The sequence below is a fragment of the Manihot esculenta genome, chromosome 2 (assembly GCF_001659605.2).
Source record: "Manihot esculenta cultivar AM560-2 chromosome 2, M.esculenta_v8, whole genome shotgun sequence".
Taxonomy (NCBI): Eukaryota; Viridiplantae; Streptophyta; class Magnoliopsida; order Malpighiales; family Euphorbiaceae; genus Manihot; species Manihot esculenta.
The window spans coordinates 17,278,733-17,340,850 of record NC_035162.2 but is presented as its reverse complement, the minus strand read 5'-3'; the positions used below and the strand labels follow the sequence as shown (position 1 = coordinate 17,340,850).

The 62,118-nt window shown below is 30.4% G+C and overlaps 3 protein-coding genes and 1 long non-coding RNA gene across 7 annotated transcripts; 3 read left to right on the top strand and 1 right to left on the bottom strand.

Annotated features, from left to right (window-relative positions):
• Positions 1 to 12,203: 12,203 nt before the first annotated feature.
• On the bottom strand, positions 12,204 to 23,605 carry LOC110609239. Of its 4 annotated transcripts, none has more exons than XR_002487009.2 (3): positions 23,111 to 23,596; positions 16,069 to 16,388; positions 12,204 to 12,380 (listed from the first exon to the last, which is right to left on the bottom strand). It is a non-coding gene; the product is annotated as an uncharacterized LOC110609239 (long non-coding RNA). The 4 variants fall into 4 exon arrangements; XR_002487008.2 differs by lacking the exon at positions 12,204 to 12,380 and adding an exon at positions 18,671 to 18,854 and having other exon boundaries at positions 15,896 to 16,388; positions 23,111 to 23,598; XR_002487007.2 differs by lacking the exon at positions 12,204 to 12,380 and having other exon boundaries at positions 15,896 to 16,156; positions 16,250 to 16,388; positions 23,111 to 23,590.
• On the top strand, positions 13,319 to 21,616 carry LOC110609238 (probable sucrose-phosphate synthase 4). The gene is made up of 14 exons (XM_021748682.2): positions 13,319 to 13,745; positions 15,061 to 15,150; positions 16,256 to 16,476; positions 16,659 to 16,722; positions 16,797 to 16,996; positions 17,070 to 17,550; positions 18,054 to 18,179; positions 18,462 to 18,593; positions 18,692 to 18,868; positions 19,151 to 19,204; positions 19,349 to 19,411; positions 20,026 to 20,868; positions 20,966 to 21,093; positions 21,223 to 21,616. Exons 1-14 carry the CDS (start codon positions 13,536 to 13,538, stop codon positions 21,497 to 21,499), a joined length of 3,066 nt encoding a protein of 1,021 aa, XP_021604374.1. The 5' UTR covers positions 13,319 to 13,535; the 3' UTR covers positions 21,500 to 21,616.
• Positions 23,606 to 32,521: 8,916 nt separating the features above from the next.
• LOC110604530 (ferroptosis suppressor protein 1) lies at positions 32,522 to 35,207 on the top strand. Its single transcript, XM_021742734.2, has 4 exons — positions 32,522 to 32,842; positions 33,301 to 33,557; positions 33,967 to 34,430; positions 34,800 to 35,207. Exons 1-4 carry the CDS (start codon positions 32,721 to 32,723, stop codon positions 35,067 to 35,069), a joined length of 1,113 nt encoding a protein of 370 aa, XP_021598426.1. The 5' UTR covers positions 32,522 to 32,720; the 3' UTR covers positions 35,070 to 35,207.
• Positions 35,208 to 51,388: 16,181 nt separating this feature from the next.
• Positions 51,389 to 57,350, top strand: LOC110607654 (glycerophosphodiester phosphodiesterase GDPD4). The gene is made up of 9 exons (XM_021746808.2): positions 51,389 to 51,675; positions 51,771 to 51,857; positions 51,934 to 52,031; positions 53,149 to 53,209; positions 53,825 to 53,911; positions 54,144 to 54,236; positions 55,149 to 55,238; positions 56,321 to 56,448; positions 56,886 to 57,350. The coding sequence occupies exons 1-9, from the start codon at positions 51,466 to 51,468 to the stop codon at positions 57,052 to 57,054; spliced, it is 1,023 nt and encodes a 340-aa protein (XP_021602500.1). The 5' UTR covers positions 51,389 to 51,465; the 3' UTR covers positions 57,055 to 57,350.
• Positions 57,351 to 62,118: the final 4,768 nt, after the last annotated feature.

Genomic DNA, 62,118 nt, shown 5'->3' with positions numbered 1-62,118 from the left:
ATTTTAATGGTCAAATAAGTTCAATATTTGTAGCATTGTACCAATATCTATGATTTCTTTACTTTTAAAAATATATTAAAATATCATGGCATTTTCTTTCCATTAATTTTAATTATTAAATATTATAAGAAATATGAAAATACTTCTAATATGGAAGAACTAATGAGTAAATTTTTTAAAATTTAAGGGATTAACTAATAAATTTTTTAAATACATAACTAACATCAGATATATTTTAATGTATTTTTTAAAAGAGAGATTTACTATTTAATCCCTAAATTTTTTTATTATTAACAATTCAGTCCCTTAGTTTTAAGAAACGTGTTAAAACGCCTTACATAATCAAACTATTAACAAGTCAATCCTTCCGTCCATCATAACCCTTCTTTCTATTAAAAACTAATGAAAAAGGAGAGATAACATTTTTAAAATCCAATTTTACCCTCTTCGATTCTTATTTAAACATATATTTTCCATAAAACCTAAACTTTTTCACCCGCTTTCATAATACTCAATGATTAAGCACTGAAAGGATCCACTCTATATTCACGAGAATGTCTGATATGAGCGGATCAATGGGAAGCTAGGATAGTGGTTATATAAATGTGAATTGCTTCTGCAGGAAAAGAGTAGGGGTTCACATATCTGAATCTGTAAGTAATCCAAACAAATTGTATTATTATTGTCGAGATAACAAATGTGGGTCATTTCTTGAATGGTGCATTCCAACAAATGTTAATTCTCCATCATTAAACAATACAGGTGAAGCATTAGAGTTATTCAAGGCCAATTTATCAAGGACGATTGTAGAGACTAAAGAAGAGTTTATGAAGATGAATGAAAAGACCAAAAAATTATATGTAAAGCTATAGAAAATTGAAGTTATTTTGAACCAGATGAAGAATTATGTGATAATTATATTGTTACTATGTTGATAGTGTTTATTGTAAAAGCACTATGTAACGACCCGGAAATCAGACCGCTACCGGCGCTAGGATTCAGGTCGACTTAAGGTCGCCGGAACCCGTAGCAAGCCTACTGTGCACTCTGTGTACCTGTTAAATCCCATACATGATCATACATTTCCATAAAAATTTTGAATTTTTGCATTTACCAAGCTTGACCTGTGCATGCACTAACTCTGTAAACATAAAACCACATACTAGAGCTCTCATCATCTGCCCTAGATGGGCCATCATCAAATATCAAGCTTAGTTCTCATCATAAAATACAATCAGACATAATGAAATGATCATGCACACAAGGGATAACATACTCTAGGGCCAAGCACCATACTATCTCCATATACATTACATCATCTCTATACATTACATTATCTTTGTATCCAATCCATCATGTCCACTTCTCTATACTATTACATAAACCTTTACCCTTGCTGTTACTCTGTCTTCTCTCAGGCCCTGAAAACATGGGGGTAGGGAGAGGGGTGAGCTACTAGAGCCCAGTGAGCAGAACAATAAAACATTTAACAAAACATGCTATCATGAAATGCGTCATAGCACAAGTAAAGCACATCATGGATGGACTGACCCAAAAATCCCTCTGCTCTGTGTCCGGCCCTCAAAGGAGCTCCTCAGGACTTCTGTTACATACAATATACACTGTGCCTGGCTCTCAAAGAGCTCCTCAGGACTTCTATTACATGGAAATAATATTCAGAGGGCTAAAGGGTCTCCATGTTGTCCATCCCCATCGACAATGAATAATGCAATGCATCACCTTCGTGAACACTAATGCAATACACCCTAGTATAACATGGCATTTATGATGCATGAATCATGCTCAAAACTTTGCATTTATGTAAAAACACAGTTCAGTTCCACTCACCTCTAGCAACTGCTGGGCAGTCTCTGTATCTCTAACTCTGTGGGCCTCTCTAAACAAGGCATTTTATACCAAGGCTATAAGGCGAGTATCCACCAAGCCCATAATCTGGGTGTTAGTCTTGCTAATTCAAGCATTTTATGCTAAGGTCACAAGGCGGGTATTCGCCAGACTTGAAATTTGGGTGTTAGTCTCGCTACCTAAGCCAATTGTCTGCCAAAAAGTATTACAAGGCGGGTAACAGCCAAGCGAGTCTTTGAGTGTTAACCCTAAAAAAAAAAAGACAAGTTTATGCCAAAAAGCACCACGAGGCGGATAACTGCTAGGCGAGTCTTTGAATATTAGTCCCAAAAGATAAAGGCAAGTTTTTGCTAAAAAGCGCCACAAGGTGGGTAACTATCAAGCGAGTTTTCGGGTGTTAGTTCCAAAAGACAAAGGTAAGTTTCTGCCGAAAAGCACCATGAGACGGATAACTGCCAAATGAGTCTTTAAGTGTTAATCCCAAAAGATAATAGCAAGTTTCTACCGAAAAGTGCCACGAGGCGGATGACCGCCAGGCACATGACCGAGTGTTAGTCCTAAAGCCATAGAAAAATAGTTATAAGCTTCGAATATGAAGAATCGAAGATCGATGAGAGGACTTTTGATATAACACAATAATCATCTAAAGTAGGCCATGAGCTGGTACTCAAAGACAATGCCACGTAGCAAGGGTATGATTAGATAATACTCGGTCCCACAAATGAAAAAAAAAACCCGAACATTATAGATCTAAACTCTTCGTCAAGACTTGCTCTCTCAATTATAGGGCTATGCTCCATGGGAAGTTACCATTAGATTCAATCCAGCAAATCCCCATTACACCTATAATCATGGGATCCCCTATCAACTAGTCAGTACCAACCGAATTTTTAGGAAATATGATAATTAACTTCATCTTCTTATATTATAAAAGCTAATGATCGCAGAGACTAAGGTACGCATTTTGACATAACTACTCTTAAGTTCCAAGCGATTCCTTACATTCACCCTTTTCTTTAATTTACTAATTTGAGCATCGAAGTGGCAGCAATAGGCACCAACCACCTCACGTTCTCTTTCTTGTAGAGTGACCAATTTTCTGCACAGTTTCGTTTCAGCCATATCAAAAATGAAAAAGTGTGAGAGAATGGAAAAAAATGAGATACAAAAGAGAAAATAAGGATAAAAATGAAGAGAAAATAAGAAAAAAGGAAAAATTAAAGAAAATGAGAAAAAAAGAAAAAAGAAAAGAAAAGAAAATGATAAAAAGATGAAGAGAAAATAAGAAAAATAAAAGAGGAAATGAAGAAAATAGAACAAAATAGAAAAGATTATTGAAAGAAAAAAGTTAGAGAATATGATAGAAAAGAAAGCAAATGAAAGAAAATGAAAGAAAAAAGAAAAGAATGGGAGAGAAAATAAAGAAAATGAAATAAAAATTAAAAGATAAAAGAAAGAATAACCAAAGAAAATAGAAGAGAAAATTGAAGAAAATAAAAGAAAATGAAAATAAATAAATAGAGAAGAGATCATTAATGAAAAGAAAATAAGATAAGGAGAAAAATAAAAAAAAATAAAGGAGATAAGATGTGTATATAAATATGTGAATTAGAATCTGATTAGTACGGATTTAATCTATTACTAAATTTAAAAGAAAAATACGGACGAATAAAAATAAAATGCGGCATTATTCTTTAAATTTTTAAATTAGTAATAGATTTAATAATGAAACATTATACTTACTAACTTTTTTAAAAAAAAAAAAAAGATTTCAAAATAAAAGCATAATATTTTTTCTTCAAAATAATTTTTAATTAGTAATAGATTTATTAACGAATTATATCTGTTATTAAATTAAAAAAAAAACTACAGAGTTTCAAAAAATAAAAAAATTCTTTTTTATCCAAAAAATAGTAATGGATTAATTCCGTCGCTCAGTCTCTTATTAAGCTGGTAATATATTGCATTTCCTTTTAAATTTATTATTATTATATCCATTTATTATTTAAATAATTTATTTATTTAATAATCAGTTCATTGCTGATAATATATTGCATTTCCTTTTAAATTTATTACTATTTTATTTATTTATTATTAAATAATTTATTTATTTAATAATTAATTTAGCAATGAATTTAGTAATGGATTAAGAGGTGTTACTAATATTTTGTTAATTTATAATAAATTTTAAAATTAATTATTAAATTTATAAATAATTTTATTCAGTAATAAATTTAATAATCCGTTATTAAATTAAAAAATTAATAACAGATTAAAAAATTATTGGTAGTCCATTACTAATTTGTAATAAATTTAAATTCATTAGTTGACAGATTTTTATAATGTTAAATATTATATAATTTTGTTATAAAAAATAAATTAATTAATTAACAACATATCATAAAAATGATAAAAATTTATTTAATTGGAGATTATTTCTTATAGAAACGTTGCAACAAAGTTTTTGATTTTCGGCTGCACCCATCTTCGCTTGTTAAGGTTCAGAATGAGATTCATTTATCTTGACTTTGAAGGGTTAGAATTTTTGTGTTGCTGAAAATCTTGGAGATCTTTGTCCTATCCTGCTCTATTTGTTAGACGATTAATCCTAAAGCATTGAAAGCCAACAAGCTTTCCTCATCTGACCTTTTCCGATCCTCCTCTAGTTTAGGTTCTGTTGTCCTTCGTGGGATAAGGAAGCTGTTGAGTTGTATTTTCTAATCTTCGATATGAATTTTGTTTTTTGGTTTGGTTCACAACCATCTTGCCCCTTCTTCTTCGACGACAGCCTTGAGGCAAAAAGTTTTACTTTTCAAGTTTCTCAAATTCTCAAGCATGTGTCTAGTGTTGGGCTTGAATTTGAATTTCTAGTTAAGCCTTTTTAACTTAGTATATGAAGGTTTGAACTTTTTTTGCTGGGTGCTATAATTTAGATCTTTTGGTCTTTTTAATAAAACCAAACTTTCAACTTAAAAAAAAAAAAAGTTATTTCTCCAACATATTCTCAAACCATTGACTTAGCATTGGACAATATAAGATTGTAATTCTCTCAGGATGATGGGATACATGGTGAGTTAAGAGTCAAACATTTGTGTAAAAATAGTTACTTTTTTTTATAAATAAAATAAATTTATTAGTCGTATTTTTAAAATTTACTAATTTACTAATAGATTTTAATTATTTATTTATTTTATTTTTATTAATTTATTATATTATATATGTTATAACGGTTCCATTGACCAAATAAGACACTAAATCACCAAACATCTCCAACGCCAGAAGAAAGAGCCAAGAATCTCCAGAAAACACCGCGATGAATTCAAAAAGATAGCAATGGTCCAAACCTGCTACATGTATGCAAACAGAGAAAAGCACAATAGACCAGCAATGGGAAAGCCCAAACCATAGAGAACCACTTCATAAATATACACAACTTAGGCTCATACCACCACAGCATGTAGATAAACAACAAAGACAGAAAAGAGGAAGAGAAGGCTAAAACACTCCTGACTAAGCCTAGGATCAGCGGTCAACCTGATCTATCCTCCTGGAAAACCATATGGACATCCTCTCTCCGCATCTGCCAGAAATATATATTAAAAAAAGAATACATACCAATAAATATAGATCTACTGATCAGCATCAGATATAGCCAAAAATGTAAAAGCCGTTATTTGTAAACAAACCCTGGCCTGTTAGGGAGAAGGGTACGCCCACTTCTAAAGTAAAGGGGAAAAAAGATGTTTCAAGAGAGAGGAAGCCATTGAACAACAGAGATAAAGGTCGAGCACCTTAAAGAAAATCTCTAAGAGTCAAAAACTCTATGATTTAACTTATTAATTTTAATTTTATATATACTTGTGAAATAAGATAAATTACTGATACTTTATTTAAATAATAATTTTAATTTTTAAGATTGCCGTTTGATTTATTTTCAGATTAAAAACTCACATGCACGATTTACACAATAAAATATTATAAACTTACTTAAAATACATAATCGTTCTCTATAGCAAGCCATGAATTTTATCATTAATTAATATTTTATAAATATAAATTATTTTTGTTTAATTTATCAAATTATATTGTCTCGATAAATAAAACTCACTCTTTAATGAATTAAAGCATAAGAAAATGTATATTTATTCACAATAATTAAATTAAAATTAAAAACATAAATTTTATTTTTAATGTCTTAGAAGAATATGTTTTAATAATCAATGTAAAACAACCATTCTTTACATAGTGCAGTTAAATACATACAGAATATACACAATTATTATTAAATATGTTAGAAAAATTATTTGTTTAATATAAATCTCCAATTAAATACAATTAAAAAGAAAGAAAAATTATTTTTTTAATATAAATCTCCAATTAAATACAATTAAAAAGAAAAACATTCAAATTAGTATATATTTATCACCAAATTACAATTAATCACATACAATATTAACAATAGAGTTTAAAATATAATAAATTGCAACCTATATATATTGAACTCTTCAAAATTTAATGCTTAATTGGATTCTAAAGTCATAATTAATTATCATTTGGTCCGATCACAAGAGAAATATAAAAAAAAAAAAAAACTAAAAAGTTTTTGAAAATAATTAAAATAGAATATTAATAGTTCAACACAAAAAGTAAAAAAAATAAAATAAGCCATAAATAAAGTTTTACAAAGTTTGAATTCAAATTTTTTTTATAATACTATTTCAATATCATTTAACTTAATATATATTTTTTGAAGTTGAAACTTGAGAAAAATAAATTTATGAAAAAAATTACTATTTAATTTCTATATTAAGAAATTTATTAGTTAAATCTTTAGTTTTAAAAAATATATTAAAATATTTTAGTATTTTAAAAAATTTACTAATTAATTCCTTTATAATTTTAATCATTAAATATTATAAAAAAATTTAAAATATTTTTAATATAAATAAATTAATTAATAAATATTTTATAAAAGTGAAACATCAACTAATGAATTTTTTCAAATCATACATAGTAAATAGCAAAACATTTAAGGGTTATAACTAAAAAAATAACTAATTAATAAATTTTTTAAAATATAAAAAAATTTTAATATAATTTTAAAATGAAAAAATAAATTAATAAATATTAAATTTCCCGAAAGTTATTAAGAAGGCCTAACAATTTAAGTAATTTTTTACTTGAAAACTGCAAGTGGCATATCTTTCATGGGAGGTTTATGGAAGGTTGTAAAAAGAAAGAAAAAGATTTGAATGGCCATAAAATAATGAAAATCCTAATAAAATGGATATTCCTTGAAATATCCAAACAAAAAAAAAAAAAAATCTTTTTCTCCCTTTCTATATTCATAAGCTCCATATTGTTCATAGGCATAGCTTCCCAACTTGATCCCTTCAATTTGTGCTATTGATGTATCCTCCTCAAACTCTCATGTCCATACACTACTATATCTCTTTCCATAATCTTTGATTTTCTATTTCTTTTTTCCATTCTTTCTTTTCCTACCCAACTCCTAACCTATCTTCCTTTCTTTTTTTTTTTCCCCTCTTTCCTCTCCTCTGTTAATTCTTAAATTCTTTGCTTATACACATCCCCTAAAAAATTAATGCTCCCATTTATTAGGCTCTGATAGATTGTTAGGCAAGTGGTTTTTTTTCTTTTTTTTTAATGTTGCGCCCTGTTGCATTTATAAGTAATTTTGGGAAAGGATGACGTAGGGGTGTGCATTCGGTCGGTTCGGTTCAAAATCGAACCGAACCGAATAAACCGAAAATTAAAATTTTAGTATTTATGAAAACCGAACCGACCCGATTTTGGTTAGAAACAGAATTAAATCGAACCAGTCTGATTCAGTTTGATTTGATTAGGTTTGATCGGTTTCTATTTTTAATAATTTTTTTATTTTTTACACTTTATTTTTAATATTTTAAAATTTAATTAAAATATTTTAATTTTAATATGATTTAATTTCTCTATATTATTGAAAAAATATATTATTATCACTAATCGGTTCGATTCGGTTTTTTCGGTTTTTTTTTATTAAAATCAAACCGAACCGAAATAACTGAAATTTTTGAAATTAAAAACCGAATCGAATCGAAATATATAAAAAATCGAATTAAATTTTTAAATCAATTCGATTCGGTCGATTTTTTCGATTTGAATCGAATACTGCTCACCCTAGGATGAAGTGAATTATTATTATTATTATTATTATTATTATTATTATTATTATTATTATTATTATTTTGAAGTATGGAGTAGGCTATATTAGTTGGTGGAAGTTAGGCTTCTGGATATAGTTGTTTGAAAGCAAATTCATGGAAGAATATATCACTTTTAATGCATGATTTTTGCTCTCTTTTATCATGATAAAAATATGATTCCATTCACTAGGAAAACAATAAATAATAAGAGTTGAGACAGATGTTTAATGATCTACATAACCAAATATATAATTTATAAAACAATAATATTTTCTTTTCTTTTCTTTAATGAGCATTAAAATTACCATACATAAATTTGAGAATATATATATATAACAATTTAAGTATGAATATCTTTTTCTTATTTTTTACATTATCACTGAATAAATTCCCATTCTCTGATAATTTTTTTTAAAAAATGATAATATATACTTACACCCTATACTATTTCATATTAATCTATTAAATAATTAAATTAAAATTATAATATATTGTACCTATAAATTTATAAATATTATAACAATTAAATACAAATTAATTATAACATTATTGAATTATAAAAAAAATAAAAATGGTTCGACTTATTGCTAATTTTATGGGTTAAATAGTTATAGTTTATAAAATTTTTAAGGGTTAAATAGTTATAGTTTATAAAATTATTAAATTTTTAAAGGTTAAATAGTTATAGTTTATAAAATTTAACTGTTAAATAGTTAATTTTTAAAAAATTAAGAGTCAAAATAATAATAAAAAATTCAGAATATAAAATTTAAAAGTCAAAATATATATTCCACCAAAAATATATTATTAAAGCGTAATAAGTTCACAGAGAAATGAATGGGAAATGGAAAGAAAAGACTTAAGATGATGTTGATATAGTTTTGAATATTTATATAAGGATAAATTACTTTTGAGATATGTCAAAATTAACCGACGTGTCTTTTATTTTTAAAATTTAATATTTTAATTTCATCAAATTGGAAGTACTTTCATTTGATTTTCTGTTAATTATTTTTGAAATAATTAAAATATTTTTAAATATATGATATTATTTAATCATTATTAGATTAGGTCAGTTATGTTGTTAGATTTCTTAAATATAAATAATTTAGTTTTTGTATTTTATGTTTATCAAACTCAAAAAAACTGTTTTAACAAAAGAATTTTCAATTTACCGGAATCAAAATATAAAAATTAAATTGTTAAATTTTAAAACTAAAGAAACATAATTAAAGGGAAAAAAAAATATTATATAACTGGTTTCAATTAGTTTGAAATTAAAACTTTATTGCTGTAAGGATTTACTAGATGCATCGCTACAAAATAAGATTTAATTAATTATTCCAAAAAAGGGTTTTAATGAAAATTGATTAAAAAGTCTGAATATTAATTTTGAATGTGCTAAGTTTAGTCTATGTTTTGGAAATAATCAATAATAGAAGCTTTTATTATCAAATATTTGATGTATCTTCAAATAAACACTCATTCGATTTAGTAAATAAATTAAATTACTTATCAGCTACTCGAGATTCCGTCTAATAAAAGTCAATTGGCTCAATTCAGTTTCTAAACAAATCTAAATTCGAATTTAATTTTTAGACTAGTTTAATAAATGAATCAAATTTGAATTTTATAGCATTCGATTGATTAAAATTTATAAATTCGACTCGGTTTTGAGTTTATAAACAAATTCGCGAACAGTCTCATTAAGTAGAATGGAATTAATATTATAAAAAAAAAAACAAATTCAAATTTATATATTTTTTTATAAGTCAAATATAAATTTTTTAAAATTCAGTTTTATTTAGTTTAATTATACCTTTAAAACTTGCCAATATTTAGATCGTTAAGATTTAAAAACTTATTTTTATAAGTTTAGGAATTAATTCGTATATATACTTATTTAGCTAAAATTATTTAATTTTAAATTAAAACTCATAAATAAATTAAACTATTCGTAAAATATTTAAGACTAATCTTGATAAAAACTCGATTCTTCTAAATTCATGTATTAAACGAAGCAAATTTAAAGTTATTAATATTCGCATCGAGTTCAAAATGAATAAAATTTCAATTTGGCTTAAACTCAAAAAAAAATTTTCAAACTAAATTTCTACTCTTCAAAATTTGACTAAGCTATAATTTATGTAAACATAATGAGAGAACTTTATTATAAATAAATAAATAACAATAAATAAATTAAAATATTACCTTCTTCGATGACATGAGTTTTTTTTAATTAAAAAATTTAAATTTAAACATTGAGTGTGAGGTACTCTTAAAATTTTGAAAGAAAATATATTACTTAGTAAATTTATTCCATGTAAATTCAATATAATTGAAATGTTATATATAAAGTATTGCCTCCTTTTTGTTTAGAGTTTGTTAACTACATTTCAAGATTCCATATTTCCCTAAAAATTAGAGAAAAAGGTGCCACGCAGTCCACTTAGCATTCTAATTTGAGAATCAAAATTATCTTTTAAGGGAAAAAAAAACACCAAGCTACTAAAAAAATTGCAGTTTGGAAAATATTTGCATATATATTATTTGACAAAAAGTTATTTCATGTAGTGTTTTTAGTTCTAAAACTTATTAAATTTTAATTTTAAATTATTCTCTAATATTCACGAGTTAATATATTTGAGAACGTATTTTTTTCACAGTAATACTGAACAGACGCTTAATTGATTGGCTATGATAGGGATTGCAATGGTGATAAAAATTTGAAAATGATTTAGAGGAAAAACCTAGAAAATTTCACAATAGAAAGATTTGTCTTTTATTATGAGAATTGAGACAAAAATATTCAATGAGACTGAGAGATGAGTTTTACACTTTTTCTCAAGAAAAAGAAGCCTCGTGGCAGAAGCAACAGTTACTGTGAACCAATTAAAAAAAGAAATTAAAATATATAGTATCTTAAATCAAATAGAATTGAATTAAGAAAATTGAATTAAACTCATTAGCTTGATTAAGATCACTAATTTCAAAAAATTATTCAAGTCCTGATCAATTTTTTTAGGTCATATGAACTCCTGCAAAATTAAAAATAAAAAATAAAAATCTCCAATATTACCGATAAATTTGAGATACAGCATTTGCGTAAACTTTTCTACTGAAATAACTTGTTATAATTACCGATAGCTAAAGAAGAGTCTTGCAACAATTATAATTAAATGAGCTTTTTTTTATCAAAATCACCTAATTATCAAAATTCATGATAAGGAATTTTTTAAAGTCACACCAAAATAATTAGGAAAAACTCGAATTTGAAAAAATAATATTGTAAAAGGTTTATAAACTGTCTAAATCTCATAAGAAAAATATTGATTTTTTTATCTGAACACTCGTTTGGATTAATCAAATGAAATAACTCTTTACCATGTGCTCATAATTAACCCGCATGTATATGATCTCTAAACCCATTTACCCAGACTGCAAGAGTGGTTTGCAAAGCTATGGAAAAAAAAAGAAGAAGAAGAAAATGAGATAGGTTTCAATCGAGAGCTTCTAGTTGGAGAGAAGGAAGAAGAGGGAAAAAAGGAAAAGAAGAGATTGAAATCTGCAAAAGGACAATTTTATGTGCCCAAAGCAAATGGAGACTTAACGGATATGAACTTTAAAAAAATAAATTAAAAAATAAATCACTAGATTGAATTTCATTTTATTATTTTTTTTCAAGAAAATAAAACTAAATAATTTAAATTCTTTTATTTTAAAATCAAACCAAATCATATCTATCTTAAAAAAATTAAAATTTTGAATTGAATCGACCTAGTTAATTTTCAATCAGTTTTTTACTCACCCTAATTATCACCCCTCTGTCTTAATATGTACGTGCATGTGTGTGCGTATGAATAAGTCCCTGTTTATTAGTAGAAAATACATTATATTTAAAAAATACTATCCATTATTTAGTTTTAATTTAAAATAATTTATTTCTATTATTTAGTTTTAATTTTTAAAAAATAAAATATATTAATAAATTTATATATAATGGTATTCATAAGATTTTCAAAATAAAAAAATAACTTTTTATTTAAAAAAATCATTACATTTAAAAATAACTTAATTTTTCTTTAATTAAAAAAATATTTTTTAACTAATCCCTTAAAAGCATTGAATGAATTGGAAGGCCTTGATTGATTGCATATGAAAAACGGATTCTCCTAAAATATCCAGATATATTAAAGAACATAAAGATGCTAAATGGAGAATAGTGCGAGAATAAAGGATGTACCGAGTAATTTGCCAATAAAGCGATATGAGAGTCAGAAACAAGTGCCACCCAATCCAAGTTGCTGGCTGAAAGATTCATAAATTTTATCACATCTTAATATATATTTATATGCACAAGTAAATAAAGAAACGTTAATTTAAACAACAAAAGAAACAAACAAATAAAGTGAAAAAATGCCTCCTAATTTAATAAAATATATAAATTAGTTATTATATTTTTAAATTTCAGCTATATATTTAATTCACATAATTTAAAAAAAGTTACAAAAAAAAATCTCTACCATGAGAAATACAATTAAATCACAATTATTTTATTATTTATCTAACTACTAACTTATTATATGTGCACAAACTATAAAATTAAAGGGTACTTTACAGTTTAGACCCTGAAGTTTATCAAATTTAGTCCTTATTTCTTTAAGAATAAACAATTTAGTCTCTAAGTTTTTTTATTAACAAAATAGTCCTTATGTAAAATTTACTATTAGTCAACTATAAAGTAATAAAGTTTACTCAAATTAAAGGGATTAAATTATTATAAATATTAAAACTATCAAAACTAAATTGTTACAAATTGTTAAAACTAAAGAAATTAAATTATTATAAAAAATAAAATTTAAAGGATTAAATTATTATAATTTAACATAGAATTTTAAAAATAGTATTTTGTTAACGGATGAGATTTCGGGATTAAATTATTTTTCATTAAAATGGTAGGGATTAAACTGTGAATTTTATTAAATATTAGAGATTATATTATAAATTATTCAAGATTAAATTGTTGGAATGTATAAAATTACTGGGACTGTATGTCTTACGATGGAAACTAACTTTTTGTGTTTTTATAAATTATAAAAAAACTAAATATCTAGCTTCTAAAAATAAGCAGGGACTAATGGGCAAATCTTATTAAATTACAGGGGCTAAATTGTGATTTACGCAAAGAAAAATTCTTGGCCCCTTTATAAGTAGCCTGTCTTGTTCGCTTCCAACTCGGCAAGCTCTTCAAATCAAAACAACAGCTTCCTCTCCCTCCTTACTTATCTCTTCCTCTCCAAACAACATTTTTCTTTCGAACTCCCAAGTTTATGATCTTTAGCAGACCATCAATCTTCAACAGGAGCTAGCCAGCTAGCTAACTCTCCATTGAGAGAAATCAGCTTGTTTAAATACTTGTTCTTGGAAGCTAGATATTCTAAAACAGGGCTCAAAAGCCGAAAAATGGCAGCAAATGATTGGATAAACGGGTACTTGGAAGCTATTTTAGATGTGGGAAGTAGTCTAAGGAAAAGAAATGAAGGCAAGTTGAATGTTGTTAAGTTTGAAGACAGCAAGGAAAAGGAAGACAAGTCTTTTAGTCCAACTAAGTACTTTGTGGAAGAAGTTATCAATAGCTTTGATGAGTCTGATCTTCACAGGACATGGGTCAAGGTTTGCATATCCCACCTATCTCAGTACTTTTGCAAATTTAAGTAGAATAACTAATCAATATTGAGAGAAATATTTTCAAGTTAAAAGATAGCTCCATGTTGTTCTTTCTTTGTGATTAGTATTCTCTCATATGAGGACCATAAGCAAAAAATAATGCACAAGCTTGTTTTGAATATAATGCCTCTGTTTAACTTGCACAAATTATTTGGCTACAATAAAATACTTCATAATTTATAGAACAAAAATCATTGGCTCCATTTGGCAATAATTTTGAAAATAGTGTTTAATATTTCAAAACACTAGTATTTAGTGATTGAAAAAGTGGATTATGAAAAAACTATCTCTTAGAACGTTTGATTAACCATTACTTGAATAACTATCCATTACAAAAATATCTAATAGCTACCATAAGAGTTAGTATTGCCAAACAAGGCCGTTATATTAGTAGTCTAACAGTGGATTAGCTAGCACAGAATTTGTGAGATGAGGAATTCAATTAGCAGCTTTTTTCAGTATTCTAAAAAACAAATTTATAGTAATGCTTTTAGACCCTTCTTTCCCTAAAAGTGATGAAGAAAAGGCAGGAAAAAAGCTCACAAGGCATCCATCCAAGTTTGTGAGACAATATTTGCATCTAAGATGAATTGATTCTTTTGGTGGTCCCTATTAGACCAACACTTGATTTGGGTCTTTTTTTTTTCCCCAATTTTTTAGGTGGTATTTACTTTTAACGTTGTGCAATAGCTTATAGCCGTTCTATACCAAAAGTTATAGATTAACTGTTAACAATTTATTCTAGTCTCAATCAATTATTGATCATTTAATTTCATTTTTAGAGCTTTTTCTTTGCAAATGGATAGTTGATTTTATTTTATTTATTATCTAAAATTTATTATTTTTTTAAAATTTAATAATTACAAATTTTTATTAATGTAATATATACCTTTAATAGTGATTCACATATCAACAACAATAACAAATGCTTAGATATATTATTTACCAACTACTAAGAATAGTTATATCAACTATATCCACAAGCTAAATTAAATAAGTATTTTTTTTTTTCTAAATCAACATGTTTTGGTCATGCAAGGGCAAATACCAAAGCTTATAATCACAAGAATTATGTTTATGGACCATAAAAAATAACTTAGATTTTTTTAAAAAATAAAAGGTTATTTTCCTTAAAATGATTTCTAGGAAAATATCTATAGTTTCTGAGTTACTTGAAAAGCAATTACTTTTTGAAGAGCTTTTTCTTTTTTTAAGTTAAAAGTTAGGGGGTGAAAGTGAATTTTGAGTAAATTGTGGGCAGGTGATAGCAACAAGGAATACTCGTGAACGGAGTAACAGGCTTGAGAATATGTGCTGGAGAATTTGGCATCTTGCCCGTGAAAAGAAAAAGGTCAGCTTCTACTCCTCTCTTTCCACTAAAACTTCACCACAACACATGTCGTTTGGGGTTATATTTTGGCTACTTTGATTCTCTTGAGCTTTTTCTTATTTATTTTCAAAGAAACCCTAATAAAAAAAGACACCTTGGTGCCATAGGTCCATTAATGATGTGGAGAATAAAGGATTTCGTATTCCTCAATATGTCAATATGCTAAGATTTTTTTTTTCAATATTATTTTTAATTATATAATGAAAATTATGAAAGAAAAGGACTACCTTCTTAATTATGAGTATATTCGCAATTTTGAAGGCAGTGTTAATAGTTTTAACTAAAACACTAATATTTATATATTAAGATGGTGAATTAAAAAAAATAAAAGCTAACAATTACAATAATAGCTTCTAGCAATTAAAATAGCTAACAACTATTAAAATAGTTAATATTATTAAATAAGACCTATATGCAATGGACAATTAATCTCATATTATTTAAGACATTTTAGTATCACTAAACTTTTTTTACATCAATGGGATTTAACTTTCACTTCTATCAACTTAATAATTGATTTGTAGAATAAAGTTAGCAATATCTTTTATAATTATTATTTTCCAAACTCATTATTTTTACTGATTTAGTATCTATTTTGGACAGCCTGTATATAGATTTCTCGATGAACTTATTGGACCTAGTATTAAAGGCTTGGTTAGAAAATTATTAGGCCTCCTAATTATCAAAATCCTACGACCAGTACATAGCAAACAATTAACTCCTGCAATATCCTGTTCTTATACTCGAATTTGATGAATACATATAACGGAAAAACCATATGTAATCTAAAAGTCAGAATATGAAATATGGAAATATGGAGCATTCAAAATATTCAAATACAAAATTTTCAACAAGAACTAATAAACCTAATTTTCATACCAGGATTCAGCTCTAGTCCTCTTCAAGGCATCAGCCTAGGAATTAAATTCTCCACTGTGTTACTTGTTAGTTCACCTCATAAGAACTCCTGGCATTTTCACTCGATGAGTATATTTAATCATAAAACTAAAAGTGTTGTCTGTAAGTAAGCTTCTGGGAAGCAAACAAAGGTAATATTTACTTGCAGATAGCATGGGATGATGCACAAAGGCTTGCCAGAAGACAGTTGGAGCTAGAGCAAGGGCGTAATGATGCTGCAGACGATCTTTCTGAGCTATCCGAGGGAGAGAAGGAAAAGGGTGATGCCAACTTCTCAGAACCTGTCAAGCATTTCAGCAGAATTAACTCAGATATGCAAATATGGTCTGATGATGAAAAGCCTAGGCACCTGTACATTGTGCTAATCAGGTTTCCAGTTTAATTAACTAAGCTAATTTCGGTTTAGAAGAAGCAAATATGAATCATAAACAAGCACATATTTAAGAACTACTAAATCTAATCCATGCAGGCTTCAGCAATGCAAATATGACTATATGATTATGAGAACTACAATTATATTGATTTCACATTTAGTTATGTTTTTGCTGCAGTATACATGGTCTGGTGCGTGGAGAAAATATGGAACTTGGAAGAGATTCTGATACAGGTGGTCAGGTAATCATGGAAGCCTTACAAACAAAATATGCACATTTCACTTCCCATGACTCCAGATATTGTGGTGATTGCAGGTAAAATATGTTGTTGAACTTGCTCGAGCTCTAGCAACTACAAAAGGAGTCTATCGAGTGGATCTCTTGACCAGACAAATAAGTTCCCCTGATGTGGACTTTAGCTATGGTGAACCCATTGAGATGCTGTCATGCCCACCCGATGGCTGTGGAAGTTGTGGAGCTTACATTGTCCGCATTCCTTGCGGTCCCCGTGACAAGTTATCAGAGCTTTCTTTTGTTAGATTTAGTTTTTTGTGAGATAACGCTCTAATTGCATCATTTATACCACAGGTACATACCAAAAGAATCACTCTGGCCTTACATACCCGAGTTTGTTGATGGGGCTTTAAGCCATATTATGAACATGGCTAAAGCTCTAGGGGAACAAGTTAATGGGGGAAAGCCTACTTGGCCATATGTAATTCACGGCCACTATGCTGATGCTGGGGAGGTGGCGTCACATTTGTCCGGGGCCTTGAATGTGCCCATGGTGCTAACAGGACACTCTCTGGGGAGGAACAAGTTTGAGCAATTACTTAAACAAGGAAGGCTTTCTAGGGAAGACATTAATGCAACCTACAAGATAATGAGAAGGATTGAAGCAGAAGAGTTGGGGTTGGATGCATCTGAGATGGTGGTGACCAGCACAAAGCAAGAGATTGAAGAGCAATGGGGCTTGTATGATGGGTTTGATCTGCAGTTGGAAAGAAAGCTTAGGGTTAGGAGGCGCCGAGGAGTAAGTTGCATGGGAAGACACATGGCGAGAATGGTGGTATGTATATATACCCTCCTAGGAAATTCTTAGATGGGCCCGGTCATAGAACCAAGAACAAGAAAGTAGGTCCCATAAGATTTTTCATGGTGAGACCCACTTGTCTATATCTTGGATCCATGGTAGACCGATCTCCTATTAATTATTTATGCTTCACCAGTCACTAGAATAACAAACACACATAAACGACTTGAGTTTCTAGTAAAATTGCATCTAAAAACTGGATTATAGACTAAGAGGACTGTAGTGAATCAGATCAGTGCATTTGCTACTTTCCTTCACTAAACACCTTAGTTTGCAATCATACTTTAATGAATACTCATTGTTTTCAATATATACAAGCATAGTGGCAAATAAGTCATTGTCCTTCAAGCCTCCATTTTAAATAACCAGCTTTTGTCATAAGGGTCCTAGCATTGAGTGAACATAACCAATAATCCAAAATAATTGACATTTGCTCCTAATTAAATCAAGCCCTTATTCTGATGCACATATGGCTTCAGGTTATACCTCCTGGCATGGACTTCAGCTATGTAACAACACAAGATTCATTGGAAGGTGATCTCAAGTCATTAATTGGCTCTGACAGAACTCAAACTAAAAGGAATCTGCCTCCAATATGGTCCGAGGTTATTCTCCCCTTTCTCATACCAAGAATTCCTTCTATGCAGTATTTATACATTAATTTTTTTTTGTGTGGATACCACCCAAAATGTTCTAAATGTTCTACAAGATAAGTTGAAGTCATAGCATAAGTCTTTATAAATGACCAAAAAGAATTTTCAAAAGATTGCTGAAGGAGACTGTTGAGGGACATTCAAAATGTTTGCATGTATTAAATGAAGATAAATTAATTAATGAAATTTCAATTGCATTCCTCATTAATTATCTAATTTAATTTTCTAATGCAGATAATGCGCTTTTTCACAAACCCTCATAAGCCTACTATACTTGCATTGTCCCGTCCTGACCCAAAGAAAAATGTCACCACATTACTCAAGGCTTTTGGGGAGTGCCAGCGCCTCCGAGAGCTAGCCAATCTGGTAAAAATTTGTTTCACTTCAGTTTCCTATGGGACAAGTTACATGCTATCATCTTAGTACAAAGCCAAGTTGCTTACATTTCTGTCTTTTTCTTGCAGACTCTAATACTTGGTAACAGAGACGACATTGAAGAGATGTCTAACAGTAGCTCAGTTGTTCTCACAGCTGTGCTCAAGCTCATTGACAAGTACGATTTGTATGGTCAAGTTGCTTACCCCAAGCATCACAAGCAAACTGAAGTTCCTGATATTTATCGTCTGGCTGCAAAAACAAAGGTACATCATGTTGTTTGCTAACAGAAATTTAATAGCTATCCAACTTTTCTACGTCAAAATAAAATATGCCACCACCCCCCCACTTCCCAAAATCCAATGTTCCTGCCTCATCCCCTGAAAAGTTATAACAACATGAAGTTAAAAAATTCATGTATCTATTTATCCACAGCTCATCAACCAAATTAATTGCCTGATAATTGGCTATACTTTTCACTCCATTATCTTCTAGCAACATTTGAAGTGCTAACAGTATTACTTCTATGGCGGCTTTGTCTCTTGAAGGGAGTTTTTATTAATCCTGCTCTGGTGGAACCATTTGGTCTCACACTTATAGAGGTAATTTTCAGGCCCAATATTCATAGGTTAAATGGGTTAATCCAATCATTTAATCTTGGTTTATATCAGAGCAGTACACAAGATCTGCACCTAACTAAAGTATCAAAAATTGTCTCACGTCACATTCCAATATATATTTTGTAGGCGGCTGCTTATGGTTTACCTGTTGTTGCTACCAAAAATGGTGGACCGGTGGACATTTTGAAGGTAATGCACAACAATACAACATATTCCAAGTTTCTCACCCTAAAACTTGGATTTCTATACTTGTTCTTTTGATCTTTCTTTCAGAGTCCTAAAGCAGTTCATGAATTCTGACCCTTGAATTCATACCTTAGGCTAAAAAGTCCCCAAAAATGTATAGTTCCTTAAGTAGAGTCAGAAATCCAGTAATCATCCAAAAAAGAAAAAACATATAGTTTCTACATGAAACTGATATCTTTCACACAGGCACCGTGTTAGATGAAACAGACTATAATGGTCAAACCTAATTTCAGTGTAGGAAGCTGAGAATTTCAACAGAGCTCCATTATCTATCCTAAGATGCACTTCAATTTTTCCATTGAACACAAAAAAAAAGGCATGCGAATATATTTTTCAATTTTTTTTCTCCCTCCTTTTGTTAGATTGCAGATCATCATACAAAACACTCTGCAGAATCAATAGGCATCTTCTTGTATATCCACTTTTGAACACATACCTACCAAGCCTAGCTAACCCAATTTGGTTAAATTTATGCACAATCTTCTTGAACTGGAATTTCAGAATGGTAGTTGTAGATGATGTATTCCTGCCAACTAATGGAGATTTCTTTGTACCAGGCTCTTAACAATGGCCTATTAGTAGACCCTCACGATCAAAAAGCAATAGCTGATGCACTTCTAAAGCTTGTTGCTGACAAAAACCTCTGGACAGAATGCCGAAAAAATGGCTTGAAAAACATTCACCGCTTTTCTTGGCCAGAACATTGTCGTAACTACCTCTCCCACATTGAACACTGCAGGAACCGCCATCCAACAAGCCGTCTTGAGATCACATCAATCCCTGAAGAGCCAATGAGTGACTCTCTAAAGGATGTGGAAGACCTGTCTTTGAGATTCTCTATAGAAGGAGAAAACAAATTTAACGGAGAGCTAGATGCAGCAACTAGACAAAAGAAACTAATTGAAGCCATTAGCCAAGCAACTTCATCCAATGGTAATGCAAGTGTTACTTATAGTCCAGGTAGGAGGCAGATGCTATTCGTGATAGCTGTTGATTGTTATGACTGTAACGGAAAAAGCACAGAGGCCTTCCAAGAAATTACCAAAAATGTGATGAAAGCTGCAGGATTATGCGTAGGATTAGGCAAAATAGGTTTTATACTGTTAACTGGCTCAAGTTTACAAGAGACAATGGAAGCTTTAAGATGTTGCCCTGTGAATATAGAAGACTTTGATGCAATAATATGTAATAGTGGAAGTGAGATGTACTATCCATGGAGGGACATGGTGGCTGATTTGGACTATGAAGCCCATGTGGATCACAGGTGGCCTGGTGAAAATGTTAGGTCTGTGGCAATTAGGCTAGCAAAGATAGAAGATGGGGCTGAAGATGATGTTCTTGAATATTTTCAGGCATGTGGTTCTAGGTGCTATTCTTACATCATCAAACCAGGAGCCAAGGTAAGAAACTTGTTACGGTGTTGAATACTATCTATCATCAATTGGAAGTAATATAAAGAAATACAGAATTTTTCTAACGTTTACTAATGAATAACAGACTCGAAAGGTTGATGACATCCGACAAAGGCTGCGAATGAGAGGCTTCCGATGCAACCTTGTCTACACACGTGCAGCATCAAGGTTGAATGTGATCCCATTATTTGCATCAAGGAAACAAGCCTTAAGGTTAGTTGGATGCGTTCTTTTACTTGATACAATCTGCATAATTTTCTTTTTTTTGAAAAAAAAAATTCCATATTTGGTTCCAAAGTGAAAATAGAGCAAAATTACACCTGCATGTTTGCATGTCTACAGGTATCTTTCAGTTAAGTGGGGAATTGAGCTTTCCAAAATGTTTGTCTTTGTTGGAGAAAGAGGAGATACGGATTATGAAGAACTACTGACTGGCCTTCATAAGACCCTTATCATAAGAGGCTCTGTGGAGTACGAAAGGGAGAACTTTCTTCACAATGAAGATAGTTTTAAAAGAGAAGATATTGTCCCACAAGAAAGCTCTAACCTACGCTTTGTGGAGGGAAATTATGAAGTTCATGACATCTCAGCAGCTTTAGAGACTCTATTGTTCAAATGATCTTTATTCCTAGATTTTACTTTTCATAACAGTTATCTATGCATACACTCTTACGGATAATGCAAAAGCAAAGTATACTTACAAGTAATAAATACACCTATTCCTAAAATTCAGTTATGATGTATATCTGCACCTAAATTTAAGTTATATTACAATTATGAACTTGTAGAAAATCTTTCAAAGGGCACTAGTTTTATGGTAATGAATTTAATAGGTAAAGATAGGTTATATATTGTGCACAAATGGAGGGATGGTAGAGAGATTTGACAGCCTCCAGTAGACAGTAGATTGTGTATTAAAACTGATTTGCACAAACTATTTGATAGGGCTTTTGCTTGCTGCACATGTGCACTTACATTGGAAGAAAAGCAGAGGATAAAACAGATAGGAAGATGTGCTCTTTTTCGGCAATAAGAGATTCAAGTGGACCCCATACTTTTACAATGTCAAAGTTACGCTATAGGACTTTAAGTGCATAATTTGTGTGCCAAGTTTTACTTTATTTTTTCATGTTTACTTCTTTTTCATAAAATTATTTGAGTCAACTTCAAGCTATCATTTTCTATATTTTTTTGACTTTCTTTGTCGCTGCCAAAGTACTGGAATTGGTTCTTGGAAATTAGCAAAATCCCCTGATTACGAATGTAGTTTGTTAATTCCTGAATCTTGGCCCTAAGCATTTCATTCCACCTATTCAATGTAAAATTTCACTCGTAAAACTGAGCACCTATAAGAAAATTTTGCTAGGCCTGACTTTGTGTTCCTAGGTAATTGTTACTGTGATGAATATCAGAATACTTATTGGCATAAACCTTTAGGTCCTTTACAATGGCAGAGATTTAAAACTTCCACCCAAAAAAAATTCTTCTTAATCTAATATAAGCATCATCAGTCTCGGCATTTTTAACTATAAAGAAAACCTATATATGTGATGATAAATTAAATAAAATGAACAATAGAACATCTTATCTGCCATATTTTCAGTTCCGTAGAGACTCAGGCTCACTTTTGCACATTATGAACACCTTGTCAACTTCTACATTCAAGATCACAAAGCTTTTGAATAATCACAACCAATGTTCAAATTCTTTCTTCTTATAGAAATCATCCATATTGAATTCAAAAGTTTCAATATAAAAAAAATAATAAAGTTTTAAATTCTAATATAATAAAAAAATAAACAGGAAATACTAATAACGAATGTAAGTTTGCATTTGGATAAGATATCTGACTTTCAAATATTTGGAGCTGTGAAAAAAGAAAGAGAAAAGAATACACATTTCAACCAAATCTGAGAAAGCATACTGCTCGGTCGATATTTCAAATTCATCCTCAAACAATTTTTCATCTACGCTTAAAGATCCATTCTCTAATAAATCTATCCTATAAACGACAATCAACATGCAAAATCTGTTTACTCCGTTCTACTAATTTTACCGTGGAAAATGGGGGTAAGAAAGGAACACAATATCAGACATCAAATTCAGCAATAAAATGACTATTGAATTTTTACTAAAAAATCAATTGAAATTCTCAAAAGAACACATAACTGTGCATATTTACATGTATACAATAAGTATCGAAATTTAAAAATAAATAAGACGATAATACCGGAGTTGAGATCTGTCTCCATGTTTTCGATGGTTGGCGATCAGCTTCTGGTCTTCTACATATACCTTGGCTGCCCTGCCTGATCTTCCACATCTAACAAAATTCACTCATATACGTATCAAACACAAAATCGATCCCTCCTTGTGATTTTTTTTTTCCGATTTCAAATGTACATGTACAGAGATTCATTTGAGCACTGAGATTCTTCATGCACTGCAAGTAACTTCTCCATCTTCGATTCTTAATCCTTAGAATCCCTAATTCCACAAGAATACCAGAGAGAGCAAAGGTTGTTGAGAATGATGAATGAAATAAAAGAAAACTAATCACTGTCGATCGCCTCCGATGAAGAAACTCAATCAATTTTAAAAGCAAGGGAACTTTTTGGAGGGAAAAAAAGAGTGAGCGAAGAGAATGAGCAATTTATTTATTTATCCCAAGACTGGGCGGGGGCAAGGTGTTAAGGGTCCTAGGATGTCAATACTGTAAAAGAGAAGTAAACTAAGGATTGCGTCATATCCGTGGTTTTTTTAAAATTATTAATTTAGGAGGGTGTATTACTCGAGACACAACTAATATTTTTTCTTATACAAGCCAATTTGTTTTTAAGATTTCTCGAGAGAGTAATCAGTTGGCCATTAGCAAGGGTTGGACACAGATAGTTATCGTAAATCTATAAAAAATTTTAATTATACTTCTGTCTACAATAAAATGTGAGAATTATCGATAATAATATATAATTACTATTTTGCCTTTGAAATAAAATAAATAGCATGTTTATAAATTCTCATGTTTAGTTTTTATCTATTATAGCTACAGACTTTTGATTGAATACTGCATGTTAAATTCAGTGTTCGCTTATATAATCTTGACTAATCAGGTTATTCATATTCATAGTGTATCGAGTGATTCTTAATACTAAATTAGTTTGAAAGTGTTCAAATCAAGTGTCTCATAGTCCCAAATGAGTGTCAAAATGTGAGCCTGTGACATTTAGTATCAAAGCTCGAACGATCTATGAGGCGCAACTTGCTGCGATTGAGGCATCCTTGGCAGAATTGAGGGAGATGATCGGACAGCTGACCCTGCAACAGGGAATCCACCAACCCGCCGTCGCCGCACATCCCTATGTGGCCGCCAATCCTGTGGCCGCCATTCCTATGGCCGCCATTCCTGTGGCCGCCATTCCTGTGGCCGCCATTCCTGTGGCCGCCAATCCTGAAGTCACCTATGTGGTGAAGAAGATCTTATGCTCAACAAAACAGGAGGACGAGACACAAAGGAGGAAGATTTTCCAGGCAAAGTGTCGAGTAGGAGAGGCAATTTGCAGGCTAATTATAGATAGCTGCAGTTGTGAGAATCTGATAGCTAAGCAATTGGTAGAAAAATTACAGTTGCCTACACAGCCTCACCCCTCACCCTACAAAGTCGGATGGATCAAGGAAGGACCGACAATTGAGATCAACAGAATCTGCAGCGTGCCTATCTCGATCGGTAAATCTTATACTGAACCTGTTAATTGTGATGTTGTGGATATGGATTGCTGTGGAATTTTGCTAGGTCGCCCTTGGCAATTCGACGTTGATGCTTTGCATAAAGGGAAGGAGAATTCATACATGTTCATGTGGAATCAAAAGAAGATTACTATCTTGCCTTCCGGTTCTGCTAAACATTCTAAGGTGGAAGGGAAGCATACTGTTGCTGTTTCTAGGGGAGTGCAGAAGCTATCAGGCGCAGTTGAGAAATCTGAAGGCACACTAGCCTTATTGATGAGAGCAAAAGGTACAATGGAGGATGCACCATTTTTACCACCGCCCGTCAAAGAGTTGTTAAAGGAGTTTCCTAAGATAGTGGAGGAGTCATCAAAGCGTCCACCCCTGCGGGATATCTAACATCAGATTGATCTCATTCCTGGATCAAAATTACCGAATCTGCCTCATTACAAGATGAGTCCAAAGGAGAGTGAAAACCTCCAAGGCCAGGTGGAATTTGCTTACAACAGTATTGCAGCAAGCAACTTGGCAAAGTAGCACGTGGATGTTTTCAAACAGGAGCGTGGTGGAGGACAGAAAAAGCTTGACGCCAAGAAGATTGGTCCATTCCGGATCATTCAGAAGATCAATGACAATGCCTATGCTCTTGACCTCCCACATGAAATGAAAATTTCGAAGACGTTTAATGTGGCAGATCTATTTCAGTACTACCCTGCTGATGACAACTCGAGGACGAGTTCTTTACAAGTGGAAGGGAATGATACGGAGCAACTAGCCTTGGATTTTACGGCAGAGTTGGACCGGGGCTAACTTTTATATTTTAATTATTATTTTGGATATTTTGGATATTTTTATTATTTTGCATATTAGAGTTTTATTTCTATTGTAAATAGCCTCCCTTGGCTATTAGGATTTTAGACTCCTATTAGGATTAGGATTATTTTGCATATTAGAGTTTTATTTCTATTTAGCCTCCCTTGGCTATTAGGATTTTAGACTCCTATTAGGATTAGGATTATTTTGCATATTAGAGTTTTATTTCTATTTAGCCTCCCTTGGCTATTAGGATTTTAGACTCCTATTAGGATTAGGATTATTTCAGTGTGGCCGCATAACGAAGTTGGTCATATGTGTTAATAGCCTGGAGAGGAGGATTGATGATCTTGTTGCATTGTATAATACATATGCCACCCAAGTGGGGATGGCACTAGAGATTGATATGATTTACCAGCACATGGTGTTGTTAAAAGAGAAAAATGAGCAATTATTGGCCATGATAGCCAAATTATCCAGAAGTGAGGGGGAGCCCACGGTGGTGGAGTCAATTCAAAATCCCTCTTCTGGGAATGACACTGAATGGGGTGATCTTGAGATAAAAGTGAATGAATTTGGGGCAGTGGCCTTCTTGAATAAAGTTAAGACAGTGGTCTTCTTGAACAAAAAGTAAGGTAGTGGCCTCCTAAGATAAATTTGAGGCAGTGGCCGTCTCGAATAAAATTGAGGCAGTGTCTTTCTGTGTATTTTGCTAGAATTATGCAGTAACATGGAATGCGACGTGGGAAAGCCTATGGGATTACTCTGGAAATGAATTGAAGGACCAAATAGCAATGAGGAGAGTTGCAGGCTAGTTCCTACGAGAGGGCCAATGAAGCAGGCCAGGCTGAAATCAATGGTGAAAGTTGCTAGACAATCCTAAGGTGGATGCCTTTGAGGTAGGCAATGTTGAAAGTCTAGAAAAATAAATCTTGGTGTGGTGCAGGTGATGTGTTGGAGGTAAATGATTTCCTCTCAATTATAAAATTATTTTTTGGTGTTATTGAAAATTGTTATTGTGTAGATAGGTTGAAAGTTGTATCCATGTGTTAGATCAACAAGGCTTACCGATATGGAAAGCTGAAATGGAGATTTTATGGAATGGGATGTATAGTGTAGAGGACATATTGATTCAAGTTTACTCTAAAAATATGGGATTCAATTCTCGAGGGAGTTGGTAAACTCCAATATTAAGTTCATAAGGAAAGTATGCAAATGAAATTTTCACCTCTCATTAGTAACATAAAGATGTGTTGGAGCTTATTGAGTTAGATGATTTTTAGAGATGGTTGAAACCTGAGACAGAATGAGTGTTAAATAGATGTGAAGAAGGGTTGTACAGTGCCAGTGATAGCCAAGAGTTAATCAGTTAGGTTTAACACTGAGTTGAAGAGAAGTTCAACTCTCAGTATCTCATTATTAGCAAACCAAACAGAGGGGTCAAAGAGATAAGTGGGGAGCCACCAAAAGTATCAAACATGATATAAGGCATGATGTGTGTTCATCAAAATAAGCTGGAGCGAAAGCGACAAAGGAAAATTTGAAAAATTGAACATTATGAAGGTAAAACCATTAAACATTGTGAAATGCTCTCTATGGAGAAAGCTGCATTAGGCTACAAATTGTCTATGTAGAAGTGTTTCAAGTGGATGAAATGATCTTATGGAAAAATAGAAGAAAACCAGATGGGGGAAGAACATGTAATAAGAATCAAAGAGTTATCCAATGTGGATGGCTTATGCATTCTTTTTTTTTTCCAGAGTAGTGTTATTCGCGTATAAGACTACAACGAGCTGCTAATATTGAAGAGGGTGAAGTAGTAGAGGCTTTCACGAATATTGTAATTATAAATAATCCGATGAGTGATACAATAGCTATAATGTTGATACAAAATGGGATACAGGAAAAAAAAAGAGTCGAAATGAGCTTGTGAGAAGATCGAGACATATAAATACGAGTATCAAGGTGAAAGTAATGGAGGCAGTTGCAAATACTAGAGTTGTTGACCAATGTGCAATTGGTACAATCACATCAAGGCCGAGATTAAGGGTACAATAAGACAAAACAAGAGAAAACAAGATAGTTAAACTCAATACATGAAGCATTATGGTAGGTTCTTGAGGTATCCATTCAATTGGAGATTTAGAAAGATGAAATAGATTTGATGAGAACCCTTATTAATGATTTGAGGTATCAACAATGATGGATTTTCTCAAAGACAAGAAAGGTGATCTCCATTTCAATTAGTGAAGACCTCTGTTAATGGAGAGAGTGTTTGGTATAGAGTAAGAAGAGCCTAATAGTTATCCAATACAAGTGGGTCAAGAGTAAGCTTAATATTGATTATCAACGTCTATACAGTGATATTGATGCTAAAGTGAAATTCATATACAAAGGAAGAGTTCATATTTCTGACTTTACAGAAGATAGAAAATAGGTGCCAAAAAATGAAGAATAGTGTTATATTATAACAATCAGAGACAAAGTTTTCTATCTAACCAAAGCGAACCGAGAAAGAGAACGAGTGCGAAATCCTAGGAGCGAAATTGGTATAAGTATCTCTCGAATTTCTTATAATGTTATTTAAGACTAATTCTTTTTGTATATCTTTGTGTTGTTAGAAATTAGGTTGCTTGTGACCCACTTGATAAATTTATAGTAATTGAATGTAAGAACATAACATATTTTCTAGTTATTTCAAATCATATTTGTGTCCCTTAGATAAACAGAGAAGAGAATGCTACTATTGTTCATGCGTAAATCAACTTCTTGAAATTCATAATCAAGTACAAGAAGAATTCAACAATACCATCGTAGAAGAGTATTGCGAAAGGGTAACAGACGATTAAGGATAAAAGAGTGTCGAACGATGGTGTCAGTGATAAAACAATCATAATAGTGGAAAACATATTTGCTCTTCAAAGAGTTAAAATCAACCTTTCAAGTTGCAATAGAAAGAAGCTCATGTAAATTTAAGAGGTGGAAGATATGAGGATCATCATGTTGATTAGAGTTTGATTTCTACTGGTATCTATGGAAAATATTAAGGGAGCTATAAATGCATCAAGTTTCAATGGAAACCACAATTGTGATGAAACTAAGAAATCACTCAATCAACAACGAAGTAAAAAATGGAAGATAATAAGAGAACAACAAAAGATATGACCTCTGAGTCAGACAATAAGAGTGCGGTGTCCAAGGTGATGATTATAGGTGAAATTCTAGAGATAACTCGGAGTTACAAAAGGGTAATGCGAAGGAACCCTCAACCTCTAATCTGGTATAATATTTCTCAAATTTCTTGACACATTTCTTTAAATAAATTATTTTTGAATATTTTAGTGGGTTTGTAGTTGAGTTCCCCTTGTGAGGGACTTAGAAAATTTAAACTAACCGATATTGATCACATATAGTGTGTAGCTATCTGTAAGCAATAGAAATAGAGTATAACATGGTTTTATTAGAATTCAATTGGGTTTCAGTCATGTGTTTTGATAAGGTATAGAACCCATGAGATCAACTAAGATGAAAAGAAAGGTGCCAACAAAGAAGAATTTCAAAGGGGTTGAGGAACATGCCTGTAAATCGAGACAAATCGAGACAATGGCTGTGGTGTTGCCACTAGCATAACAAAGGAAGTCTCTCTTATCAATCTATTACTGTTGAGCTAAAATAGTGTTACTACTTGCTTTTTGGATAACTTGTTTGAGTAATTATTATCTTATGAGACTAATGATATTTCTTATGAGACTAACACAAGTAAATCATGGTGTTATATGAGGCATGAGTTTATATCGACCGACTAATTCTAGTATCTTTAGACCTTCTTGGAGTTATATGTTATCATTCTAGAACACTATTTTTAACTTGAAACTTTTTTTAATGAATGCTCCATCACTATGGTTTGTAGTGTTTTAGCTTTGGATTTTGTGATTGCTCCTTTGAATTGTGGTGTTTGAGTGTCCACCTTGATGTCCTCATCACCAAATTTTAAATATAAATTATTAAAAAGCATTCAAAGCAACTCACTCACAAATGCACCGAGAACTTTAAGCTTTATTTTTTTAAAAGATAAAAAACACCTCTTCCTATATGATATTAGTAGGAATTAGTGTAAGGAAACCTAGAGATTACTGCAACCTAAAATTATGCAGTGAAAAAAAACTCTATTTCCCCTTTCAGAATCTGAGTGTTTCGTTTAATTCGAAATGAAGGATAAGAGGCTAACCTTTTAGACTTGATGAAAAGAAACCATTCCGGACTGATGGTGCTGCTTCTAAAACGAGCACTCTCAATGGTATCCACATGAACGTTTCCGTCTGGAGTGCTAGCTCTCTGAACGGATGGATTACCTATGTGCTCCCAATTTGCAACCCCGAAAAACGATTACGTAAAAAAAAAAAAAAAAACTTGCTCCCGCAATTCAAAGAAGGTCTTTTATGTCTGCTCATTTTTTTTCAGTTTTTTCCGTTTTTCCACACTTCTTTTAGTAAAAGAGTTGTGTTCATAACCAATTATCACAATATCTCAGATACTAATATATCTATGTGATAAGTCATTTTCAAAATAAAATGAAAAATCATTTATCTGTAACAGTTACAGATAGACTGTAAATCATTTAAATATTATTATCTTATAGTAACAAATAATTAATATTAATAATAATATTTTTATTATTATTAATTATGCTAATGGGCTCTTATCCCATTAATATGACATAACACATAAATGACGTTCTTTTGTATGTGAGAATCGATAGTCTGATAATGTCTAATAAACAAAATATGTATTAGTCCCTTTGTCACATGATATCTAGTTTGAATATAAGTCATGGTCAATGTTAAACTTATAATGTTCAAATTTATGATTTCTTGATTTCTAAGTGGACTGATAAAACCAAATGATATTGATCACATTATCAATTCATTTGAGTATGGCCATGCATTTCTCATTTTCACTTATCGAGGGGTCTAGAAGATCTCTCTTCCAAAAAGAGGGATCAATTCTATCTTAGTTGTTCGATATCCTCTACATAATTTCTATATGTTCAATCATAACTTTTATGATTATCCGATTAAAGACAATATTTATTAGTGTCAAAATACAACGGTCCTTATATTAGAAACTGTGACAATATCAAGTCAAAAGATTAAAATATAACTATTTTTAGATTCACTTATGATAATAACCCATGTAGTGATCTCAATGTAGATCCATCCATTATTTTATTATTTAATAAGTATTTATGATTATTGATTTATATCAATATACATATAATCATCTCATAATTATCAATCAATACTCATACTAGTCATATTTTATTATTATCATTATAATAATAAATATTCAGAGATATTAATTATTATTATGTAACATACAAATAAATAATAATGATAATAAACTCTCTTTTATTAATGAAAAGAATGACATACAGAAAATCCAAAATAATGGTTTAGGGCAAATACACTAACAATTAGTTCTAGCCAAAGATCAGTTTCAGTCGAAATTGATAATTAAAATTCAAAATTAAAAATTTAATTTGATTTATAAATTAAATCAAAATTGGCTTATTTTTTATTATTTAAAAATGATTTTGATTTTTTATGATTCGGGTTTAATTTCGGTCCAGTTTTACATCAATTATAATTATGATTTTTTTACGATTTTGATTCCGGTTTTAATCAAATTTAAATTTTAAACGGTTACTCAGCGTTTGATCTTAAAAATTTTTTAAATAAAAAAATTTAAATAAAATAAAATATAAAAAATAAATATAAGTCTTAAATATTATTAAATATATATTTGATTAAATAAGTGAATTGTATAAAATGTGCTCAGCATAATAAAAAAATAAAATAAAATTGTATATAATATAAAAATAAAATAATTATATTTAAATGAAAATAATAACTTTTACAAGTAAAAAATTTTTAATTATTATTTAATCATTTAATTTATTTATTTATCCATTTTAAATCGCACAATTTTATAAAATAATTTATTTTAAAAATTAAAAATTAAATTAGATCACGATTTGAATCAATTAGTTTGGATTTGATTTCAATTTTAATTCACTAAAAATTTTTTTAGTAATGAAATTTTTTAATTTAAAATTTCAATTCGATTTAAAAATAAAAATTTATTCACCTATTCAATATATGGTTGGAACCGAACCGGTGCCAGACCCGTAGGAATTACTCCGTATGAAGACCAGCTTGGATCTGAGCTATGGCCCTCCAGTGGGACCACCTATAATAAATATATTTAAAAAAAAAATAAAAAGCACTTCCTTAAGGAAAAAGGAAGGCATAAACTAGTGTGTATATATAAAGTAAAAATATATAAAAATTAATCCAGCTCAAGTATTATTCAAAGGGTGAATTAATATCATATCTCTAGTTTTTAGAAATTTTATTAGTTTGTTTATATATTAAAATTACTTTATTAAAATATTATTATATTTTATAAAATATAATTTTTAATTATTTTATTAAAAATATTAACTAAAATTTTTTTAAATGGCTTAATAGTTCACTTTTAAAAAATAAAAAGGTGTTTTAATTAAGTTATTTTAAGATATTGATAAATTAGTAAAATTTTAAAAAAATTAAGAATTTAATAGGATTTTTTATTTAAATAATAATTAAATTTGAAATAATTTTTTATTGAAATTAAAATAAATTTAAGTGGCGATAGATTTGATTAGGTTGTTTAAATCATTTTAGTGCCTCTTACCGTCGTGATTTAAACATTAAATTTGTTTCTTGAAAGAAAATCATTTTAAATGCTGATGAAAGAACCATTTAAAATAATTTATTATTTTATTATTACTATCAGTAAAACTTTAAATTTATTATTATTTAAAAAAATATTATTTAATTTATATAAAATAAAAAAACTCATTACATAATTTCTTAATTTTTTAAAATTATTAAAATATTTTTAATATTCTAAAAAAATACTAATTAATTTTCTGTTAATAATAATTTTATTATTTAATCTCCATAATTTAAAAAATTTATTAATTAAATTATTGACGTAAATAGTATTTTGTCATTATTATTTTTTAATTTTCTGCGCTATTTTTCTAACAGGATGCCGAACAGACTCTCGATTCATTGGTTGGACTTGCCATATAGATACCATTCCTCTGCAGCGGAAACTGAAAAGTCGTGTAATCTTCCTGTCATCCCACAATCAACCAGGCAAAGCTTGGATGCTCTTCTAACATTTTAGTTGACCAATTTGCTTTTCTTCATTAGCTCCAGAATTCATCCATTCAATCTTGCCGGATTTCATCACAAATGGACCGGCAGAACGATTCATCTGGTGGGAAGAGGAGATTGGTGGTGGTAGGAGGTGGAATTGCAGGTTCTCTGCTTGCCGAATCCCTTCAATTTGACGCTGATGTCACCCTCATTGATCCGTACGCATTTGCTTATTTTTTTTCTCATTGTTGTTTGCTATATAATGTTCTTTTGTAGATGAAGCATCCTGTTACTTCTTATTTTTGGTGGAGATGGAGATTGGAGATAGGAGATTGGAGATTGGAGGGAGTTAAATAAACCAGAAAGGGGACCTTATATATAGACCATTTTAATTGCTAATAAATTTCATCATAGGATCTTGATTGATATCATACGTTTTAGTAATTAGATTTTATTTAACTAAAGAAAACAATTAACTCTTTGAATTTTGCAAATTCTACTTTAATTTGGCTTGAGCATGACTTATTTGCATAGAATTAGAAAGATAGATTCTGAGATTTGCATATGAATTCTATAAATATTGTGATGTTGATTTCTTCTTAATGGGTCTTAGAGAATTTATTTTCATCAAGTTGTTATCATTAGCTGTTCTAAGTGAATTTAAAACTGAAACCAGGAAGGAGTACTTTGAAATCACATGGGCAAGCTTGAGAGCAATGGTGGAGCCATCTTTTGGGAAGAGATCAGTAATAAATCATAAAGATTACTTGAGAAATGGCCGCATTATTGCATCGAAGGCAATCAACATTACTGATACAGATGTATTGACTGCTGATGGTGGTATATTTCCCTTTGACTATCTTGTCATTGCTACTGGCCATGTAGAATCTGTCCCAAAGACTAGGGCTGAGAGACTTGCTGAGTACGAAGCAGGTAAAACTGGGCAGGAACTCAAGTAATTCCATCTGGAATTGCAGACTTATATTATTATTACTATTATTATTATTCACAGCCCCAATTTTAGATGTTTTAGAACATAGATGGCAAGAAATAGAATTCCTTATAGCTGCTATGATTGCATTATTGGCACAGCTTAAGTGCACATCTGTGTCTTACAATACGATCCTCTATTGAATTTTGGTTGTGAGGAACAAGAAAAAAAAAGAAGCATAAACAAAAATATCAGAGTGTTGTGACTAATTAAGCTTTCAATTAAGGGCTATTCTCATGGACGTTTTTAAGGCAGAATTGGTTCATACTATGTGAAGCATTGGTTCTAGTAGTGTGCATGTGCGCATAGTATTTATGCTAAACTTAATTCTGTTGTATTTTGCACTGGCAGAAAATGAAAAGATCAAGTCTGCTCATTCCATGTTAATTGTTGGAGGAGGTCCTACTGGTGTTGAACTTGCAGGAGAAATTGCTGTTGATTTCCCAGAAAAGAAGGTTACTCTGGTGCATAGTGGATCAAGGTTGATGGAATTTATTGGACCAAAAGCTGCTAATAAGGCATTAAAATGGTTAAGGTCAAAGAATGTTGATGTTAAATTAGAGCAAAGGGTTGATTTAAATTCTGTTCCAGAATTGGATGACAATGGTACCAGAATTTACCATTCTTCAGGCGGTGAAACTATCAAGGCAGATTGCCATTTCCTATGTATAGGGAAACCACTGGGCTCAGCATGGCTTAAGGGTACTGTTTTGGAGAACAACTTGGATAATCAAGGATGCTTGGTGGTTGATGAGCACTTGAGAGTCAAAGGTCAAAAAAATATATTTGCAATTGGAGATATCACTAATATTCCAGTAAGTTTTAGACTCAATTCTACAATCATTTTAAAAATTTTAGGTTGGTTTTGCCAGGATCCTTGTCTTCCCATGAGTCATAATTTTGATAGGGAATCATTAAAGTAAAAAGCTAGTTACGTTTGAGATTATCACAACATATTTGATGAATTTTCCTTATCCATTTACGTAAGCAAATTTTGATATGATTTGCTTGAGCTATATATATAATTAATAAAAGTGTTCTATATATATATATATTTTTACTAGAATTAATGAAAGTATAAAAAAGTTTTTGCCCTAGTCGAGAATCTAGAAGTAGTTGATTAGTTGACTAGTATACTAATCATACATGCATGAGCTTTAATTATATACCGTTTAATGTAACAGGAAATGAAACAAGGATATTTGGCACAAAGCCATGCTGAGGTGGCTGCTAAGAACTTGAAGTTATTGATGGCTGAGGGAAAAGCAAGCAAAATGGCCATCTACAAGCCAAACTCTTCAAGAATAGCAATTGTTTCACTGGGGAGGAGAGATGCTGTTGCACAATTTCCATTGATTACCATCAGTGGGCTTATTCCAGGAATGATAAAATCTAGGGACTTATTTGTAGGGAAAACAAGAAAGCAAAGGGGCCTAGACCCTGATGACGCATGAATTATTGATGAGTGAATTGTTCAATATTGTGAACTGCTAGCCAGCCTTATATTTTTTTTCCCATGCTGCGTTTGATGCTTGTTATATAGTTGTCATTTATTTTGATTTGAGGTTGAATTTAAGTTGATTTTTGAAAGCTGTATTGAATTTATTCAGAGTTTAGTATGCTATTGGGGACATTCACCATGATCAATGATTACAGGTGTGTATCATTAAGTAGAGTATTGGCAATTGTACTCTATGTTTAGATATATACATTCAATTGATTGAATATAAATGTTATATAAGCTAAAATCATGATGGATTATATTTATAATCATGTGATGGCGATTTTTCATTGATTAGTGTGAGTAAGAATTTTCCTAATATTATTGCCAAAAGCAATACTTTTTACTTGGACAACAATTTTATTTTCCATTTGAATTTGATTTCCAATAAAACTAGGTTCTCCATTAGGAGTAATGCAAAGAAAAAAAGAATTGCAAAAGTAATATAAAAACAAAATACAATGTGTTGCAGAAAAGAGATTAAAAGATAACAAAGAAAATGCCGCTTTGTATTTTCTTGACCTTGTACAAAATCTGCTGGTTGATCAGAGAAAGGTCATCTTCAAGTGGCGTTTTCTCCGGCAAACTTAAAGCAATTTTTTCGCATTACCATATAGAGAAATTGCCAACTCCAGTGGCGTTTTCTGAAGCCTTTTTGGCAAAAGAAAAACTTTCACTTGATCAATATCTTTTACAAATTAACCTTTAAATATAATAATTATTTATAAATAAATTCTTATATTTTTTACAAATTAATCACTTACTATAATTATTATTATCATTATTTATAATTTTGTTAATAATTTAACTCTCTCCATATTATATTAATAAAATAGCCCTCACAGTTAAATTTTAAATTAAGTAATTGTTTATTATAAGTTTAACTAATTATAAATGAAAAGTCTTTAATTTTTTGTTAAACATATCAACAAACATAATGCACCACATTAACAAAAAAAAAAAACCCTTTAAGTGTCAAAGTGTAAAATTATGTAGATTTTTTTTGTGCTTTTTTCCTATTTTTTTTTATATATATCTTAGATAGAAAAATTAAATACAATATAGTATTTTATTTTATCATGTTACATAGAAAAATGGGAAAGAGAGAAATAATGGAATTATCCAAAATATCATGATTGGAATTATAATTACAAAACTAACTTTAGTTTGATCGACTAAAAACAATACAGAAAGTTACTAGTAATTAAAAAAATCTTTAATTGAATTAATTAATTAAATTTATTTTCTATTTAAATCAAATTTTATTACAAAGAATTATCTATATATTAAAATAAATTTTACGATTTGTCAATAAATTTAAAATATTTACTTCTGTTTGTAATTAAACTCTAATTAATTAAGTTAAAAAAAGGCTTACTATTATATTTGAAAACGAAATTTTATAAAAAATAAGTAAACCGTTTATAAATAAAAAGTAAAATTTACTTTTAAAAAAAATATATATATAAACAGGGTCAAAAAAATTATTTTTTTATATTTTTATAATTATATATTAATCTTTTAATTTTAAATAATAAAGTCTATTCTTTCAATTTTATTATTATTATAATCGATTCTAAAATTAATTTTAACTAGAATGATGTGTTGTATTGATGTGGATTGTTTTTAATTTGTAATAAATTTTAATTTTACATCATCAAAATATATTGAATAAAAAAATTAAATCTTTATCTTTTTTACGATTATAGCCTCACCTTATAATTTTAGATTAAAAAACTAATTTTTTTTAAAATTTTCACAATTAATTAATCTCTAAAATTACTTTTTACTAGAGCCACGTCCTGTATGCAAAAATTTTTAATTTCTTCAATACATTTTAAAACCATATCAGTTTTCAGCTGTGATTTTCAATAACAAAGTTAAATGGGTTTATAGATTGTGAATCGTATGTCATTCTGTAATTGATTGTCGCACAATATGGAGAGTTATTTTTGTTCAATAGGGAAAAAAAAAACAAAGAGTTAGTTTCTACTGTTTAAAGAATTTAAAATAATTTTTATAAACATTAGTCAAAATAAATTTTTTCACATTTTTTATAAAAATTTGTTAAAAATATTTTTTTTATTATTTTATATTCAAAAAATATTAATAAATACGCTTTCACGTGGCAATCGACCTGCCATTGATGGGCGGAACCCGCTTATCCCCGAACCAAGATCCAACTTTATGAATTATCACTTTGAGATTTAAAAAAAAAAAATTAAATTATTCATATTTTAATAAATATATTTTAAATTATAAAAAAATAATTAATATATTTTAAATTTATTTTTATTTCACTATTAAATTTAACTGTTAAATCTAAATCTTATTAATTTTAATAATTATATTTTTAATTTTTTAATAAATATATTCTAAATTAATATTTTAATTTATTTATAATTTTAGATAATATATTTTTAAAATTCGATAACTTATTTTTTAATTTTTTTATAAATAAATATAATTTTTTATATAATTATAAATGATAAGTGTTGTAATAACATTAATTATAAATATGTAATAATATTAATTTTTTACATAATTTATTGGCTCTTAGAAATATGTCATCTAAAATTATAAGTAGATTGAATTAAAATTAAAAATTAATTTAGGATATATTTGTTAAAAAAAGTTTAGACTATAATTATTAAAAAAATATATTTGTGATTTTTTAATAATTATATATTTAAATTATATTAAAATATTAATTTTTTATACTAATTAAGATGATGATATAGTATTTTCAATAAATTTAATTATTAAATTTAAAGGTATATATTGACGGATTTAAAAATTTAAATCGGAAGATTACTTTTATTTTTTTAATAAAATCTTTAAATTTATTCATTTTAGAAATTTTTTTGTTAATATAAATATTAAAGACAAAATTTTCAGAGTCAAAATAATCAAAAATTTATACAGATAAAATTTTAAAAATTAAAAAAAAATTTCAATTAATTTTTTAGTTTAGATAATTTAACCTACAACCCACATAAATATTATTTAATTTTATCTATATTTATAATTTATTTTTTAAATAAAGTTAATTCAACTCATAACTTATTAAATTCATTTTTTTATATCTAAATAATTAATGAAAATATTAAATAATCCAACCATTATTCATAGTATTATTTTTTAATCGTATAAATAAAAGTAAATAAAATAAAAATATTAATTATTATTAAAAAATAATTGTAAAAAATAAATATGAATAATTTAGTTTATAAATATTTTTAAAAGAAAAAAAATATTAGTACGAAGTTGAAATATTGAAGATTAAAATTAAATTTTTTAAATTAAAATATAATGGAGTAGTGTATTGTTATAAAAATAATAATTAGTTTTGTGATTTTATATACGAGGGAATGACCGTTAAACGTCACAATTTTTAAAAATTTATTAGTTTGTCTTTATATCAAAATTATATGAATTAAAATATTTTTATATTTTATAAAATTAAGTTATTTAGTAATTTATTAAAAAATTATTAATAAATTTATTTAGATTTCAGTAAAAAAATAAAATAATATGGATATTTAAATTTATAGGTACTAAATAATATATGTGTATCTAAAATTATATGAATTAAACATATAGATATTCCATATAGATTAATGGTATAATTTTTAAATAGGGATGAACTAATAAATTTTTTAAAGATTTAGGGACTTAATAATAATTTATCTTCAATTTATTTAGAGTTGAAGGAAAATTACCTAAATACACTTAGCTAATTTAAAAAATTTCAAAGAGTCACGTCAATGATACTAAATAATATGTATATTTAAATTTATATGGATTAAAAATATAAATATTTAATATACATTAATGATATAATTTTCAAATAAGGATGAAATAATAAATTTTTAAAAAATTTAGAAACTTAATAATAATTTTTTTCTCATTTATAGTCCAAGAAAAATTATCTAAACACACCTAAATAATTTCAAAAATTTTGGAGGCCACGTCAATGGAACTAAATAGTATGTATATTTAAAATTATATGGATTAAAAATTAAATATTCAATATAGACTAATTGTATAATTTTTAAATAGGAATAAACTAATAAATTTTTAAAAATTTAGGAACTTAATAATAATTTTTCCTTCATTTATTTAGAGTTGAGGGAAAATTACCTAAATACATCTAGATAATTTTAAAAAATTTCAGAGGGCTTTATAATAATAATTTTTCTATCTTTTATTTAGAGTTAAGAAAAATTACCTAAACACAATAATTTAAAAAATTTCAAGGCGGCGTAAATAGTTACTAAATAATATGTATATTTAAAATTATATGAATTAAAAATTAAATATTCAATATAGATTAATTATATAATTTTTAAATAGGAATGAACTAATAAATTTTTAAAGATTTAAGAACTTAATAATAATTTTTCTCTTATTTATTTAAAATTGAAGGAAAATTATCTAAACGCATCTAGGTAATTTAAAAAATTTTAGGGGTCATATCAATGGATACTAAATAATATGTATATTTAAAATTATATGAATTAAAAATATAAATATTAAATATAGGTTTAATGGTATAATTTTCAACTGGGGACGAACTAATAAATTTTTTAAAAATTTAAAGGTTTATAATAATTTTTCTATTGAAAAAAATTACTTAAATATACTTAAATAATTTAAAAAATTTTAGGATTCAAAACCTTTAATATTATTGTGAGTCCGTAACTGCATATAAATAAATTTAGGTGGCTAGTTTAAAGTATATAAGTAAACTTTTATAATTTAAAATATATTTATTAAAAATGAATAATTCATTTTTTTTTATCTTTATACCATAAATAATTGAAATAAATAAGTGTTTATAACTACATCCAGAATCAAAATAATAAATATTACATAATATTTATTCCATTGATTTTATGCATTAGTTTATTATAAGATATTTTTAGAGTGATTTTAATATAATATTCAAATTGTATATATGATTGAAATTTATTTAAAAGGACCATAAACAATATTCAACCATAGGTTTATATAGAAATCTAAACTAATTTTGTCGAAAATTTATCAAGCATTATTTGCATATTATTAAAAATGTTTATATTATAAAATATTGATATGGTCGAAAACGAAATTGAAAATAATGGGTCACTCTACAAAAAAGAAAATGAGGCAGTTAATGTCAATGTGTAACCATTCCGAGACTAAAGTCAGTAAATTATCTAAAAGGACAAGTGTAAGTAGATTACTTGAGTTTAAGAGTGTGTAAGAATGCATACCTTGAACTCTGTGTATACTATACTTTTATACTGTAAAAAAATAGAGTTAGTTGGTAAATCTCCTGGAAATTCGACTGATACCGACTACTGGATAAGAGATTTCGCGATTATAGGCGTAATGGGAATCTGCTGGATGCTATCTTTTAATGGTAACTCATATGTCATGAAAGGCTCGACCAGTTTATGAGAAGGCGAGTCTTGATCATTTTGAGTACTGACCATCATAATGATCTGGTCTCCTCTCTTATGGGTAAGACTTGCGTGACCGAGTGTTACGATTTATTAGAGCTTTGCACGTGCCTCCGTCGTATGGTGACAGCTCATGGCATACTTTAGGTAAATATTATATCATATCAGAAGTCCTCCACCAGTCTTTGACTCTTCAGGTTCGAAGGTTATCACTATTCTCAAGGTCTTAGATACGTGGCATGTACGAATCGATTCTCTACACCCACATCTCTTCAGCTGTACTAGTCATAAATGCTGCTTTGCCTTGCTTCTCGAGTTGCATTTAAACCAATCGTCGAAATAACAATATAAAATCTCTCTTCATTTTGCGCTTACCACTTTTGCTCTTCATTGCTTCATTCTACTCTAAAAAGACTCGACCACTCTGTCATTTCTTACACTTTCCCTTTGTAAAGGATACTCTCTTTTCATATTTTAAAGATGAATTGGTCTTCTTCGTCTTCTTTTGGTAAAAGTTCAATCTCTAGTTCTTCCTGCGGTGGCCCCATCCATGCTCCTGCTCCCATCATTTTGTTGAGGACGGTCTATGATAATGATAGTCTCCTGATGAATGACATCCTCTCCGTGCTGAATGAAAGGATCGTAGATCGCTTATATTGCCATAACCAAATCTCTCTCGAGATCTTCCAGGTTTATGCTCTAAATCCGAACGTTCGCGTAGATGACTAGATCCTCGTTGAAGATACCATCATGGTATATGAGGAACAGTTGAAAGGGAGTCTTCGATTTCCAATTGACTCATTTTTTTATTGAAGTCCTCAGATTCCACAAGTTGTCAATCATCTAATTGCATCCCAATAGCTGGAGGATTTTGGTGTCTTTTTGCTTCATTTGCTTCAATAACAATATTGAGCTGAGCGTTGCAATTTTCTCATAGCTGTACCAGTTGCGTACTCAAAAGAACAGAGAGTTTGGTTTTTTAGCAAGAAAAATTGCTAGACTATCTTCAACTGGATATGAAAAACAAGTTTTTCATTCTCTGCCATAAAGGTGTCCGGGGTTTTGGACAACTTTGGACTGATTAAAATATATATGTGGAGTTTAGAAAGGATGGAGTTCAACCATGAGGAGATGGTGAAAAGGCCTTGGACTTCCTCCAAAAGATGGCCTCGACTCAAAGAATGGACATTAACTTGGTGGTGAGGAACGCTACCTTGTCTTGGCAAAGGCACTATCAAGCAGCACAGACTCGGTTACCTCGGTCATCTGATCAATGGAAGTCTCAGATGATCCTACCCTCTCCAGCAAAGCAGGGTATTTTACTTTTACTATTTTTACCTTCATATTATTTTACTTACTTACTCACTACTTTATGCAGATATGGCAGGCAAAAGGAAGAACAAGTTTGCTGAAGCGGCACGTACTGCCCGCAAAGGCAAGGCACTACTGGAACATCCAGCCCACCTTCGAAACATGCACGACGGGCGAAAGAGATTTTTATGCTTCCCCCTCCCCCTCCTCTACCTACTGCAACCTCCAGGCCTTCAGACCCTCAGGCTGAGTCTTCTGCCAGGGGCACACCTCCACCTCCCAACCTCCCCTCTTCTCAAACTTATGAAGATGTAGGCCTTAGAGCTCCTTGACTGTGGGACATTCAACACTTGGCCACGGCCCTAACCCTGGTGAACTCACTTCTTGAGGAACCCCGGTTGTTAGTTTTTATAGCAAAGAATGCCCTATGGCCCGGTGACTGTCATCACCTTATTGAGACAGATGACCTCTAAGATAATATTATCCATTCTGTTATGGAGAGTGCTCTGTGCACATACCTAGCCAAGGAGCGTAACAAGGCTCTAAGGAGAGGATTTAGAGCACAGGAGACATATAAGAATCTCCTTCAAGAAGAGTGCGTAAGACTGAAGGCCCAGGTGTCTGAGGTGAAGAACACCATGAAAAAGACCTTGAAGTCTAGCTTTAGGTGGACCTGGATGAGGCAAACACTTCAAAGTTCGCCTTGAGACTCGCATTAAAACTATCGAGGATTAGGTGGCTCATCTTCAATGCTAAGTCCAGGAGCTGCCGTCTCAGGCTCAGGAGAACCGGGCCACTATAGACAGGATTGCTGAGCTAGAAGCCGACCTTCAAGAGTTAGTGGCACGGGGAGAGGAGATGTTTGTTGAAGGTCAAGACTTAGTCAAGAAGGAGCTGGTCAAGCACTTTTCTACCAAGGACTTCTCCTGGATTGACAACATCTTCCTTGAGCAAGAGGAGAGAAAAATGAAGATAGTCCCCCCAATCGGGTCTCTACTGAAGATGTAATAGATAAAAATATAATAGAGGCTCGAGAGAAGGAGACTGAAGATATCCCTCCTCCTATGTAATTTTTCCTTTTATAAATGGAAGACATTTCCTCTATCTTATTGTCTTTTGCCAAGTATTTAGAATGAGTACTCAACCTAAATATAAAATAACTAGAACTCTTGTCTAGTTGATTTTACTAATCAATTGCCAATTTCATAACTAATAAATAAGTCTTAAATGCCTTATACAACTTTATTAATGGACTAACACCCGATCGAATGCCTGGCGTTTAACTGTCTTGTGGTTTCGACATAAAATGCCTTAGTTTATTAATGGGACTAACATCTGGTCGAATGCCTGGAGGGTTAAATATCTTGTATCTTCGGCATAAAATGTCTTAGATAATTTTATTAACATGACTAACACCTAGTTGAATGCCTAGTAGTTTAAATGCCTTGTAGATTCAACATAAAATGCTTTAGATAATTTTATTAATGAGACTAATACCCGGTCGAATGCCTAATGACGATCCGCTTTGTAGCCTTGATATAAAATGCCTTAAATAATTTTATTAATGGGACTAATACCAGGTCGAATGTCCTGCGGTTATCCGCCTTGTGGCCTCAGCATAAAAATGCCTTAGATAATTTTATTAATGGGACTAACATCCGGTCGAATGACTAGTGGTTACCCATCTTGTGGTCTCGGTTAGATAATTTTTATTAACGGGACTAACACCTGGTCGAATGCCTAGCGGTTATCCACCTTATGGCTTATTCTTAAAAATGTCTTCCTAAATCATCGGTTCTTACTCATTTTGGCAAACCATCGTTCCCTGCAACTGAATAAAATATAACACATGAAAAAATATCTCATTAATATTATTGATAAAATTTGCGTAAGTTACAGATATTCCAGGAATGGAAAATAATTCAGCCATCTAACTAGGCAAATGTATAAGCCCCAGAGTGAATAGCTTTTGAGACCTTATTGGTTCTTTACAGTTTTCACCCAACTTACCAGACTCGGCATTACCACCTGTTATATTAGATCGTTTAAGAACTAAGTCTCCTACATTAAAGACTCGAGGTTTAACCCGACTGTTGAAGATTTTTTAGACATTTTATTTATGTAGACAACCATTCTAATTGAAGCTTACTCTTATAGAAACTTGGCTTGGTCAAGGTTGAATTGCATTTCTTCGGGGTCCCTTGAGGACTTGGGATGCTGAATCTTAAAGCTGAATCTTGAAGCTGCCTACTTAGACCTCCACGGAAATTACTGCTTCGACCACACTAGTGAAAATGGGGTTGCCCCTGTAGTTGGTCTTGGAGTTGTTTTGTATACCCAGAGGATGTAAGGTAACTCCTTAGGTCAGCTGCTTTTGGCTTTATCGAGCCTTTTCTTCAAATCTTGAAGGATTATTCTATTCGTAACTTCAGTTATGCTGTTGGTTAGAGGATGGTATGCTAAGCTGAATCGTAGGTTAATATCTCATTTTTTGCAAAAGTCTTTAAATCCCATTATCAGTAATAACTACCTTAGGGATTTCAAATTGAGTGAAAATATTTTTACTGAAGAAGGAGATGGCTTGTTGTGTGGTGATGGACTGGACTGCTTCTGCCTTGGCCCACTTACTAAAATGGTCAACCGCCACAATCACAAATTTCCTAGATCCGGTTATTTTTGGAAAAGGGCCAAGGATATCAGCCTCCATTAAAAAAAGGGCCAAGGGCTGTCGATTGTTGCTTGTATTTCGCCTAGGGTTCGAGGAATATTTGCATATATTTGACACTATTAGCACTTCTGGATGAGCTCTTTTTCATCCTACATTATTGTTGGCCAATAATATCCTTATTTGAATTCTTTTCGAGTGATAGTCTGAGCTTCTTCATAGCTTCTATAATCTCTTTCATGGATATCTTTGAGGATATTCCTACCATTATTCTTCGTTACACACCGTAACTACGGCTGAGTTGACGATCTCCTGTACAATCAACCATTTATTAGTGCATATTTAGAGGATTTTTTTATAACATGTTTGGTTATTAACTCGTCTAACGGTAACTCATCCTCCGTCAAGAATCTATACATCGGAGTCATCCATGTTTCTCCTTCCTCAATTGGCAAGGTCTCCTATTCACTGGTCCCTGGAGTATGTAGTACTTCAACTGGAATGGTTGTGCTCTCTTGCCACCGCCATTTTCGCCAACTGATCAGTTTTTTCGTTGTCGCTTCTGGCCACTTGACAAAGTTCACAGTCGCCTTGTCTGTCCTTGATCCTCGTTATTAAGGATTAGACTTTTTCTTCATACTTGACGAGGTTAGGGTTCCAAACTTTGAACCGTCCCAGACATTGATTAACAACCAGTTGTAAGGCATTGAAAATAATGGACATTTGTATACTTATTTTTGCGATGGTCTTGAATGCCATGATCACGGCCTCATACTCAGCCACATTGTTTGTGGTAGTGAAGGCGAGTTTTTTCACATACTGAAGCTTTATTCCTGTCTAACTTTATAGGAGAATGTCAATTTCAAAACCTCCGGCTCCATAGGCACCATTTGCTCACAGCTTCCATTCTTCAACCACCAGTTCAGAGGTCTCAACGTGTGGAGTCATTTCTATAATAAAGTCGGCTAAAGTCTAGGCTTTCATCACGTTTCTAGGAATATACTTGATATCATATACTGACAGCATCACGACCCAGGTGGATAATCGCCTTGACAGTTCTGGCCTGTGAAGCACCTTTTGAAGAGGATAGTTTATCCTTACCTTTATGACATAGGACTCGAAATAAGGACAGAGTTTTGTGGCAGATATCAAAACTGCAAAGGCCCACTTCTCAAGAGGGGGATAATTCAATTCTGCACTCTTCAAAACTTGGTTAGCATAGTAGACAAGGCTTTGCTCTCCCTTGTCTCATACAAGCACTGAGCTTAGCATTTCCTGTGTAACAAACAAGTACAGAAATAAAACCTCACTTTCGACGGGCGAGTTTAGCAAAGGTGGAGATGATAAGAAAATTTTCAAATTGAGGAATGCCTCAATGCACTCTTCCCCCCCACAAACTTTTTTTCACCCTTTAACGCTTTAAAGAGTGGGAGACCTTCTGGTTGAGCAAGATATGAATCCACCCAGAGCTATAATCCGCTCATTTAGTTTTTGTATATCATTTATACTCTTAGATGCTTCCATATCTTGTATGACTTTAATTTTATTAAGGTTTACTTTTATGCCTCTTTTAGAGATTATGTACCCGAAAATTTTTTCAGCTCTTACTCAAAAAGTACATTTTTTAGGATTGAGTTTTATACCTGCCTTATCCAATACTTCAAAAACATCTGGATATTACCTGCATGGTCTTCTATGGTTAGGCTCTTTACCACTATGTCATCCACATACACCTCAACTGTTGTCCCTATCAGATCTTTAAAAATACCTGACACAAACATTTAATAGGTTTCTCTTACATTCTTCAATCCAAACAACATCACCTTATAACAGAAAACCCTTTCATTTATGATAAAAGTAGTTTTTTTAGCATTCTCGGGATAAGATCTGGTGGTACCCCAAAATGGCATTTAACAAAGAGACCATGACGTGGTCTGAGATAGAATCTACTAACCTGTCAATAGATGGGAGTGGATAACGATATTTTGGATATCTCTTATTTAGATCAATAAAGTCCATGCACATCCTCCACTTTCCATTTGCCTTCTTGACCAGTACTACATTGGCGAGCCCTGTAGAATACTAGACTTCCTTTATTAAACTTGCACTCAAGAGCTTGTTAACTTTTTCCTTAATCACCTGCTAGCTCTCCGGGGTGAATTTTCTTTTTTTTTGCTGTACTAGTTTTATTGACTCATTAACAAATAGCTTGTGGGTGATTAGGGTCGGGTCTACACCTGTTATATTCTCTGGAGATCAAGCAAAGGTGGTCATTTTGTGTTTTAGTAATTTTACTAAATTATCTTTTACTACATTGCTCAATGTAGTTCCAAAATGTACCTTTTTATCTATTTCCAAGAGGACCTCTTATATTGGGTTTGTTAGTTCTAACTTCGTATGAGAGTATGTTTTTCCAGCAGATCAATTTGCATTGTTGCTTTCCCGTGGCTTGTCATAGAGTGCTTATAGCATTCTTGTGCTAATTTCTGATTGCTTCTAATAATAGCCAATCCCTTTAGAGTTGGTAGCTTTAAACACAAAGTACCCACATTAATTATTATCCCATAATCGAGAATTACATTATAGGCGAGTGAAATATATACCACCACAAATTCTGTACATAGCTCCAACTTATACTTCTCATCTCTCACCACAAGTGAGGAATTAATGGTGCTAAGAACTATAATGGTTTTGTCCCCTAGTCCCACTAACGGGTAGAAAACTTTAGCAAGATTGTTTTTATTTAAACTCAACTTGTTAAATACTTCTAAAGCGAGAAGATTAATGGAACTACCTGTATCTACCAAGACTTGCCTCATGTCAAACCTATTCAACCGAATGCTTATAACTAGCGGATCATTGTGCAAAGATTTTATCACCCTATCTGCTGGCCTGAACTTTATCTATTGCTTTTTCCATAGTTCTTGCTCTATAGACAAGACATCCTTAGGAGCACACTTGTTCTTGCCTTACAATCACTAGGGCCACCTGTAATCACATGTGTAACCCTAACAGGTTCACTATCAATCGAGTTTTCTGAGATTTTTACCTCAAGCTCAGGTCTCCTATCCTCTCTGTCTTTTTTGGCAAACTTCTGAAGTGTGTTGTCCCTTATCAGTATTTTGATTTCGTCTTTTAACTGTCGGCATTCCTCCGTTGTGTGTCTATGATCTTCATAGAATTGACAGTATTTTTTGCTGGCTTTATCATGGTTGAGCTTATAGGGCCATCTAATCTCTTTGTCATTCTTCCTAATCCACATCAGAATATGTGTTTCGTGAGTCATTTAGGGAAGTGTATTTCTTATACTTATCTCGATTATCCCTCCTTCGGGACACAGGATAATTCTTCCAATCTCCTTTATAGCCTCGCCTTTTTGGATTCTAGGTTTTTCTTTGACTTGTCCTTTTTTCAGCGTCTGGATTTCATTATCCAATAGAATGTACTTTTATATTTTGTTCATTAACTACTGTAAGTGGCTGTTGGATTCTTAATTAATGAATCGATAAACTTTATGTTGTGAGTTCCTTTCTTTAATGCTTCGCATGCTATCTCGTAATTGAATTCTTCAATCTGCATTGCTTCAGCATTAAAACGTGAGATAAAATTTCTTAAAGACTCGCCCTCTTCTTGTCAGATTTTTTGCAAGTCTGAGGAGAGTTTTTTAGGAGGTATATAAGTAATAAACTTATATTTAAATAACATAACAAGTTGTGTAAAACTATAGATACACCTTGGAATCAGATACTAGTACTACTTTTAGGCCAATCCTGTGAGGGTGGACAGGAAGGCTCAGCACTGTATGAAATCGTTGACATGTTTGAATTGCATTATAGTCTGAAAGATTGCCAGATAGCTCTTAGGGTCTATTGTCCTGCCGTACTTATCCAGACTGCGTAAATTAACTTCATGGAAAAAGTTTCTGCAAGAATTTGCTATGAGGGATGAGACATCATCCAAGCCATGATCTTCCTCTTGCTCCTTTTGATACCTTTATAATGCTCGAACCAAGTTCTAGTCAACATCTTTTACGGCCTCTTCAGATGATTTCTCATTCTCCAGTTTGGTTTTTCCTTTGGACTGCGTGTGAATTGCCTCCGTTTGAATCTTTAAAGTCTCAAAAAAAATTTTATCTTTTTATTTTGGAAGCCATGATCGAAACCACCTTTCGAAGTTTATATTGCTTAAGAGTTGCCTGCCGCTATCACTCATGGAATAAATAATTCATAATAGTCAATAGCCTATATTTACTTGAGTATATTATATTTTTGATAAATATTATTAATAAGGAAATAAATTAAATAATATAGTTTATCTCCAATAATTGGATTTAATTTTAAAGAGATGACACTTTTTTTCATTTAAATTAATAGTAAAAACACACAATTTGATATGCACAACAATATTTAAATTGTTGAGATAATTAAAAGTTATTGAAATAACATATTTAGTAAATAATTTTGAAAATTATTATTTAAAATAATTGATAAATTATTTTTAATGTGGATAACAATTTAATATTTAATTAAAGATATTAAAATTAAAGGCAATTGTTGTACTATTGAATTATTAGATAATATGGGCAGTTTTTTGAAAAATGATTATAAAATAACATTGAAGAAAATGTATATTTAATATAATATTTATTTATTTTTTTATATCTTTAGTTTATCAATCTTTAATAAAGTTAGAATATATCTTTAGTTTTTTTTGATCGTATGTATATTATCTTATATTCATAATTTAATTATATAATATATTATAATACATTTATTGTAATAATTAATAAAATTAATTATTTATTACTATAATAAATAATTATTAGTTATTTTTACATAAAAAACCTTATAATATAAACAGAAATAATAAAATATTAATAATATATAAATTAAATTAAATTAATAATAGAAACCTTTAACATATGAGTTTTATGAATTAATAATACTAATAGAATTATTATAGTAAAATTATTATTTTTTTCAAATTAAAAATTGTAATAAAAAATTTTGTGCAAATTACTATCACTGTTAAAATAAAATTTAAAAATTAATTATTATATTAATTAAATACTAGATTTTATTATATTTATATAAAAAAGTAAATCATAGTATTTGCTAATTTTTAAATATAATTACATTATTTCAACTAATTTATTTTAATATTAAAGTTAATAATATTATTTCAATTAATTTATTTTAATATTTAAATATATTTATCTAAGTTATATAATATTTTAATACAACCCATTAATTAAATTTAAATCTATTCAAAAAATTTAAACTATTCGAATTAACAATAAATTTTAATATTTAACTTGAATATACTTTTTTTATATTTTAATATTATTTACCAATCAAATTTAAAATTTATTATCAGTTATTTTTTTATCTCATTTTTATAATTATATAATATTCAAATAATAATATATTTTACTATTTAATAATTTTTATCAAAATTAAATGATATCTGCCTTCAAATTTTAGTTGTTTAGTATTCATAGTTATCCTAAAATTTAATTTTTTATCAATTTAAATAATAATGAAGTATAATGCTATATTCACCCATTATACTTATAATTTAATTATATAATATATTATAATACATTTATTTTAATAACTAATAAAATTAATTATTTATTACTATAATAAATAATTATTAAATATTTATTGCTATCATTAATTAAATTTCAATCTATTCAATTTTTTTTAATATTTGAATCAATAATAAATTTTAATATTCGAATTTTTATAAATTAGTTTACGTTTTATTATCATCTACTAATTAAATTTAAAATTCATTATCAAATATTTTTTTATTTCATTTTTTAATTATATAATATTGAAATAATAATATAGTTTAATATTTAATAATTCTTACTAACTTTGGAACAATTAGAAAATTACAAAAATGAAACCATTCAAAATTGGATAGTTATATGAGTGAAAGAAAACAACTTCTAATTTAAATTTTAAATTAAATGTAAAATGATATAAATACTTAATTTTAGTCAATTGACCTAAATAAAATATAAAAAAGATTCACAAAATTAAGCTATTTGAATTATAGTAAATTTAAAAAATTATCACGGCATAAAATTAAATCATTGGTTTAATAATAAATTTAAAAATTACCAATACCATATTTCATAAATATAAATTTAAAACTCTAATACAAATACTAATTCAATTATATTTAACATAATTAATTAAAATTTTATCTTTACTAAATTATAATCAATAATCATTAAAGAATGATTTATAAAGGTCTAGATATCTTGTTAAGTATAACTAGGAAATGAAAGATTTATAAAGTAGATAGTTGTTTACATCTATCAGTTTTATTTAATATTTATAAAATATTATAAACATTAAAAGTGTAATTATTTATTAAAATAATTTATTTTTTTTTACTTTTTTTTATTATTTTTAGTTAATTATAATTAACCAGTATAAATGATAATTAAGAGAACAAATTTTAGGATGAGTATTTTAATATATAAAATATTGTCCCATAGTTTTATAGAATTTATTTTAAATTAGTTTGAATGAATTTGTTTTAATTATAATAATTTTATAGAATTTCAGTTTTTAAATTGAATTTTAATTTATATTTAAACTAAATATCTTCTATTTGGCATCATTGTTTTTTTTTAAATTAATAAATTCTTACAAAGTTAATATTCATTATTTTCTAAAATAAAAATTTATAATTAAAACCATTTCAATCATAAAATTTAATAAAAAAATAAATTCAATTGAATTTTTCTCAAATTTTTATCCCATAAGAAATTATGAATTGAATTTAACAAAATTTTAGAAATTCCATTTCAAAAAAAAAAAAAAAAAAAAATTTTAGAAATTGGAATTCACCGGTAATGTTTCCTCCCTTCTCGTGCTAGAGGGTGGGTGGGAGAGTGAGGGATCCAAATGGCGACCGCCGGCGGGCTAGGAGGAAGAAGACGGCCAGCGCCACTGCTTCAGAGTCACCGCACAGGCCTTCAAGGCATGACTGGAAATCGATTCCCGATAAGACTTCCCTCTTCTCGTAGGACTTTCCGTTTGATCATAATTAGTCTTGCTTTCATTGCTCTCTTTCCCCCCATTTTCTTTCACTTCAGGCTCCGCCGCTTCCATCAAGTAACCCTTCTTTCTCTTGCTTGGCGAGAAAAATTTCTGAATTTTACGATCACAAGCTTGATGTATTTATAGATTTTTCCGGTGTTTATTTACAGATGCGATCGAGGAAGTGCGGTTGGCTGAATAAGCCTCCGCTTGTTTGTGCTCATGGTGGTGATTCAACAAATGCCTTCCCCAACACAGTAATGAATCCCTTCTCTCTCTGCTTGAGATGAATTAAGCATTTGATTATTAATGTTTTCTTCTTTATGTCCACAGATGGAGGCATATCGTTTGGCTCTTCGTTCTCGGGCAGACTGCATCGAGATTGATGTTTCTCGTTCATCAGATGGAGCTCTATTTGCTCTTCATGACAGGTATATTTTGGTTCGCTTCTTTTACCACCAGAAGATTGTTATATATTTAGTCTGGTCTCCTTCATATATATAATAAACTGGACGGACTTTGCAGTTTGCATTTAGTACCTAATGGGTAAGGGAACTTTAGTTCCATGAATTTGGATCAGGAAAGCTGTGCATTAGTGAAATGACTTTCCCTATTAATTGTCCATGCAAAATAGTTTATATGAAATTTGGGATGAACTGGAATAAAATGTCACTGGAACAATGTGATTACTGAAGTTAGAATGAGAAGAATATTCAGTATTTGGATTTCTTTTGTTTGTATACTGTTCACGGTGTGCAAGAGGGTATATATTAACTGTCAATATATAATTTTACTTGCAAATAATTTCTATATGAGATAAGAAAATGATGGAAATTGTGTAATTAGTGCTCTGTTAATCCCAGCTTCAAGATAATCTTTTTTAAAAATAAACTCTTGATTTGTTCATGGGATTTTATTAACTCCTTTTATTAATGGTCCAAAATGATAACAAATCTGAAAGCCTCTTTTTTTTTTTTTTTTCCATTTTTTTCTTTCCCAGAGTTGGAGTGCATTCATCTTCATTATCACCATCATAAGGGTTTAGAGATATTATTATATGCTGAGTGGCTCTTTAAGTTAGTCATGTTTCTTCTTCTTTTTCAAGATGCAGTTCTGGTTGACTGAATATTTCTCAAGGATAAGTTAGCCACCTCATAGATTTGTGTGCTCATGTAACAACGATGCCATTATGTACAGGCCAATACATATTATTAGCTACCTATATTCCTGAGTCTCAAAGTTTTCATTATCACATCTCGTGCATAGAAGATAGATATATGTAATTTTTTACTTCATGTCTCTGTCATTCTTTTTCAATATTATTATTGTCAAGTGAGCAATGTGTAGTTTCATGCTTAAAACATGAGGCTTGTATGTGTCTTTATCTGTCTCTCAATCCAAGGAATACTGTTTGTTATTATCTTTCATATATTTGCATATGCACATGCGGAAATGATTCTATCATTGTTTGAGTGCAAAAAGCTTTGGTTTCGCATTTGTATTATTTTTACACTGCTTGGAGTTTTGATTTGCACATGACACAGGCAGGGAGTTGCAGCGAATATCTGGTGATAATACTTCCAAAGTTGGGTTCTTGAGCATGGAAGAGGTGAGAATTGCTGACTTGATTTTCTGTTGTATTGTTCCTCTGATTGACACAAGTAAGTAATACTTACAGAAATAATTAAACAGTTGTTGTTTTTGGAATTGAATAGATAGTGTTCCTTACTAGCCATTCCATTCTGCCATAATGTCTTTTGAATCACATTGATTTCTATTTTGTTTTTTTTTTTTTCATTTTGAAGTTTTCTTTACAAAGATTTGCTTGCCTTAGTATCTATCTAGGAATAGGAGTCTCTTACGGTTTGTGGACCTGTTTTTCTTTTTTCTTTTTTATTTTTATGTTCCCAATATAGGAATACCTCTTACAACCACTTTACATGTACTCATATTAACTTCTAAAATATGTATTCATTTTATAAAGTTTTATAAAGATTTTGTAGTTCTTCCTTTTCTTTGTATATTCTAAAGCACGTGCTGTTATTAGGAAAGGAGCTTATCTTTAGCAAGTTAACATGAATTACTAGCAGACACTTTCTTGGAACATTGAAGATTCAACAAGAAAAGCTAATAACATTTTTTTTGAAACATATACGTAACATCATTAGAAAGAATATTTACAGAGTGTTGATGATTAAGTCTATACGTTAGTTTATGGTTGCAGATTAAAGAACTAGCCGTGCCTCATCAGTCTGCAGCTGTGCAGGTGTTTCATGATCAAACAATTCCCTCTATTGAAGATGCTTTGAAGGTAATTTCAGGTGTCTCTCTCTTTTTCTCTCACTCTTAAAAGTGTACTTATGATACAGATGCTTCAGTAATCTTATTGACACATTTGTACGGGAAATTTCTAATATCACTTAAATCAAATATGCTGCTCAGTGAATAGCATTTATCTTTTTGTGTATGTGCAGTCTTTAAATGTTCTGCCAAAACTGTAGCTATAAATTCTAGCTGACTATTGGTTTACATATATTTTTCAGTTGATTTCAAGTTCAGTACGACAAGTTATTCTAGATGCAAAGGTTGGGCCTCCATCATATGAAAAAGGCCTTGCAAAAGATATTCTTTCAGCTGTGAGTGTTTTTCCCCTTTTGAATTCTTTTCTTTTCTTTCTTTTTTAAATCTTTCCTTCTCTTGTTTAATTTATAATATAATTCGTCAAGATATCATAGAAGACAACGGAAAGATGATCTGCTGTGGATTTGTACATATATAGTCCCTCTATCTATCTTGAATTGGTAGAAAATATATGCAGAGAGAAGATATATCTATCCTCCTGCTCATGCAATTTTTTCACTAGAACTTCAGAAAAAGAAAAGGTTCAGTTATAATTTTGATGTTTTTATTCTTTAGTGAATAGCAAAGGATGTTCATCTTGATTAGTTGATATTATTGGTGTTAAATATGAAATTTTAGGTTTATTACTGGTACAACTTGATGGCCAAAGCAATTGAAGTGTTTCACCAAGGATATTCATGACATTATTTTATTTGGCTGTCTTAGTTATGGGATGCACAGCCACAGTAGTGGTCTTTTAAGTATATATTATTTTCTGGTGTCTTTTAAAATATAATCCAAATTGAACAAGCTCTTTTGCTTTTATTATTATTATTATTGTTGTTATTATTTATTATAATCTTCTTCAGGACTCCAAGATTTTATTTTGGAATCTATTCACCTGAGGTTGTTGCAGTCTTGTTAAGTGGATTTTTGTTATGTATTTGCTAAAGTTGTAACATCACTTGTGATGAAATGTGTAGCAGCAAGTTGATGGAAACATTATGGAAGTAGATAGACTTGCCATCTTTAGAACATGTTTCTAGCATAAGCACAGCTAACTAAAATAATTTTCTGACTGATACAGCTATTTATTATTATGGAATTATGTATGGCCACTATTTTTGTAAAGAATTCTAAATTACATCTTCAGCATATTTTGTTCTCAGGATATATAACCCTCGCACTTGGACTGCCGAAATTTTCAGGTTGACAGATCAAAGTGTAAGAATTGCGTTGTTTGGGCTAAAAGTGACAGTTTAGCAAGGGACATAATCAAACTATCATCGGATATTACAGTAAGTCAGATGGTTTTTATGTCTCTGAGAGCTTTATTTAAGACTTGTTGATGGGTTAACAACATGATTTATTAGGAAAAGTTTAACAATTTAGAGTCATCGGACACTCAAACATAGGATTCTATTGCATGTAAATTTGTCATGTCTACTGGGGCAACATGATTGGCAAACTTTTGACCTCGTCTGTTGTCTTGGGGTTCTAACCCCTTGGTTTTTTAGAGCTGTAGTCTTACAAGTGGCAGGGCCAGGCTTAACTATCGACTTCGGGCACCTGGTAGATTATGTCACCACTAACCTGTGGATCTTTTGGTGTAACAATCAGGGGCAGAGTCTGAAAGTTGGGCTAGTGGGTAAAAAATATTTTTTTTTGCTCAACTCAAAAGAGAGAAAAATATTATATATAATAATAAACTATATATTGAGAGAGAAAAAATAAAAACAAGGCAGATAAGTTTTCAGTGTGTAATAGCAACTGAGTAGAAGAAGAAAATAATTCCATAAAATAATCTATTTTTGCTATAATCGTTATTTTATAATTGTCCTCAATAAGTTTTCATTTTTCTGAAGCGTTGGTTGACCGCTTCATTATCAATGCTATCAAAAACATCTTTCAATATATATGATCAAAGAATTATTCAACAACTGATTTCAGATTTGATTCTGCAATCAGGTTTTTATAATATTCACTATAGAAAATACTATTTCAACACTTGCTTGAAACATGTAATATCAATGTTAACTTCACAAGTAAACAAACTAATAGATACACAAAATTTTCATTTATTCATGTCAATTGTCAAAATAATATGTACAATAATACAATAAGTATAATAATTTAAAAACAATAAGCTTAAACTTATTATAGTTTAAAGATTTTTTTAATAGGGTAAAAATTTATTTCGGTGACTCATGTAATATTTGAAAAAAAAAAAAATTCAGTGGGGTAAAATGACCCCACTCAGCATAAGATTAATTCACAGTTGGTAATAAATATACTTAATTATTGATGTACCCCTATTGAAATGCTTGTAATTTTATACAGAAATGTCATTTATGGAATTTTTTTAATGTCTTTTGCACAGGTGGGTTATATTGTTATGGTGGATCCTAATACAGGCAAGAGAATGAACTTACTAAGAATGAAGGGGGCTGAGGTGGTTGGTGTTTACCATCCATTGATCGACGAAAAACTCGTGAGAATTCTGCATGGGTATGTATGAATCACATTATGAAATCTGTGTTGCATTTTGGCCGATTGCTGTTACTTGTAAATTAGTTTTTTGGCACTTTATTGTTTGGAAAATTACTATTTAATTTATGTGGTATCGGAAAACTCCTTAATTAGCATCTCGGTTTCAAAAAATTCATTAAAACCTCTCATGAAGTTTAGTTCTTGCATTAATTTTAGCATTCAAGTGCTGTAAAAGGTTCAAAATTTTTTCAATACAGAGAGATTAATTAGTACATTTTAAAATTTTATTTTTTTTTTTCATACTACATGGACTAAATTGTAAACTCTTACAAGGTTCAAAATCAAAATAATGGAGGGATTAATTAGTATATTTTTAAAATCCGAGTGATTAACTAATGCATTTTTACATAACGCGTGAACTAAATAATGATTTTTTTTTTCTTGATTGTTAACAGGAGGAATAACAAGGTTTATGCTTGGACTGTTGATGATGAGGATTCCATGCGAAGAATGTTGTTTGAACGGGTAGATGCTGTCGTAACGAGCAACCCCAGTCTGCTTCAACAGATTATGCAAGATATTAGAACTCAATGTCGTGAAGATGGATTTTCTCTGTCAGGGTGATGCCTATATTCTTTGAGTTTGAACCTGCATTATACTGCCATTGGCCTCTTATAATTTTTGTGTTTATAACACGAGATTGTTGAATTTTAGGCTTTATTAATCAGTAATTATTTGGCTTATTAGGTTTGATATCCCCTTCTATATAGGGAGGTAAAGATGTATTCCTTTCATCCCACAAATTGTAGGCTAATTATTTGGTTTATTTAGTTTGATATCCCCTTCCATCTTTGGAGGTAAAGCTGTATCCCTTGCTTCACATAAATAATTAAATATAAGCTTGCTTTTCATTTTTACAAGTCGAAATTGAGTTGGGCCTGGTTTTTGTTTTTTTTTGTTTTTTTTAAATGATTTTTTAAGGTAAAACTTTGTTTGGCAAAAAAAATAAAACTTGTCTTTTTTTCCAAAAAAAAAAAGATTATGTTTTTAGAATAAAAGGTTGAAAAAAATAAATAAATTTATAAATGTATGATTTCCGAACAAATTGAAAATAATTATTTCAAGAATTTGTAATACCTGAACTTTATTTATGTATATAAACGCCAATTTCATTAATTTATATATAGTCTCTGGTGAATAAATAAGTTTAACTCTTTACATAAATTATCAATTATATTTATTTTTTAAATTTTATATGTATTCATCCACAACATTCAGTTTTCATTAAAGTTTATAAATATAAACTATTTGACATGAAAATTTTAAGTTTTTCTCTACTTAAAAGGTCACATACTTATAGAGTATATTCTTGATATTGTCCAAATTCCTCTTACGTTTATTATTTAAGAAGGAAAACAGGTTTTAAATTCAGATTATGAATATTAGGAGTGTCAAGATCAATTAATTCTTGCTGCTCTTCAATTTTCACTCTCACTTTCTGTTATGATTGTGGTTGCTGATGCTGAGATTTTTGCGGAGGCGTGGAAGAAGCTGCAGATTACTTATGCAAATAAGTTAGCTACAAGAATTTTATTACTGTATAATAAGTTATCCTGTACGAAATGAGATTGTCTCTCGATTTCTGATTATCTTAATTCTATGAAAAACATAACTCTGATTATCTTAATTCTATGAAAAACATAACTGAGGAACTGTTTTTGTGTGATTGTCCGATTAGTGATGTTGATTTAGTTGTTCAAGTTCTAAGAGGTGTTGGACTTGAGTTTCATGATATCGTTGATGTCATCCATACGCATGATGTTGTAATTTCCTTTGATGAGCTTCAAGAAAAACTGTTAGCTCATGAGTTGTATCTGAAGCAGATTGATCCGTCCTATGAGGTTGCTCTGATTATTGCTAATCATGTTTGAAAGTCGAACTATAGCAAGTCTTCATCATCCAAACAAGACTCCTATGGTCGAAAATATAATGGTACTACATCTATTTGTTGTTAATCAATTGGATGGGTATTCGGATGGTAAATCCCAATCTGGTGGGTTCGATCGTAATTAGGGCTCTCGATCAAAAGTTCAATGTCAATTTTGCAAACGATATGGCTATACTATTAGACAGTGTTGCAAAGCTAAGAATTTTTTCGGACTTTGTTGACTCAACAGTCGCAAGCAAATTGTGTGAGTACACAATAGAATGGTGATTCTCCGTGGTTGCTTGATACTGCAGGTTAGCACCATGTGACGAATGACTTGTGCAATCTCTCGCTTCATGCTCCATATGATGGGAATGATGAATTACAGCTCATGAACGGTTCAGGTTTGTCTATTACTCATGTTGGTTTTGGTACTTTTCCTTTATCTTCTAAGTCTTATTACCTTTCCAATATGCTGTTTGTATTAAAAGCTAAAATAAATATTATATCTGTTCTTCAATTCTGTGATTTTATAATCAAGTTTTGGTTGAATTTTTTTCTCGATTTGAACTAATAAAGGATCAATCCATGGGAGAGATTCTAGCCAAAGGCCTGCTTGATCAGTCTTTTTATAATATTAGGCCATTTCAAAATTTAGTGTCTTTTAGCTATCATCATGTTCGTCTTTCGTCTATATTGTGGCATCAATATCTTGGTCATACCAATTCCAAGATTTTTAATTTTTTTTAATCAAAATTTTCTCTTCCTGTATCAGTTGTTAAGGAAAGCGTGTGCGATCCTTGTCGTTGTAATAAAAGTCAGAGGTTCCCATTTGGTGTTCTTTTTTAACTAGCATAATCCTCTTGCACTTCATTATTCAAATTTATGGGGGACCTGCTCCAGTTCATTCTATCAATGGTTTTTGGTATTATATAATATTTATGGACCATTATACAAAGTTTATTTGGTTATATCCTTTAAAGGTAAAATCTGAGGTTTATGAAAATTTTCTAGTATTTCAAAAACTTGTCGAAAATACCTTTAATTCTAAAAAAAAATTATTCATACAGATGAGGATGGTGTGTATGTTGCTCTTAAGAAATACTTTCAGAAATCTGGCATAAATCATTTACAAATCCTACCACACATGCCCCAACTTAATGGTGCAGCCAAATGCCATCATCGACATTTGGTTAAAATTGATCTTACATTGTTGCAAACGGCTAATTTACTATCCTCCTTTTGGACCATTGCTTTTAAAACGACAACTTATCTAATTAACCGTATGCCTACTCCAGTTCTCAATTATATATCTCCCTATCAGAAATTGTTTGGTCGATAATCAAATTATCAGTCTCTACTTGTAGTTGGGTGTCTTTGTTATCTGTATTTAAGGCCCTACTTGCATTCTAAGTTTGATACTAAGTCTATTCTGTGTGTCTTTCTTGGTTACTTTTCAAATAAAAGTGCGTACATTTATTATAATGTCAATCAAAATAGATATATTGAGTCTCATCATATTTTATTTTTAGAGAAAACTTTTCCGTTTCTAACTCAACAATCTCTAGAGTCTTTAATTTTGTCATGTTGATATAATGTTCCATCTTCTGATCCTATTTCAATGACTGTTCCGTTTACACCTATGGTAGTTTCATCTATCTTTATTGCTGTTGCTACAGGCTCACAAACCACTGTATCAATAAATGATCAACTAGCTTCATCTCTTTTGCAGCCTTCACTAAATTTCACTTCTTCTTCTTCTTCAGTAGAGACTGTTACTCCACTGTCGAATATTGTTCTCCCGATCGTGAATAATCATCCCATGATTACACATTTAAAGAATAATATTTGAAAACTAAAAATTTTAAATCATCATTTCTCTAAACACCCATTACCTGAGTACTAGAACCAACTACAGTCAAATAGGCTTTAGCTATTCCTAAGTGACGTAATGCTATGTTGGATGAATTTAATGCATTGCTTGATAATAAAACTTGGATTCTTGTTCTATCTGAGTCTCCTCATAATTTGGTTAGTTGTAAGTGGATTTATAGGGTTAAAATAAATACGGATGACTCTATACAACGATATAAAGCCAGATTGGTTGCTCGTGAATATAATCAAAGGTCAGGACTTGATTACAATGATACATTCAGTCCAGTAATGAAACCGGTTATAATTCAAATAGTGCTAACCTTGGCAGTTTTGAATTCTTAGCCATTAATATAGCTTGACGTTAACAACGCATTTCTAATAGTCCTTTGTAGGAGGAGGTCTTTATGCAACAACTGCCTGGATATAAAGATCCTTCAAAGCCTAATCATGTGTGTAAGTTACTTAAGGCTCTTCATGGCTTGAAGCAGGCGCCTAGAGCATGGTATTAAGCTCTTCGCTCTTTCATTATACAATATGGATTTCAGTTATCTCAATGTGATCATTCCTTTTTTTTTTTTATCAAAAAGGAGTCATCTGTGTTATTTTCTTTTGTATATGGATGATCTCATTATAACAGGAAATGATTCATCATTTGTATCTCAGTTTGTTCAAACTCTGGAAAATAAGTTTTCGTAGAAAGACCCTTAGCCCTTGTCGTCGTTTCTTGGTGTGGATGTTTATCAAATGGCAAATATTCTATTTTTTTCATAACATTATTATATCCAAAAGCTTCTGGAAAGAGGTAATATGGATGGGGCTAAAGCAGTGTGTTATCCCTTGAAGCAACCCAAGAGGGGGGGTGAATTGGGTTTATAAAAAATTTAAAGACAAAAACACAAATTAGAAGGTAATAAGGAAAAGGATAATCAATACAAGGATTTATAGAGGTTCAGCTATCTCAAGCCTACGTCCTCTCCTCAAGGCCCTCCTTGAGAGTTCAATTCCACTATCAAATCTTCTCTGGGTGAAGATTGAAACCCCTTACAATCTTAGAGCAAACCTTTGCTCTTAACAATTCTCTTTTTCACTCAAGAGCAATCATTTACTCAATACCACACCCACTACAATAGAATCAATCAACAACCTTCACTCACTCAAAAAAAAAAAACCAACCAATTACAACTCAAAACAGGCTTTCAAGAAATTAATACTTTGGCTCAAGGTTTTGAGAGAGAGAGAGTGAAAAATGCTTTAATCTCAATAAATATTTGCTTAGATGGTTGTTATAATCTTTTAATATTAAAAACATATTATATTTATAGTTCAGTCATAAATATAGCCGTTGGGGATGCATTAAATGCAAATAGAGCCGTTCGTATACAAAAATAACCGTTATACCGTGCTCAGAAAAACTCAGGTTTGGCGGCCTAAGCTTAAAGTTCGGTAGCTGAACCATTTGACGTGAAGAACATCCTCCTTATAAAAAGACTTTCGGCGGCCGAAAGTAAATGTTTGGCGGCTGAAAGTAAATGTTTGGGGGTCGAACATATGGGACTTTCGTCTCTGTCCCTCACTTTTGGAAGCCGAAGTTTTAACTTAGGGGGCATATTGAAAAACTCACTTTCGACGGCCGAAAGTCAATGTTCGGCGGCCAAACATATGGGACTTTCGTCTTTGTCCTCACTTTTCGGAAGCCGAAGGTTACACTTTAGGGGGTAAGTTGAAAATAGACTTTCGGCAGCCTAATAGTGACAATGACCATTGAACTTTCTTATTTTAGGTCCATAGGTGAGTGAGTGTATTTGAGTTCTCATGTAGCCATTTCTCCCTTGTTTATTAAAAGCATGTGAGCAAGAGATATGATGAGAGTGGTGATTGCGTGAACT

Coding starts and splice junctions, on each gene's coding strand:
- LOC110607654 (XM_021746808.2), top strand. CDS start 51,466: ATGGCGACCGCCGGCGGGCTAGGAGGAAGAAGACGGCCAGCGCCACTG. Junction 53,210..53,824: donor GGTTCTTGAGCATGGAAGAG/GTGAGAATTGCT, acceptor TTATGGTTGCAG/ATTAAAGAACTAGCCGTGCC. Junction 54,237..55,148: donor CAAAAGATATTCTTTCAGCT/GTGAGTGTTTTT, acceptor CGAAATTTTCAG/GTTGACAGATCAAAGTGTAA.
- LOC110609238 (XM_021748682.2), top strand. CDS start 13,536: ATGGCAGCAAATGATTGGATAAACGGGTACTTGGAAGCTATTTTAGAT. Junction 18,180..18,461: donor TGCCTCCAATATGGTCCGAG/GTTATTCTCCCC, acceptor TTTCTAATGCAG/ATAATGCGCTTTTTCACAAA. Junction 19,412..20,025: donor GACCGGTGGACATTTTGAAG/GTAATGCACAAC, acceptor TCTTTGTACCAG/GCTCTTAACAATGGCCTATT.
- LOC110604530 (XM_021742734.2), top strand. CDS start 32,721: ATGGACCGGCAGAACGATTCATCTGGTGGGAAGAGGAGATTGGTGGTG. Junction 32,843..33,300: donor GATGTCACCCTCATTGATCC/GTACGCATTTGC, acceptor AACTGAAACCAG/GAAGGAGTACTTTGAAATCA. Junction 34,431..34,799: donor GAGATATCACTAATATTCCA/GTAAGTTTTAGA, acceptor TTAATGTAACAG/GAAATGAAACAAGGATATTT.